This window comes from Neodiprion lecontei, chromosome 2 (genome assembly GCF_021901455.1).
Source record: "Neodiprion lecontei isolate iyNeoLeco1 chromosome 2, iyNeoLeco1.1, whole genome shotgun sequence".
Lineage (NCBI taxonomy): Eukaryota > Metazoa > Arthropoda > Insecta > Hymenoptera > Diprionidae > Neodiprion > Neodiprion lecontei.
The window spans coordinates 22,585,330-22,657,418 of NC_060261.1; the positions used below are offsets into that span (position 1 = coordinate 22,585,330).

Below are 72,089 nucleotides of genomic sequence, written 5' to 3' on the forward strand. Positions count from 1 at the left end.
AATAGAGTGTGAAATAAGTTTTTCACCAGTAATCATCGGTCTGTCTAAGAGCGAGAGACGAAAGTTTCGTCACTTATACAAAGTAATTCATTTTTCACTGGTAACAACCGCTCTGTCATAGGGCGAGAGACGAAAGATTCGTCAGTTGTGCGGGGAACGTTTCTCCTAGAAAAAAGTTGATATTTTTTGCTAATGAAATCAAAGTTTGGTTTCTCGTCAACTTTACATTCGTCGAATGCAGAATTAAGGTACATTCATGTACGTAAATAATTTCCGAAGCAATCGGATCATGAACTTATGCAGCCAGTTGCATACATTGCGATGCTGATGAGCATTGTTGTGAAAGATTCACGAATTTTCATAATGCAGCGGGCGTCGTCTACGCAGGTTTTTACTACTGAACCCGGTTGGAAGTGCGCGCTGCACCACCTAGCGGTGTGCGGATGTACTTTGGTACTCTGCTCTGCGTTATCGAGTTGGAAAGGGACTCTATCGGAGTTTTCAAGCGTCTTTAAAAGCACCTTAAAGGAATATTTGGTACGAAACAGAATTTCGGTGGAAACGAGTTGTGTGATTTTAAGAACCTTCATAGTGGCGAAGTCTATATAATTCTTTTTGTGCCACAGATTCATAAGATCGTTGACGGTTTATTCTGTTTCTTTTTTTTTTTTCATTTGGTATGATCTCTAGCTAGCAATTTCTGTATTGTCGTATTATTTAGGATAGTAGATACTTTATTTTCATATTCGGTTTTGTCCGTTAGGATTGTCACGTTACCTTTATCTGCATTAAATACGAATATATCATCATGATCTTTGAAAAAAATCTTTGTTAGGTAAACTTAGATATGTCCAGAAGGGTGTCTTTATTAGTAATTGCAGTCTGTTTATTCTTAATAAGCCGAGCTACGTTCTATCTCATTCTATCTTCGGCTGTAGTAGGCTTATCCCAAATTGCTGTTTCCAAGGAACAAATTATCTCATGGACCTCTATTTTGTGTTTGCTGTAAGAAATACTATGTCTCGGTCCTAGTGCCAAGCTATTTTCAATATACGTTGTCGTATTTCAGTGTTAATCATATAGACAAGCCATTTGTCAGGTATGTGATTGGAAGCTGCGCACATTCAAGTTTATGGAGTTTAGTAATGTTTTTGGATTTGACTAGCTGAAATAATGTTTCGGCTCTATTAATGTCTAAGATGAATTTAGTTATCTCTGAGACAGTGCTATGCCCGATTGAAATTGAGTAGATTTTTTGGTAATTAAAGTTCATAAATTTCTCAGAGATCGATACGGAATACTGATTTCCGCATTGATTACTGTTCGTTGCAATTTGTTAACAGCAAATATAAAAGATCTGTCATTATTAAGATGGGATGGACCTTTGAAAATGATACTAAGAAATTTACGGGTAATGCCTTTTTGTTTGCATTTGAGCAAAATATGTTTTTATTTTATGCCTTAACTAGTTTTTTTTTCTGACGGTCCAGATCTTACTAGGGTTGAAGGGGGTTTTGAAGTTAGGACATCGAGTACCATCATCTAGGGCTGGCATGTAGAGGTCAGAACCTTCGACTTCGAAAAAAATTTCCAATCGTTACTTGAACAAGTTCAAGCCAGTATACCTATATTAGGAAAAATATTACTATAGAGTCAGTATCATTATTTATACTACATGTATTGATAAAAATCTGGTTAAATTCATGTAAACATTTCTTGCTAAGACAGTGAAATAAAATAATATTGTGGAACAAAATATTCAATTCTAGCATGGATTTTTCAGACTTTTCTCATTTTGTTGTAATGCTACCAATAACAAATAAAAATGTAAGTAAGTAAACGATATGTAGAATGAGGTAAAAATAAAATGAATGGTTATTGAGAGACACATAACATCTTTTTGTTTTCATTCTGAAATCTATACATACGTCGTCAAATGTTTGCAAACACTGTCCGACTCACATCTTCAGAAGGATAGTTTTTTATTATTCGCTACATTCGAATATAATAAATGATTAGTATAAATGAACTCTGACTGGAATAACATATATACTTGTATTTCGATACAATATTTTTCACTACGTTTAGGATCAAGCCATAGGAAAGTAAGTGTGTAGATGGGGCATTCAGGATGTCGCGATGCACAAGCCGAAACAGTGTACTTTGTTTCTGCAAGCAAATTTAGACATTGATTAACAAAATTCTATTTTCACAGGAGAGAGAAAATGGAAAATATTACTAGTCAAAATTTTTACAGTTAAAAACACCCGTTTCTACTGATAGTAAACAGAAATTAGGCAACCTAGTTCATTTCGTCACGTTATTGATCGGATATCCATGAAATAAAAAATAAATGAAGTGAACAAAATAAATTTGTCAACTGAATTCAATTATTTCTCTGGGTGTGTCTTATTGAACTTGAACAGTATTGGCCAGAATATATCAACGTTAGGCTGATAATAAATGTTCGTGCACCATAATTACCCTCAACCTTCCTATATTGCACAAATTTGCAAGAGATAATTCATTTACTGGACGAATTCACAGTTTTTACTAGCTTTATTTTACCTCAAATATCAATCATAAATGCGAAATGTACAGATCCTTCTCGATTTTGAGTACGGCCACTATATCGGATGTTTTCAGCCCATGCTCGACATTCAACATTGATAATAACATTTTCTGAAAAAAACGTATTTCTTAACTTTGTACATAACTTTCATGACCCTCAAATTTAAACAAATACATTTTCACGTGAAAAAACAAAGTAAAAACTACCGACAGATTCAGCTGTCTTGTATAACTGCGACTGCTTAAATTAATTTATTTATAATAGTAACGATTTCACTGGTGCCGAGGTCAACGGTAATTTATTATGCAAAGTCACGGAAATGTGGTTAGAGCAGACAAAAACTTTTCATAGTTTTTCATGTTACAGAATAATCCATGTTCTTCTACAAAGAGGATTGGCACACACTGATTAACCTCCGTAACACCGGAAAGCTTCCGTCACATATCTTTGAGTTTTTCAAAAGACGACTCATTTTTATAAGTCTAAGGCTTACAAGATGAGAAAATAAGTGACTATTAACCAGAAGTAATTCAAAGTCTAAGTTTACGAGCCGTACAGAGTAACTATTATGATTTTGTGACGACCGCTGAATGACGCGTTTTTATTTTGGAATTGCAGAGTTACTTTAGTAGATTATTCGTACTTATAGTGATGTAGCATCGCTGAGAAATTGCGCGCAGCAAGTTACGGAACAAGCGTAACCGTTTTTATACTTTGATCTTCGTCTTGACAGCAGTATTTTGAAATAGTTCTCCAAAATAGTTTACCCATTACCCAGTAAAAAGAATCATCAATTTAGCTATTAATTATATAATTTGTAGAATCACACTTACTTTTGGAGCTGGAAAATTGCACGGCTACTAGAGGACTGAGGTAACCAGGCGTATTGGTAAAAGGAAAGTAATAACCAAGAAATCCATGGTGTGTCGGGTAGTATTTAATATCGCCTATCATTTCACGGTCAGCTGGATTTTGACCTTGACAAGAAACCCACACCACATTGAGCTATAGGTAAAAAGAATGTTCATGGTATCATCGTAAAATTTATCATATTTATAATCAGTATTGTGAAAATTGTAGTAGGAAGAATTCCTATGAGAGGGTATCGTTTCTACTAGTTTGTTTCTCCAATTGGCTTTCCTACAAGTTCGTTTCTCACACATTCAATTATCAATTTCGTACATTTTATTTTAATTTAATGTAATTTAAATTATTTGACCGCCACTTATAGAAACGAATACGTTTCTTTGTCACTTTCGAAAATTTTTATTTAATTTAATTTAATTTAAATTATTTGATCTTCACTTGTAGAAACGAATATGTAGGATCGCAACCTGTAGCAACGAATCTTTCGAGGCGAATCAGGAGAAACAAACGTGTACGATTGCCACTTGTAAAAACGAACTTATAGGCATGTGCATTGTGGAAACGTACTAGTATAAACGGTCCTTTCCCATTTCAATTATTAATTGCTTTTGCGCGTACGCACACACACACACACACAAATACACATTTTGTAAAGGCCGCCACTTTTGATTAAGGGGTGCCCTAGTCGATTTCGACGTTCTTCAACATATCTCCAAATATCAAAGTCCACTTATCTCAAACGTGAAAAACTGCTTGACAACCCTATTCTATACGCAATTTGAACAAAACACTCCAAAGCATTTTCATTTAACATTTCTTTATTTCTGCATCGAATTAAAATGCGTTGGAATGTTTTTGTTGGATGAGATACGCACCTGGGTCAAAAGTATTGTAAGGAAGCGGAAAGTTCCCACGGAAAGCGTCAAAATTATTAGGTCTACAACTTTGCTCCCGCCGTTTTTTTTTTAATTTTAAAAATTATATAAAAAAAAAATGGTATCTTATTTATTTTTCAAAGTATTGTCCGTCACTTTCCACTACTTTGGCCCATCTTTCAGGCAACAAACGAATCCCGCGTCGGAAAAATTCTTCATCCTTTGATAAGATCCAAGAATCGATCCATTCTTTCACTTTTTCAAAAGAATCGAAGCGCTGGCCCGCCAGGCCGTGTGCCATCGACCTAAATAAATGGTAATCAGATGGAGCAACATCTGGAGAGTATGGCGGGTGAGGTAGAATTTCCCATTTCAGTGTTTCGAGGTACGTCTTGACTACTTTCGCCACGTGAGGTCGAGCATTGTCGTGTTGCAAAATTACTTTTTCGTGTCTATCAGCGTATTGCGGCCGTTTTGCTTTTAATGCCCGACTTAAACGCATTAATTGCGTTCGATAAAGTTTGGCACGAGTCTTCATTAAGTAAAGCCTTCAGTTCATCATCTTCAAAAGTTTTTTCTCTGCCACCGCTATGCCGATCTTCAACAACAAAATCACCGCTTTTAAAGCGCTGGAACCACTCGCGACACGTTCTTTCACTAATAGTATCATCACCCTAAGTGCTTGAAATAACCCGATGAGCCTCAGCCGCCGATTTTTTCATGTTGAAATGAAAAAGTAAAATCTCCCGCAAATGACGTGAATTCGGTTTATAAGTTGACATATTTAATTAAGTGTAACTATATGACGCAAAGAAAAATTAACTAATATCGATGTAAGGTTATATTTATAGATGTCAAAACTGATGGAAAACAACTGTGATTTATTTATTTGAACTATTACTGGCTACTAGCGCCATCTTTTGGAAAACGGCGGGAGCAAAGTTGTAGACCTAATATGGTAAGGCAGAGCGAATCACTTGTGGAAAGAGCGGACAGTCGATAACGTTAGTCAGCAAACCTATCAGATGAGAGGTGAAGTCAATGACGTAAGGTAACGGAATCATCGGATGTATGATAAAATCAATCCGAGTAGGCATAACTTTCAAAGATAACGTTGCCATTTTTATGACCTAGCCGATAACTTCAGCAGCACTCTCTTATAGACCTATAGAGATAGACTGCGCGGTCTATGCACTGAGCTGAAGCCATAATCAGAAAGAGAGAGCAACCGCTGCATTCGATCCTGTCACTCAATCGGTGACTTAGCGAGGGAAACACGACTTATACACGTATGCCTCTTCGCTGGCCTTATTGCAACTCTTACCATAGTTCTTACACGCCACATTGTTTTATTACCCAAGCTCATATCTATGAAGCGCTGAGCAGCGTATATATAATTTTCCACATTCGACCGTTGTATCTTTTAACCTTAGCCCTCATATAAAACCCTTAAGTTACAATCGCAGCTGCAATAACTCAAAGTAACAAATGCTTGCTATATATTTCAAACTTATCACTTAATTAAGATAATTTCATAGACTGATTTGAAGAAACGTTGAACGAGGAATCATGGACTGTTCACAAACAGAGAAGCCCTTATTCCCAGCAGTAGGGATAGCTTTTGTTTTAACCGTGATGGAACCGATTAGCGCTTCATCGCTTGTTTCTCTGAACTAATCTGTTGAAATATGCGTAATTTTGTATGCTACATCGAGCTCAACTGTATGGTGTGTATGCGTATGAGTGTGAGAAGGTTGCGCGCGCAACGCGAAAGGTGTGAAAGAGTAAGAGACGAATGGCGAGTAGAAGAGAGCTAATCAACGCACCTGTAAACGTAATCTTAAAGAAGAGATACAATCATTTCAATAAAAGGAATAAATATCATTTACTAATAACCCTGTTAAATTATTGAAGTGTCTAAAATAATTATTTATGTTGCCCCAGACCTCATTTTCTAACATAATCATCACGCGCTAACACCCCGCCAAGACACCACTCACTAATCACAAACTTTGCCTTCAAGTAATTCAACAGTTTCAACCATAAAGCTTATAGACATGGAGGGGATTAATGAGCTATGTCACGGCAGCTGATGAAAATTATGGAAATAGTCATCAACGATAGGCTCATGTGGTGGGTGTAGTTAAAAAAATAGTTACCTTCAAATTTCAGTGGTATCAGGAGAGGAAAGTTTTGCTGTGATAAACTAGTAAAATTCTGACTTGAAATGAACTTTGAAGAATTGAATCCGTACAGGCTTTATGAAAGGAAAGAAAATATGGGAAAAATGTGCAAAAGGTCTTCCACAAAGATTGATTTTGAGCCCGCTTCTTTTTAACGTATATGTATAACGTACTGCAAGCCCAAATGAAAAAAATCACTCCACGAGCAGAATACGTTCCATGTGCAGCTCACTCGCTAAATCGGGGAGTCTGCTGCAGAGAGTTCAGAAGAGGGTTGTATATTCTTTGCACTGTTGCAGGAACTTTACCGTTATTTTTCACATCGTCGACACATCGTTGGGAAATTTTATCATCTGAATGTTGATCTAAGCAATGTTCAAAGCAAGCAGTTACAGTCATGAGCTTGTCGGCGACGCGCTGGTCAGCTCGCTCAGATGCTTGCAGGAGCCTATACGAATCCTGGGAAGAAATTCATAATGCACTCCTTTACATCGAAAGCGGTAAACAACAGAAAGCAACAGTTAAATGCGAAGCTGAAGGCAGCCGATTGAAGCTTGAGCGTTTGTAAACCGCTTTCATGACATTTTTTTAGAGTTCTCTGCTCAAGCCTTTCAGCGTAGTGAATAAAGCTTTATAAGCTATGAATGTTGATATACACAACGTTTTCCAGCTCTACGATTCGCTGATCGCTCTAGTTTCTGACACTCGTGAAAAATTTGATGAAATAGAAGAGAAGGCAATGAAGATATCCGTGGCTCAAGAGTTCGAAGACGAAACCAAAAAACAAAAGAAGGGAAAGCTCCGACCGGACCAGTCTGAAGAAGGAGTACATATAACTGGCAGAGAAACACTACGAGTCTTTACATTTTTTGCCATCGTTGATAGGCTTCTGTGAGAGCTTCGAAAGCGACGAGAGGTGTATCATCGATTTTACGAAAAGTTTGCATTTCTCACAAATCTAAGGAACCTCAGCACGAAAGAAGTGAGAGATAAAGCAAGTGCGTTGAAGAATTGCTACGTTGCTGATCTCGAGCAGAATTTTGTCAAGGAATGTCTTAAACTGCAGTTTCATTTATCTGTGACTCGGAAAAACCGAGATACTGTGTTGACTTTATCGAAGTGGCTGCAAGAGGAAGACTTACGTAACGAATATCCAAAAGTTAATATAGCGCTACGTATTTGCGTTTGTACTCCTATTATACACTGTTCTGGCGAACGTAGCTTTTCGTGGTGACGACCAGTGAAAAACATTTGCTTTCAACAATGACTAGAGATCGACTGAATGCACTTGCTATCCTGAGCATCGAGGCACAAGTATTGGGATCATTGAATTGTGATGATCTAATTGGTACTTTTGCAAACAGAAGAGCTGGGCGTGTGAAAACTGGATACATGCAACCTAGAACCCAACTTCAGCTATTAAGAAAAACTAAGAATAATCGTTTTCGATCTGTCAGGCATCGTATTTCATTTCACCTATCCCACGTCTGCGTGAAAAGGGCGGCTTTTTCGCGCAAGCCTAGGACGGTGGTTAGGCTTAATTCGCCCCTGTCTCAAGCCGTCCACCTTTGAAACCAAAATACACCAAATTAAGTCAGGTACATGGGGTGGTGTTCTTGCAAAAATCCTGGGTGGGAATAAAGTGCGAAGGTTCTTAGAAGTCTGTTACCACTCACGAAACAACTAGATATCCAGATTGAAATTTTCAGAGTGTATTGGGACATGGTCGATGTCCAGTACCTAACGGTATAAACAAATAAAAAGAAAAGCAAAAGTAGGGTCCTTGGTCGCTCGGGCAGTGTGGCCGGTTGGATAGAGAGAGAGGGCTGGATATTCTATTCTGTATTTTTCACTATTACTGGACACGTATTACGGATCGCACGGGAGCACTATTACTTGCATTACCTGAACAAGGGATTCGTTAATTATTGTAGATGCAAAAAAATTATCATGTAAACATTGTAAATACTTCAAGTTTATTATATTTTGTTATTTTTTATTCACTGTATATCTATTTCACACGTGCACTATATGGAAACGGAATAACACATTTACGATAACCTAAACAGACCACCCATAACCTCTGTATTTTGCCCAATTGTAAACAATCATCGTACGCCTGCGTTATCTTCAACGCATGCGCATCTCCTGTCTGGTAATAATGAGAGAGATAGAAGCATTGCCTCTTTCTCAATCCAGCCAGCCATGCGTTTCTCCGTGTATTCACTATAGGAAAGGCCCCTCTATGTCCAATCATGATAGTCCCGCGAGAAATCGCGACACTTTCTGCACTCCACTTACTTTTTCATTAATTCCACCCTGATACAGAAGATATTAATATATTGAACAGAAGAAAATTATACTTTACACAAAAGAGAACCTTTTAGAAATTAAAATCGTAGAATTATTAAACTCAGAAGCTCCGAGACTTAGTAACAGTTATGTGACTGTGATAAGTCATAACCGTCAATTAATTCAACAATTGTTCACCTTTCTATTGAGAACTTGAATGAAATTGTGTACATACATGTGTATTTAACCCAAGTGTTGTTACCAATAATTATTTCAATCACACATAGTGATAGATGGCACGACGCAACTAACAAACTCTTAGGTATTGATGAGCTGAACGAAAAAACCTAATGAGCTTAACAGCAGATTTTCGAGATTTATACACATCGAAATAGGTGATTCAAGAATACAACTAAGTCACACAGCGAATCGGAATCGACTCACATCTTTTCTCACAGAACCACACGCCATTAAACACTCTAGACAAAGGTTTATGTTTTAGTTAGATGTTGGTAATAATATGAATAATAGAATCGCTCTCTAGAATTGGCTATCCACCTACTGTCTTCAAATTTTGGTATGCAAATCAAGGATTTACTGTAAAACAAAAAAAACGCGTTTATAAACAGGTTTATCTCATGGACAAATCTATTAAAATGACACTTCTTGTGTGGCTAGTATGAAATTGTACCGGTGTGACTTTTTAGGGAAAGCCTTCTTGCTGCGAAAGAAATATCTGCTTATCGTAAACCTCGAGACGAAGACTTTTCATGAACCCGCGATAGAAAAACTAAAAAATTAAAAAAAGATTCCTTCGAAACTTGTGTCTCTTCATTGGGATTTCACGACTCTAGAACATTTCTTCGTTTCCGATTTTTATCGTGCACTTACATTTGAAAAATTAGTTGATTTTATCTTATCCCTGATATTCGGTGGCATGTCCAGGGGTAAAGGTTTATTTCCATTGTAATAAGACGGTACCCATCCATATATCTGAAAAAAGAAATTATAACATGCTTAATAATTGATTCATCGTATTAATTGCATACTGAAAATTTCTGTTACACAAGAATGCCAGAAAGTGCATAGTTAAGCTAAGGAACCAGCCGTGCGCCCAGCTGATCATGAGAGCATCTTTTGTTTACGAAATTATTGTAATTCCTAGTTCACGTCAAGCGACCTCAATGTTGTATGAAAACAGTCTCACGATTGCTGATTTTACTCCTCACTCTTTCCAGAATTGCGCAAAGTAAGTTAGCTTTGCACTTTTTGACTCCTAAAATGCGAGAAACGTTGGAATAGTAAAACGTGTGAAAAAACCACACATTTCCTGACGATTTTCGGGATATGACTTTCCTGAATTCTGTTACAAAAAAGAGTGATGCACCGTCGTAATTTGAAACCTTTCCGTTCGTTTGTTGATTTGATATAGGGAGAAAAAACTGAGTTTGTACGGTCAGTAGAGGTAAGAGTACTACATGATCGTAAGAAGTACATTTCATTGATCAATATTTTGAGTAACATGACTGATCATCTTTTTCGAAGTAATATGCAATCATGGCATTGATTAGTTGCACAAATCAGCAGAATTCAATGATCATCATAAAAACCAACCTTGTTCAACTTGATAAAGAAACATGGCGTTGAATTGTCATAACCATAGTTACCACCCGGGGAGCAGTCACCCCAACCGGTAACGTCAAAAGCGCACACAGTTTTTACCGAAACTGGTTGGATATTGGTACAGAATCTCTGGTTTTTACCTCGTGTTGGTAACAGCGAACTATTTACGTACACTGAAAATAGAAATAACGAATTAGATTCTTTGATAGTGATTTGCGATTTACCATAATTTAGCTTGCGATTTAATTGTTTACGGTGAGGCTTTTTCCATTCGTGTCGATTTTATATCGAGTCCCGCGAAGCCTGGAATAGTAATCGTACCTCGAAATGAATGGTGACTAGTTACTGGCAATATCATGTTTTATCTGCAGATGAAGCTTATTAGAATTGACAATGGCATAACAAGTAATGTTAACCAAATGCAATTATAAAAGCACGTTCCTAGCTTAAAACCCTTATATGAACGTCATATTGAAAATACACTGATAATGGTCATTATCAATACGACTAAAACTTTTAATAAAAATTCATCTGCACGCGTTGAGTTTGATTCGACCATGTCTTTCACATAACCCCGTAAAAATTTTATCACAACTACTACCAAAACTTTAAAGTAACGTATGTCTAGAGCGTATAATGCAATCCTAACTGAAACCATTATACGCAGGAAGTCGTATGCCTTCCGAATTGAAAGCTATTCGGAACACAGGTCATCGATTGAAGAATTGCATAATATAAATTTCAGATAATTACTAGTATTTACAATACAATATCGCATATTCATGCTGTTTTTTTATTTCGTAATTCAACACAAATCGTTTAGAATGCAGCATTAGCAATAAACAGAAATTCCATCAAGAGCTGATTGTATGGTATTAAAATTTTTGAATCAAATCACACGCTTCAGTACAAAGTTGTGTTTTGATGAATCGATTTACATCAATTTTCATAGTGAGAGTTCCTAAATTTACTTCTAAATCTATGCAATGTAAGCACACAAAAATATTTTTCATTTCATAGTACGAGAAATAGTGGTAAAAATAATTCATACCATCCAGAAATTTGTCAATTCTCTTCTTCCATGTTTTGACGTCACTTGAATTACTCGTGTTGTACCAGACCAAAGATCCCTGATTTATATCATCCGAAATCGGACGAAAACCAAGGCCTGAAAATGAAGAAGGGTTGAAACGAAAATGTATATTTCAAATAAACACTATTTATTTTAATGTTGCTATGGGAATTTTTTTGCAAGAGATTTGTTGTGCCTCAACTATCGTTATTGAGTTTATTCTTGATAACACTTTGCCTAGTTTGTTATCAACTTCTATTATAGTTATCCCAAACCATGTCTAAAGATACTGTTATTGAAATGGAATACTTCGAGTAAAGGTAGTGATTCTCTACCAAAAAATTTAACAAAATTGACCATACAACACAACTTTGATACTTATTTTAAAATCATGCCTTGCTTCTCGACTAAAATACTATCACCATATCTTACCAGGGCTTGTACCAATGAGACTATCTTCTAATATGTATGTTGGTCGTTTCAAATCAATCGATAGCATCAATCCTTTGTAGCAAATCGCACAGAGTATTACTAGCACGGTGAAGAAGACCAAGTAGAAAAGACCGACAACACCTAGTAGAATTTGTTGAAAGGTTATACATCAAAATTCGTGGACAGTATCTACTTAGGTATATTAGATTATGATTGTCATATATTGTATTTTTTTCTTATTCGCCCAACATTTCAAGCAAAAGCTTTCCTATATAACTAGAAGACTTTTACGCAGATGGACTTTTAGGGTAAATATTTGTTTTATTGCATATGGAAAATTGACATAAAATATGAGAATTTAGAGATAATTAAGTCACTGTTATAATCTTGTCTACAATAATTTGAAATTATGATATTTCTCTACGCATTATCTGAATATTTATAATATAAGTAGGAATTAGTATAGTACATTTATAAACTGTACTGTCTACTCTTAGATATTTGAAAGTGTTGAAAAATGATAACAATAAATAAGATGTTCGCGCAACTTTATTAATATTATGTTAGTTTGTAAATTTATAACAACAAATATTTTAGTTTTGTTATATTCGTATGTTGTACCTATTTACCACGTATAAGGTGACTAAAGGGTCACAACAGTAGATTTACTTTCTTATTCCACATGACAAGTAGTTCTACGTTATAGTAATTCAAATTAAGTACTTATTGTCCGCGCCAGAAATTCGTGGGCCGATACTCGAATCGGCAGTTACGTACGTTCGCTTGACCGGTGAGGGCGCAGCGAAAGTTAGTTAGTCTTGAGCGCTCGAATAGGTAGGACGTGTTAGGTTTTCCTTAGCCACGCGCGTCGATTATTTCGTTTCGCGTAGTTTTAAGATTTATCCGTTTAAGTTAGTCGGGGGAGACACGGTTCACCCTCCGGTTAGACCGGAGGTGCCCGTCTCCCGGGCGAGCGTCATCGCGGCGACATACATTGTCGCCCGAGCACTTCAGCGTTGCTTTCCCGAGACGTCGGGACCGCTGTTTGCACGGCATTGGGCCACCCTGACGCTCCCCATTCTCCGCTTCCACGTTAGCGTTGGAAGTTGCGGTTCATGGTTTACTCATACGAGTACACGGCATTGGGCCATCTTGCACGCTTCCCCTTACCCGCTTCCACGTTAGCGTTAGAAGTTGCGGATCACGGTTTCTCATGGAGACTTAGATAAGTTGGCTTAAGATTATTGAATGATCATTCAATCTAGTTGACAAGGAACGCACCAGCGACTGTATTATCCTGTATTATGATAATCTGATTTCCAGTTAATGAACACTTGTCTTGCTTCGGCTTTTCCCTCTGCACCGTGAGGGTTTTTATGCCGAAGCAAGCGTCTTGTCTTTCCCGCGAAATCGTGTTATTTATTTATTCACCCTCTCACTCACTCATCCCATCCCGATTGAAGTTAGAGAAGAACTCTGGTCAAACGATCTAAACATAAGAAGTTTTGTAAAAGTTATTCTCAATATAAATATTCGAAGGAGCAGAAATTGTAAAATATATACTAAACTTTAATATTCTCTATAAGAAGGCGTGACGAAGTGGGTAACACTTATACTCTCTGCTACTGGGGTTGAGAGAAATTCTAAATCTTTATACGGAAAACGACCAAATATTTCCGAGCTGTCCCGAATTCAACCGAAGGACTAGACCGCCCTTACATCGAGGACACGCGTTCTCTTGTGTTATTGGGATTGTGTGTACTCAGTACTAGTTGTGTGAATCTTATCTTTCGAACGTACACGATTAGTAACAATTATTTTTCAAATATATTTGTGGTGGTTGGCTAACTGGATTGCGTTGCAATTATTCTTATGAAAGAAGTGTAAGTATTAACGGATTACGAAAGTCTGTGATTTGAAAGCTTATACCCTTACTAAAACACGTGTAGTTTTTGAGGTGAGGAACGTCACATCAAATACTGGCTTTTTATAATATAAAAGAAATTCTGATGATTGTTAGGCCGAATGTTGAAGGTAGTATTGGTTTTTAAATATTGAAAAGTACATCGAGGCTTTAATAATTTATATTTACCTAAAAAATGTTCGGTGATCTGGTCGATGACTTCGAACCTGAGGTCTAAGTGAGCGTCCTTACAGTGACTTACAGTTTCAATCTATAGTAAGTCGCAAATATCGTCGATTGAAGCAAATAAACTTTAATATTAAGATTAAAACCTTAGCGGTAGGAATTGGGAATAAAGTGTATTGAATGATTTAGCATTCTATCAAAAATATGATGATGTAGAATTATGTCCTTCAGAGCTTAGATTCGGGGAAGCATAAATGCAAATAAACAACAACGGCTTTCTCCGAGGTTGTCTCAGTCCCCACTAACAGTAAGTAAAATACGAAATTTGAAATCCTGTTGAAGGTTCTCAGTTTATTACTTTCTTATTTCGATATTCATTACTTTAATTTGTTTCAAATACTCTAATTATCAGAAGGGTTAAATAATTTCCAACACTTGAAATTTGAAGAGGGGACATCGATAAAATTTTGTGGAAATTTCGGTTTTTTATATATTGTTTTTTTATTTACAAAAGAGGTATATAAAAAGTCTTTTCATCAATTTTCACCATCGCTAACACACTAGATCGTATAAGGTATACGATACTCAGAATTTCACTTGAGAAATCGTCACAAGAGAAGACACAAAAAATGATTTTGCTTCATACGTGAATAAACTAAGCGATGGAAAGTACTACATAAATAAAAATTGGATGTGATATTTTATTTTTATAACTACACGTGTAATAAGTGCAATACAAATAAAATAAAAATGGTGAAATCATTTGAAATATGTTTATCTTTTTCATCCGCCTGGTGTCCACACGAAGTTTACTTGGGTGTGTGTGTGTGTGTGCACACGCGCTCGCGTTCACTACTTACAGTATACTCTGCATAGGTACGTATATGCACGGTAAAATGTAGAGTCGAACGCCGGTGTGTGTGAGTGCATATGTGTATACACACATATATATATATTGTTATAAAGGGTGAAATGATCAATCACCCGTGTTATCGTCTTTCTAATGATCTAGTAGTCATCTTAAACTGTAAGCTTTTATATGGCATAAAATGAGTAGGGTTGCTGCGTCAAAAAATATTATCGTAAAAACAGTCAGTCTCTAGACTTTAAAAAGAGAACTTCGTATCAAAATATATCCGCTTCCTTCTCAAATAATCCTCGTTTCGTGGGACTTCTTTGGCTCGGCGTACGCTTAATTTGCACAGAGAACCCATTGATTCTCTCAGTCCATTCGTACTTTTCCTCGTTGTTACACTGGTGTCAGAAGTGGGATCTCTTCTGTGCCTTTTAAGTGGATTTCGAGTAAAAGGAAGTGAACAAAAAAAAAAAAAATGGAAAGATCTCCTCTGATGAGAGCATCACGCGTGAAGCGACGAGCTACCGGACGTGTTTCGTCGTGCTAACGCTCTCCTGAACCGGCGTTTCTTCCTTTTTCTCCTCGTTTGTAAGCTGAGGTTCAGCCCCAGCCCCAACTAGCTCTCTTGGCAGAGCTTATCCAAGGAAATCAAGATTTACTGATGCGACAGTAACAACAGCAACAACAACAGCAACAATAGCAGCAACAAGAACAGCTGAATCTTCTGCAAGAACTACTCTCCCAACAACGTCAACAACAGGAAATCGTGTCCCAGGCACTGATCAGGATCCTGCAAGGTGTGCAGAGGCTACAGGAGCGGCCACGGGAACTCCCAATTCCCCCAGTCCCGTCCCAAAGTAGAAGGACTTCTCTTCCTTCAGTCCCGGTCCCAGCAAAGAGGACATCCATTCATTCAACTCCGGATCAATCAAGGTCTGTCGCTATTTATGGGGAAGGCGAAATTCCCCCTGTTGCTAATAATTTTCCACCTACTCATGTCTCAGGACAAGCTCAGGTTAGCTCTTTTCCGCAATGCCACGATGTTCCGTCACGTGATATTTCAAAAGTAGTTGAGCCTCCTGTCGCGTCGTCTCATCCTAGCGTGGATATTCAGTCGGGGTTCTTGGCCTTCTCAAAATCGCTCGGTACTGTCAAAGGTCTCTCTGCGCAGACTCAGAGCTCGTTCGGACTCAATCAGGTCTCTGTACCTGCCGCGAGTATTGTAGAGTTGCCTTCGGAACAATCGAATTTAAAGCCCGGTTCGTATCACGGTTCGTCTGCTTGGAGTCTATACGAACGTCAGTTCAACATGATAGGTAACGTTAATGGTTGGAGTCCGTCCCAGAAAGCACCTAATTTGACAGCCTCTTTGTCCGTCCGGCCTTGGTAGTTTTTGGATCGCTTTCAGATTCGGATTCTGAAAACTTCGACAGCATTTGTGCGGCTCTTAAACTTCAGTTAGGCAAAGAACATCTTTCCAAACTTTATTTCACTCACTGGTTATGAGAGGAATTAACGACAACAGAGTCAAGGCGGCTAGGTGGTCTAGTGGAGTAAGGCTCCCGTCAAGCATCTCTAGATACCAGGTTCGATTCCTGGCTCCGTCTTTAATTTTACGAAAACACTAGTTTTTCAAATTTATATCTCCAACAATGAATTTTCTCGTAACTAATGATACTGCACATCCGCATATCATTTATTAGACAGCTTTGACCATCTTGCGTGGCTTCCCATCAGAAGCGTAAGATTCCAACATGTAAACATTCATCTACATACTTTCTTACATCAGGTGCTCCAGAGACGATAACTTTCTATTTATTTCACTCAGTTTGAAAATAGACGTCAGGGGCCCAAGAAAGATTTAACCTCTCTCGGAAACGACATCGAACGTCTCGCTCGATACTCCCTTACCGATTGTGCGGAAAAAGCTAGAGATCAGATAGCTCGGGCGAAATTCATAAATACAATTCAGAATCCAGAGCTTCGGTATCATCTGAGGCTCGCAGCTCCAACTTCTCTACATGAAGCAATTATTAAGGGCTTAGAATTAGAAGCTATAAACGAGGCCGATTGAGGTTCGTGTCAACTTCATCGATTAAGAAAAGCTGAACCTTCGGAAAATTCTTCGTCCCGTCCTTCAGTCAATCAGCCTAGCTTAGATTTTCTTCCAAGAAGGAAAAATAGTGATTTCTCTCGTTACCATAATAGATCAAACTCCAATCGGCCTGTCTCAGAGTGCCAGTTTTGCGGCGTAACGGAACATATCGCGAAGAATTGTTTCAAACTCGACCGTCAGTTGAAGACTGTGGTAGATTCGTGGCGCAACAATGCCTCCAAGAGAGCACCCTCTAATCCGGTTCAACCTTCTGTTCCTCAGAATTCGGGAAACTAGCTACCGATGTATCGAAAGGGCGGATATCATCGGTTTCTTCCAAGTTCCTTAGCCCTATTGCTTCACAGTTCGTGGCTAGAGGCCTGCGCCGTACCGGCCTATATGCTAAAGGTTCCGTTAATGGACTAGGTTGTTTGTGGGTGATAGATACCGGAGCCGAAATTTTCGTTGTTCGTCCTGATATGATTTCGTCTCTTGCTTCAATTAATCCTTCTGTGTCTATTCGTACTGCTACCGGAGCAACTACCCCTGTCCTAGGTAAGATGGTCGTGCAGGTAACAGTAGCGGATTGTCTTTAATCCCCACATGAAGTTCTAGTAGCTGATATAAAAATGAAGGCATTTTAGACGTAGATTTTTTTTCCGCTCACAACTGCGTCATTTCTACCGGGGATTCGACTCTCTGTTCTGGTTACCGTAAAATCAACCTCGAAACGTCTAGGTTTATTAACTCTTCTCAACAGAAAGAAACCCTCTCGTCTTTGCGCGTTTTAGAACATGTTTAGGACTCTTTAGTCGTTCCTTCTTATCTCACGGAACTCCTTACTAGGTCTTCTGAAGATTTAGATATCGCTCAGACTAACAGTCTCGTTTGCCTTTTTAACGATTTCAAAGAGACTTTTGCTAAAGACTCTGCCGACATCAGGAGATGTACCATAGCTAAGCATTCAATAGATGTAGGGAATAACGCTCCAATTAAACAGGCAGCTAGACGGCTTCCTTTATATGGTCGCAGGGGAGTTGAAAAATTAGTAGAGGATATGAGAACAGCAGATGTTATTGAGCCGTTTTCTAGTCCGTGGGCTTCTCCCATTGTCTTGGTCAATAAAAAAGATGGTTCCAAGAGGTTTTGTATAGATTATAGGAAGTTGAACGAGATCACCAAGAAAGATGCATATCCGCTTCCTCAGACAGGGGATACCCTTGATTTAATTTCTGGTGCCAGTTGGTTCTCTACGATTGATTTACAGAGTGGTTATTGGCAAGTCGAAATGAATCCGTTAGACAAAGCAAAAACAGCTTTTGTCACAGGGTTAGGTGGACTTTGGCAATTCAAAGTTATGCCTTTTGGCCTTTGTAATGCACCAGCTACCTTCGAAAGAGCGATGGAATTCGCCCTTCAAGGTCAGACTGGCAAGATTTGTTTAGTTTATCTCGATGACATCATTGTGTTTGGTAAGACTTTTGAGGAAGAATTGGAAAATCTTAAGCAGGTTTTTAGTCGTTTATTCCAAGCTGGTCTAAAAATGAGTCCCAAAAAATGTCATTTTTTCAAAAAGGAAGTAACTTTTCTCGGACACGTCGTTTCAGCAGAAGGTGTTAAGACAGATCCTTCTAAAATAGAAAAGGTCTTGAATTGGCCTCGTCCCTATTCAAAAGCAAAGGTTCAAAGTTTCTTAGGACTTTGTACTTATTACAGACGTTTCGTTAAGGGCTTTGCTTTTATAGCGAGACCCCTCCATGCTCTTACAGGAATTAAAGTTGTTTTTGATTGGACTTCCGAATGTGAAGGAGCCTTCGATCTCCTTAAAAAATTATCAACTTCGTCACCGATATTAGCTTATCCCATCACCGATTCTCAATTCATCGTAGATTCTGACGTACAGGTGGGATTTTCTCTCTGTAGTACAGGTGGGATTTTGTCTCAAATACAGGATAACCAAGAGCGCGTTATTAGTTACTTCAGTCGGGTCTTGTCTAAACCAGAACGCAATTATTGTGTTACCCGTAGGGAATTATTGGCGATGGTAAAATCTATTTGCCATTTCCATCATTATCTTTATGGAAGGAAATTTTTGATTCGTACGGACGATGCTTCCTGAACTTGGCTTCTTTCGTTTAAATCACCTGAAGGCCAAGTAACTCGATGGTTGGAGAGGTTAGGTCAATATGACTTCGAAATTAAACACCGTCCCGGAGTTCTGCATGGTAATGCTGATGCACTTTCTCGTCGTCCGTGCGGGGACGATTGCAAACAGTGCTCTCGTTTAAATAAACAGCAAGATCCCTCGCTTAACGTTCGACAAATTTCCGTCGTTGATAATGAAGAAGACTGAATCATCGCTCAGGAGAAGGATTTAGATCTCCTCCTAGTTCGGAATTGGAAACCCACAGGAGTTAGGTCTTAGTGGGAAAAAATATCTTCTGTGAGTCAGTCTTTGAAAATTTACTGGGCGCAGTGGGACTCCTTGTTTCTCCTCGATCAGTTGCTTTATAGGAAATGGGAATCACCTGACTCCAGGTCGGTACGTTGGCAGCTTCTGGTTCCTAGAGAAAAGATAGCCGAGATTTTGTCAAGCTTTCATGATTCACCTGTCGGTGGCCATTTCGCTTCTAATAAGACTTTAGGTAGGATCAGAGAAAGGTATTTTTGGGCTCACTGCCGAGCTGACGTTGAAAATTGGTGCAGAACTTGCACGGTTTGTTTAGCCAAGAAGGGACCTCCTGAAAAATGGAAGAGTTCTCTTCAAATATATAACGTAGGAGCTCCATTTGAAAGAGTCGCAATGGATATCCTAGGCCCTCTTCCTCTTTCTAGGTCAGGAAATCGGTATGTCCTGGTGACAGCAGATTATTTTAAAAAGTGGTTAGAAGTAGTCCCAATTCCGAATCAAGAAGCTAGCACCGTTGCTCGAGCTTTCGTTCGAGAATTCGTCTGTCGTTACGGAGCTCCTCTTGAATTACACAGATTAGGGTCGAAATTTTGAGTCGAATTTGATGAAGGAGTTCCTTCAAATTTTACGGATTAGAAAAACTCGTACCACCGCTTTGCATCCGCAGTCTAATGGAATGGTAGAAAGATTGTATAGGACGCTTCTTCGTTATCTTTAGTCTTTCGTTGATCAGGATCAGAAAGATTGGGATGAGTGGATTCCCTTATTTCTTTTATCGTATCGCTCTGCAATTCACGACACCACCGGTTTTTCTCCAGCCATGATGTTGACAGGTCGGGATCTTCGACTTCCGTCAGATTTAGAAAAGGGCGTCTTCCGTGACTTTGTCCCAGGTGATTTTTAATTCCGTTTTCCGTCAAAAATTGGACGAGGTTCATGAATTTGCTAGGGAAAGAATTCGTATGGTCTCCGATAAGACTAAGGATCGTTATGACATTAGAGCTAGAAATTTAAAATTTGAGAAGGGAGATTCCGTTTAGTTATTTCAACCTCGTCGGCAACAAGGGCGTTGTCCCAAACTCCAAAGTAATTGGGAAGGTCCTTATTTTATTGTTGACCGGATTAACGACGTTGTTTTCAGAATGAGCCGTTCCCCTCGTTCCAAATCCAAAGTCGTTCATCTGGATCGCTTAGCTCCTTATCAGTCAAGAGCATCGTTTCAGTAGCTCTCTGAAGGTTAGAAAGTTTGTTGACAGGTTAAGGTTAGTTCGATGTTGTTCGATACGGGAAATTTTGATGCATCGATTTCTTTCGCTTGAAGAGTGTTTCGGTTCTGCGCTTGGATGAAGTAGTGAGCGTTTGGTCGATCCTCTCTTTTTTGTTTCTAACCAATATATCAGTTTCTTTGAGTTTTTATAGATTTTCCCCGACGAATCTGCCGTCTTTGGCTGTTCCCGATGTTACCTCCAGCTGTACTGTTTGTCCGGTCTTAGCCTGGGTTCTCAGGATATTCAGATAAGATAGTCCCTTTTCTTTTATTGAATGAGTTATAAATCCAATCAATCGTGTATTTTTCCCCCAAATTTGCTTAGCGAATTGGGAATCATCCGCTTTCTCTCACTTTTGTCCTCCCAACTCTAGGGTGTGCTGTGTCCGGAGGAAACCCCGGGTCGGTTCACCTGCCCTTATCTTGGTCCCCGCAAGAACTTTGAAAGAAAATCTCTTCCTCTGGGATCCGTTCTGTCCCCTGCCCTTCGATCTGTCTCGTGTCTTCGGCCAAGGAATCTCATGAAGAACTCACTAACTCACCCTTAACACTTACCTTTATAAAACAAGGCACATAAATTTTGAAATTCAATTGAACGCTCACCTATCTGCTCAAGGTTTTCTGTGGTTTACCTTGAGACTGTGGGCAAATACCAGATAGTAAAAAGGGAGTCTTTTAATTTTTAGAGCCACAGCTCCAACCCACCTTTGAGCACTGACTGCTAGATCACTTTTTTTGCAATTGTTTAACTTTTCCGAGTCGGGTCGACTCTTTACCTAGGGGGGGAGTAATGTTACAAAGGGTGAAATCACCCGTTTTGTCCCCTTTTAAATGATCTAGTAGTCATCATAGATAAAAGACGTTTATAAACCTCTTATGTCTTCCAAAAGAATAAGGTTGCTGCGTCAACCTACATTATTGTAAAAACAGTCTATCTCGAGACTTTAAAAGGAGAGCTTCATCACTAAATAAATCCGTTTCCTCTCTCAATTTTCCGTTTCGTAACAATACGTTCAAATCACAATTTTTTGCACATTTTTTGCAACTAGAGCAGGGTTTGTTAAGTGCTCAGACATAAGAAATTCATTCATTAAATTCAGCATAAATTATTTCTGATTTCTTCTTGGTTCGGCTTCGGTCTGAGTATATTAACAATATATCATTGCAATATCCTTCTTTCGATCTCTAGTCCTATGAGCCTAACATTCTACTATATTACTCTGTATTCGATTCCCATATATCATTATTATCTTGTTATTTCCATATCCAGTTCTTTTCAAGTTATTTAGTTTAAGTTCAGTTTTAAGTTGTTATTACACCTGTATAATCATCTATTGTCATTAAGAATATCCTCTGTATAAATCTATGTATTATATGTTGCCCCATAGCGTGCTAGAGCATATTAAACTATCTATCTATCTATCTATCTCTCCCTCTCCCGCTCCCTCTCCCTCTCCCTCTCCCTCTCCCTCTCCCTCTCCCTCTCCCTCTCCCTCTCCCTCTCCCTCTCCCTCTCCCTCTCCCTCTCCCTCTCCCTCTCCCTCTCCCTCTCCCTCTCCCTCTCCCTCTCCCTCTCCCTCTCCCTCTCCCTCTCCCTCTCCCTCTCCTTCGCCCTCTCCCTCTCGCTGTTCGTCTACTGAAAGAAGTAGAGAGGGAGAGAGGGAGGGAGACAGAGACAGAAAGTCACATGGAGGGGGCATAACGCTTTTCAGAACGTCACGAAAATTAACAGATAGAAACGATGTAAGTCTCTATATCTAATCACATTCGGTGTTAAAGAAAAATCGTAAGGAACTTCGTTCCTGGCGGGGTCCCCCGACCGCACACGTTTTTCACATAAAATACGAATCTGTCAAGACAAAAAAATGGGGGTGTCTATTTAAAAAAATCGAAGTCGACCTTCATTTGCCCTTGAACTTCTAAGCTGACCTGAAAAAAATTATATCCATTAGATCCTGCTTCAAAAATGACGAAACTTTTGGTTGAAACATCCTTGTCGAAAATGCTTCATTTCCAAGTTATCCACGTTTGTCAACTTAAATGGAACACCCTGTATAACCATTTGTCGTGTACCTATATAAAATGTAGAATTATAATAACGAACACTGCGTACAACGTGAGCTCATTGTAAGTCCGTAGCAAATATGACGAAATTGTTTGGTCTACCAGGAATCTTGGTGATACTAGGTTGTTAGCGCGCAAGCGAAGTTTTGCGTTAAAATACGTTACGTTATAGCATCGAATATCGAATTACAGACAACCAGGTTCCTGAAAAACCAAATTTGATTTTTTTTATTGCAACCAGAGTATGACAAGATTCAATATATTTGAAAAACAAATTAAATATTCGCAAATTGTGACACCTTCAATTTATTCGATTTTTTCTCTTGAATTCGCTCAGTAACAATATCACTTATTTTCACTTTTTTATGAATTAGTCATTTATAAAAATTTCATATAGTTCCTTTCAGATTCTATACAGTTTCTCACATTTGATAACGTCTTTTCAGAGATGAAAAAACTCTATTTCTAATTACCACAACAGTATTAGTTTTTTTGTGTTCTTTGTAATTAGTGAGACTTGATAAAATCGAATTGATTCATCGCTGGAATGACTTTATCAAATTTGAAAAAACCTATAGAATCCGAAGATATGTTTCGAAGTTTTTCTAAATAACATAATTTGTGAAAAAAAGTTAAAGAAAATGTGATCTTATTTCATAGTAAATAGAAAACTCAAAAGTGAAGAACCAAAAAGATTTGACAAAAATCAGGTAAGCTACTCTTACGTAGTGTACCAAAACCCAGGAAGGGAAACAATAAAATGGGCCGAGTTCTGGAGGTTGAAATCGACGTGATAAGTCCCATACATATATGTACCCTCACAGAAAAAAACACTGAATTTTTGGGGGTAAACCTCAAAATTTAGGGGTTTACCCTCAAAGTTGAGGATAAACCCCTCCCAAAAGTTGAAGGTAAACCATCATTAATATAATATAATATCAAATCAAATACAATCATCCAACTGTTGGGGATAAACCCTCAACAATTGAAGGTTCATCCCCAAGAGTTGAAGGTGCACCCGCGACGTTGAAGGTAAACCCATAACGATAAAGGTTAATTACTAACAATTGAGGCTTCAATCCCCAAGACATGAAGGTGAACCCTCGACGTTGAAGGTACACCTTCAACGATGAGGGTAATTCATATCCCCAAAATTTAACTGATGTTAAATGTGAGGGTGAACTATCAACATTGCAGGGATTGTCCCCTGCAACCCCAAGGGATACACCTAACTCTTCTTGAGGGTAAACTCTAAAACTTAGGTGTCAACGCGAAAATATAATATGTAAAAGATTGGTAATGAACTGTTCATTCCATTGCAGGGTAATATAACCCGTGAAATTTCCATGGTAATTTTTATGATATTCGTTGAAGTTCTATTATTCTCAACAACATCTGAAATGATCTATCTATATATAATTTATAGAAAAACCAATGATCCAATTTGAATTCAAGTTTCGAGCAGCTCGCTGGAATTAGGCCATCGCATCATATAGTATAAGGATCACTATTGATATTTTTTGATGTATGTACTATTCATTTATATTGTACACACATATATCTACACTCTGTATTGTATACTGACATTGAGGAAACCGAATCTGACCTACACGTATGTATTCTAATACCGAGTGAGTGTGTGAGAAGCAAGAGTGTTGTTTTTCTGTACACAGAGTCGAACAGAGTCGAAAACAAGATCGCAGGCAAAGCGCCACGAATGTCTGGTGTTGTCCCGAATATTCAAATATTAACTCTTAACGTATTTCTATATAATAAATATACCAATAGAATTATTGGAGCCTCATTTTTTCCCAACCATTCTAACATGGTAGCAGAGCGTGGTTCCTTCTTGGCTTGAAGTAAAGTGAAACGAGAAAGTGCGCGTATGTGAAACGCAGAAAATTCGAACACGAAGGAACATTCGAGAACGTTGGAGAAGATCCAAGATGGAGGAAAAAAGGACCACCATACCAGTGTTTGACGGGGAAGACTATAACATGTAGAAGAAAAGAGTAATGATGTTCCTAAGAATGAAAAAGTGTGATGAGGTGATAAAAAGAGAAAGAAAAAGTACAGATAAAGAAGAATGGGACGAAAACGATCTAAAAGCGATCAACTATATCTACAGTGCGATTTCAAACAAGCAGTTGGAGTTCGTGTGCGACGAGACGTCGGCTCACGGAATAATAAAAAAGTTCGATGAAATATACTTGAAAGAATCTACGGCGCTACAAATTGCTTATAGAAATAAACTAGAAAAAATGAAGCTTGAGCAATATGAAGACTCGGCGACATTTTTTAGTGAATTTGAAAAATGCGTGAACGAATTGAAAAGTGCGGGCGCAAACGTAAATGAAAGAGAAAAATTGAATTACATGTTGAATACGCTACCAAGTCAGTACAGTTACATTGGTGACTTGATCGATGCACTGAAAGAAGAAGATCAGACAGCAGCTTACGTGAAGAATAAAATTCAAATAGCAGAAATGAAGAATAAAAATGATCTAGGAGAAAGAAAATCGAATGTATTTGCCGCCAAAAAGGAAAAAAGGGAAGGCTGTTTCAAGTGCGGAAAATTTCGGCATTTCGCACGCGATTGCTATGCGGGACAAGATGGCGTCAGCTCTGGACGGAGCAACGGCAGTTGAAGAGGCTCGCTACGTGGTCGGACCAGAGGCAGACCAGGAAGAGGAAGCTATGGCAGAGGGCACGGAAACTCTCATCGGCAGGGAGCCAACATAGGTCAACAACAACATCACAGCAACGATTCGGGCGCAAGCGCATGGGTAGCGACGGCGCATGCGGCGCAGGACGCAAAGTTATGTAACAATGAAATTTTGTGGCTACTAGATAGCGGATGTAGCGATCACATTGTCAACGATGAGAAATATTTTGAAAAGAGTATAAAACTAAAGAAACCGATTGATATCTTCTTGGGGGATGATAGATCGATAAAAGCAACGAAGATAGGGAACGGAGTGTGTTATTTTAATGCATATGGAACAAAAAATGAAGTGAATATGAAAAATGTATTTCTCGCGGAAAAAATGCATGGAAATTTAATTAGCTATGGAAAAATAATGGAAAAAAAACGTAATTGTCTCAAAGGGTGATACGTCGGAGATTATTGATAGTAATAATAAAGTAATTGCAGTAGGGTTCAGAGAGAATAAAATTCTGAAACTAAAAGGTACATTAAAAAATAAAATGGGTAATGTTAACAATATCGAATGCAATAATACATATAAAATGAGTTTAAAAGAGAAATGGCACAGGAGGTTAGGCCATGTTAATTTTGCGTAGATATCTGAACACATTAAGTAAAGAACAATTGGTAACAGGTATCCCTTGTGAGTTGGAATCCGAATACATGAAATGCAAAACCTGTATTGAGCGTAAAATGCACTGTTTACCTTTTAATAACAATAGAACTAAGGCTAAAGACGTATTAGAAATTATCCACACTGATGTTTGTGGTAGTTTCAAAACAGCGGGTTTGAACGGAGAAAAATATTTTGTTTCCTTCATTGATGACTACAGTAAAGTAGCTAAAGCGTATTGCATTAAAACCAAGCGTGAAGTGTTTGATTGTCTAGTTCAGGACTTCCCAACCGGTGTGGCGCGCCCCCCTGGTGGGGCGTAGAGAAATAGCAAGGGGGGCGCAACACGCGTTAGCAATTTCGAAAGAAAATTAATTTAACGGATTTTAACGCGTATATTATAACGTCATAATATCACAGTGATTGATTCCGTCTAGTCCGGGAGTTAACGACAGAAATTTCCGGGTCATTTTCGCAAGCTTCATTTTTTTTGTATGAGTTATGTTTGTAACGTATAATAATAATCTGAACGTCTGCCGGCGCACCCCCGCGACAGGGGGTTACAGGAGGGTTACAATTGCAGCAAAAAATCGACAAAAAAAATTTATAGCCGCATACGCGAAACTGATTTTACGTATCAGTTGAAACATAAGAAGCTTAGAAATTATCGTCTGCCACCTAAATTCCGCAACAAAATTCGTCTGCCACCCACACAAGTAAGCGCAAAAAAAATAGTAAAAAAATTTATGCCCGCAAGGATGAAATTGATTGAAATGCTTCTTTTTATATCAGCAAACACAAAAATAATAGTCTGCCACTAATAAGATACCGCGAAGGTCGTCTGCCAAGCGTATGAAGTTGCGTTCGGCATGCAGCGCGCGAGCACCGCGGCCGAGACCGCGGCTACGACGCTGCATCTTTATCGGCCTGAAAGACGATCGTTGTTATAAATTGTTCAACGGCTATCATAAAGTTGTTTTTTTTTATGTTATATGTATACAAATGTTTGTTCAGTGAATTAATTTAAAGTCTGGTAGAGACCTTTTAGTTTAAAAATTAAAAATATATTGATTTGATAAAATGCTTTAAGATAAAAATTAGATATTACTGTTTTACAATGGCATTCGGAGATAATTATTTATTGATTTTTATTTTATTATGTACAAGAATCTATATTTATTATGTACACGTATAATGATGCTGATCTTGTTTAACAGCCGTAATTTTATAACCATTCATCCATATCACATTGGTCGATAGAATCATCCGTTTCATCCAATATTATATCGGAATCCTCAATATCAGAGTTATTGATTTCAGGATCGTCTTCTTCATCTGACTGACCTTGGTCTTGCTCTGTATTCGTTTCTTTATCTGTAAATATAATAATTTATTAATGGCTATATAATTATTTTTATATAATTTTTTATGTTTTTGTATAATACCTTGATTTTCTTCAGAGTTGATTGCTATATCATCGATAATACCTTGATTTTCTTCAGAGTTAATTGCTATATCATCGATGGATTTCGGCAATTGATCTCCTTCGAACCATTCGTAAACAAGTTTATCTTCTGATTCTTGCCAACCATAATCAGTGGGTAAAAATTCTGTCGGTTGCGGGAGATAAGCATGCCTCCAAAGATGTGCAATATATGCGGTTCGTTTCAATTGCTTTTGCAGCTCAGCTTTACAAGGTGGTAATATTGCTCCATCGACATTTTTTGCGTTGGTCCGGAAGATTTCGTCGCCCTCATTTATTTTATAATTTTTCATAAAAATAGCTACACGAGCTTCATTGACGTCAGCTATCTTTTTTAACCCATACATACGGCATACAAATTCTTCGATAACTGTATAAACTGCTGATAAGTCGCCAGTGTTTAAATCACTGATACTTTCAAAGGCAGCTATGTACCTATCACAGTTCCTTAACATAGTAAATGGGCGATTTTTACCTTTTCGGTAAAAAGATGGGTTATAGTCGCAGCCCGTCAATGCGTGGAAAGCTGGTAACGCATCACACAACTTTTCTCCTAATTTATTGTACATTTCTCTGACATTGACAAATCTTTGCGAATTGCCAACGCCAACATGCATCCACAACTTTACGTCGTTCCTTATGTGTGTCATATTGCCCAGCAATATGATAACATTTTTGCGAATTTCATCACTATATTTAAGCCTCCATTTTCACGGAAAAGATCTAGCGTAACTATCCACGAGAATTTATTAAATTAATTATATTAAACAAATGTATAATATAAAAAAACAACTTCATGATAGCCGTTGAACAATTTATAACAACGATCGTCTTTCAGGCCGATAAAGATGCAGCGTCGTAGCCGCGGTCTCGGCCGCGGTGCTCGCGCGCTGCATGCCGAACGCAACTTCATACGCTTGGCAGACGACCTTCGCGGTATCTTATTAGTGGCAGACTATTATTTTTGTGTTTGCTGATATAAAAAGAAGCATTTCAATCAATTTCATCCTTGCGGGCATAAATTTTTATACTATTTTTTTTGCGCTTACTTGCGTGGGTGGCAGACGAATTTTGTTGCGGAATTTAGGTGGCAGACGATAATTTCTAAGCTTCTTATGTTTCAACTGGTACGTAAAATCAGTTTCGCGTATGCGGCTATAAATTTTTTTTATCGATTTTTTGCTGCAATTGTAACCCTCCTGTAACCCCCTGTCGCGGGGGTGCGCTGGCAGACGTTCAGATTAATATTATACGTTACAAATATAACTCATATAAAAAAAATGAAGCTTGCGGAAATGGTACAATGAAATCTGTCGTTAACTCCCGGACTAGTCGGTATCAACGTAGCCATGTAGCGTCGCTGCTGGACAAGTTTCGACCAGTAATCGCGGGAGGAGCGGGCGCCGGGCGGCCGGCGGAACTTCTCGCTTCTCGCTTCTCGCTTCGGTCCGCTCCGGCCCGAAGTGATTTGTTAATTGCATACACAAGTTAATAAATATTGAAGTTTTGTTTTTAATACACATCTGTCATTAAAAGGTAAGTTTGTGTAATATTAGTTCATTAGTTAGGTAGCAGACATATTTAATTGAATGTAATGACCAATTTATTTTTATAGACTCAAAATGGCAGCAAAAAAGAGAAAATTTTCTGAAGATTATATTAAATATGGATTCATTTTTATTGAAAAAGACGACATACAATTGCCTCAGTGTGTTATATGTATGAAAGTTTTAAGTAATGATAGCATGAGGCCCAATCGCCTTCAAAGACATTTGACCCAGCATCATCCTACTCTGACAGCGAAGTCGAAAGAGTTTCTTTCTTCTAAAGCTGAAGTACTCAAGCGCATGAAATTGGATAAGTCAGGAAGTTATCACAAAGGAGTGTCACAACATGTCAAAGCTTCATTTGAAATAGCTTATTTGATTGCGAAGCAAAAGAAACCTCATACTATCGGCGAGGAATTAATCAAACCATGCGTTTTAAAAGCTACACAGATAATATTAGGAGAAGAATCAGAGCAAAAAATTAAATCGATTTCTCTGTCGAACAACACAGTGAAGCGTAGAATCGATGATATTGCAGCAGATATAAAGTCACAAATAATTAACAAACTAAAATTGTCACCATTTTTTGCCATTAGTTGCGATGAATCCACAGACATAACTAATTGTGCACAGTTAATCGTTTATGTTCGGTACATCAGCGGAGATATAATTGAAGAAGAGATTTTGTACTCTCAATCTTTGACAGCAGGCACTAAATCTGAAGACATATTTAATTCAATATCTGACTTCATTAAAAAAAATGATTTGGATTGGAATAAACTCATTGGACTTTGCACAGATGGGGCTCCTGCAATGATAGGTGTCCGATCGGGCCTAGCTCAAAAACTCAAGGAAAAGAATCCTTCGATAGTTAGCACACATTGTGTTATTCATAGACAAGCTTTGGCTTCAAAAACATTGCCACAGAATTTACGCCAGATTTTAGACTCGGCCATACAAATCGTAAACTACATCAAGAGCAGTGCTTTGAACAGTCGATTATTTACTTTACTTTGTGAGGATCTCGATTCTGATCACAGAGTTCTTCTTTTTCACACAGAAATACGCTGGTTGTCCAAGGGCAACATGCTAGCTCGCCTTTACGAATTGAAAGAAGAGGTCATCCTATTTCTTGAGTTCAAGGAAAAAAATATTTTTTTGCAAATGTTCAAAAATGAACAATTTCAATGTAAGTTGGCCTATTTGGCTGATATATTTGACACCTTAAATCAGCTAAACTTGAAGCTTCAGGGCCAAAACGGCACTTTAATAAGTAACTATGATCATATTCAAGGTTTCATATCAAAACTTCAACTTTGGGATCAAAAGGTGTCTGCTGAAAATTTATAATGTTTTTCTCGGCTATACGAAGCAATTAAAAATAAAAAACTGGACGAAGATTTGAAAATTGAAATAATTACTCACTTGCAGACCTTGGTGAGCGAATTCCAACATTACTATCGAGACATAAATTCAGAATCACCAATATGGCACATGACCAGAAACCCATTTGTTGTCGATGTTTTACAATTACCAGAAGAAGTACAGGAAGAATTTCTAAAAATAAAAGCTGATTCGACCATGAAAGATGACTTCCATCTCTTGACATTGGAGAAGTTTTGGATAAAACGATTCCTTATTAATCCAAAAGTTGCTTCTCTTGCTTTGCGAATACTTCTTCCGTTTTCTTCAACATATATGTGTGAGACAGGTTTTTCAGCTTTGGTTTTAATTAAAACTAAGCAGCGAAATCGTCTTGCCGTCGACAGCGATCTGACAATAACTTTGGCAAAAACTGTACCTAGAATCGACAAGCTAGTACAGAACGTGCAAGCTCAAGTATCTCACTAGTAATAATATTAATATTCATTTGAAAATACATAAAAGTTGTAATTGATAAATAAATCATATTAAAATAAAGTGCGTTTGTTTTATTGCCACGAAAAATATTATGGGGGGGGGGGGGGGGGCATAAAAACGTTATTTATATTACGGGGGGGCTTGACACAAAAAAGGTTGGGAAACCCTGGTCTAGTTCAATACATTAATGAAGTCGAGAACATAACAGAAAAGAGAGTAAAAATTTTGAGATGCGATAATGGCAAAGAATACCTAAATAACAGATTTTATAGCTATGCAAGAAAAAAGGGAATAACACTAAATAATTGCCCACCGTACGTGCATGAACTAAATGGTACGGCTGAGAGATTTAACAGGACAATAATGAATATGGCACGTTGTCTGTTAACAGAAGCAAATGTACATAAAAGATTTTGGCCTGAAATCATTATGGCAGCAACGTACTTAAAAAATTGTACCTTGACAAACACAGTCGAAAGAAAAACACCGTATGAAATATTCTTTAAGAAAAAACCAAATATAGAGAACTTGAGGGTATACGGGAGTAATGTTTTTGTGAAAAGGCCTGAACAATGTAGGGATTCAAAATTTGATAAGAAGGCCGAAATGGGTGTATTATTAGGTTACAGTGATGTTGGCTATCGAGTCCTACTCAATAACAGAATAATAGTTGCTAGAAATGTCGATGTAATTGAAAAGGATGTAAAATTTATAGGAATTGACTATGATGATAATGATCTGAATAATAAGTATGATACTAATGAAGATGTGAACTCAGATGATGACATGTTGAAGGATGAAAATGAGTTGAATAAAACTATAGTTGAAAGCCCAGAAAAGGATAATTTGCTAGAATTACAACTTCCACTTAGACCTGCGCGTGAAAGAAAGATTCCGGTAAGATATCCTTTAAATAGTGCACATAGCATTCAAGTAAATTCTTGTAGAGTCGATATACCTCACACATTTGAGGAGGCGGTTAATAGTGAAGAAAAGGAGTCGTGGGTTGAAGCTATGAACAAAGAGATAGAAAGTCTAGATGAAAATGGAACATGGGTCCTGGTAAACGAAAAAAAAGGATATGAAAATTTTAGATGTAAAATGGGTTTATACGAGGAAATCTAATGGTTCGTATAAAGCAAGATTGGTTGTATTAGGATATCAACAAACAAATGTAATTGACGATATATATGCACCTGTAGCGAAAGCTCAACTATGAAGATTTTATTTTCCTTTTGTTGCCAATATGGATTAATAATTGAACAATTAGATGTAGCTGCTGCTTTCCTTAACGGCTTGGTAAGCTCAGAGATATATGTACGTCAACCTAGAGGTTATGAAGATGGTACAAAAAGAATATGTAAACTGATTAAAGCACTGTATGGACTACGTGAAAATCCAAGAGCTTGGTACGAATGCCTGGATGAGTATTTGACAAAGTTAAACTTTAAAAGGAGTGAAATTGATGATTGCTTGTACAGTCATGGAGTGGGTGAAAATATTATGTATGTGTTAGTTTATGTTGATGATTTACTGATTTGTTGTAAAACCGAGAGTAAATTAAAAAAAAAACAAAAGTATTGCTGTCAGAAAGATTTAAAATGAAGGATTTGGGAGAAGTCAAAGAGTATCTTGGTATAAACATAGTGTACGATTATAAAAGAGGTGATATGAAACTAAGTCAGGAAAAGTATATTGAGTCATTGGCATGTAAATATCAGCTAGAAGGCAGCAGACTATACAGCACTCCTATGGAAACCAATTTGAAATTAGAAAAGGCTAATGATTGTGAACCACACATCAAATATAGAAATTTAATAGGTGAGTTGTCTCACATAAGTACGAAAACAAGACCCGATGCTGAACACAGTGTAAATTATTTAAGCAGGTATCAGAATGAATATAACGAAACACATTGGAAGTATGCAATGCGTGTACTGCAATACTTGTACCTGACTAAAAACCTAAAACTGAACTATAATAGAAATAAGAATAGTGAAATAATTGATTGCTTCGTAAATGCGGATTGGGCTGGGGATATTATTGACAGAAAGTCCACTTCCGGGTATGTTATTAGACTGTTTGGAAATGTGATCGACTGGAAATCGAGAAAGCAAAAAGGTGTAACGAAAGCGTCAACATATGCTGAGTATATAGCTCTTTCAGAGGCGGTGAGCTAGATAAAGTTTGTCAAAGAATTGTTAAATTTCTTTAATGTTAAAATTTCTGAAGCGATAAAGATTTTTGAGGATAACACTGGCGCGATAAATATTGCAAATTATGGGAACTTTACAAAAAATTCGAAGTACATAGAAATTCATTACCATTATGTACACGAGAGCGTAAAAGAAGGACTGATCGAAGTATGTAAGATCGATTCTAATGAAAACATTGCGGATATATTCACAAAGGTTTTATGTAGGGAAAAATTTGAAAGGTTTAGAATAATGATGAATATCGTATAAGTTAAAATGAAAATGATCAAGTGTACAATACAAATGTAAGGAGGCGTGTGATGTATGTACTATACATTTATCCAAATCTTGGTTCTCATCCATGTTAAATGTAATAAATAAATCCTCTTGGGAACTTGGACAGAATTGATAAGATTCAACTTATCAAAATTTGCAACGTTTCGTTGGTTTATTTATTTTCCAACTTCATCAGGCAAGCTGTAACAGGTGTACATAAACTTTAAAATTAAGTTGCATAAAACAATAGACATGATACATGTAAGTTACAAATTCAGAAGTAATAAACTAAACAAAATTGCAAAATATTGACTTTTGAGGTTAAATCCTCGTTAAAATCTTTTGGTACATAACATCAAGTCAAAAATATGTTTAAATAAGACTAGACAGATATATACATTTTATGAAAAATTATAAATTCATTGTGCCAATAAGTCAATTTAAATAAAATAAAATGGACAAATATAAACAATGATGGACAAATACACATGTCAAACGTAGTGACTCTTAAATCACAGACTGTACTCCTCTCACACAGTGTGATAGTACGTGTGGAGCTCGCATTATCTATGATTGTCAACATGACTCTGTTGTCTATGACTAGTACTGTTCATATTGTGCGCGAGAGTTCAAACTCTAAGTAAAATGAAAATAATTACTATGACTTCACTTCTTAAATAACTTAAATAACTAATAACTAACACTTCACTAAATAAATAAACCAACGAAACGTTGCAAATTTTGATAAGTTGAATCTTATCAATTGTGTCCAAGTTCCCAAGAGGATTTATTTATTACTATACATTTATATTGTACACACATATATCTACACTCTGTATTGTATACTGACATTGAGGAAACCGAATCTGACCTACACGTATGTATTCTAATACCGAGTGAGTGTGTGAAAAGCAAGAGTGTTGTTTTTCTGTACACAGAGTCGAACAGAGTCGAAAACAAGATCGCAGGCAAAGCGCCTCGAATGTCTGGTGTTGTCCCGAATATTCAAATATTAACTCTTAACGTATTTCTATATAATAAATATACCAATAGAATTATTGGAGCCTCATTTTTTCCCAACCATTCTAACAATATTGCATTTTACTTACCCTGCATGCCATTATGCAACGCTCTATAAGAATACTACTTAGTTTTTTCAGGGTTGAAATTAGAAATCATAAACTACACTATATATGGGGATTCCCACGTCAACTCGGTGAATCAAAAACATTGACCCTCTTCGATTTTCTCAGTGATTTTTTATATGATAGTTCTCGGAAATTATCTGAAAATTATCGAATCTGAATATTTTATATATTTTATATATTTTCATATAGTGTATCTACATGTACGCATATATCTTCATTATAATATATTAATGAATGGAATGCATTAGGTATAAATAATTCTTCATGTCTGTATGAATTATATATACGTACATTAAATTTCATTTTCGACTATTCTTCTGCGTGGGGATACATTATACCCTCCTTCTATATTAACACGTTGACTGCCGTGTCACCCGTATTCGGGTGACAGCAAAAGTTCTCATCAGGCCACGTCACCCGTATTCGGGTGACAGCAAGAGTTCTCATCGGGCCGGTTCCCCCGTACTTCCGTGACTCTTTCCAAAGGATTTTCGAACGTATTTAGATAAATATTTAACAGGAGATAATAATACTGTTGAATTTTTTTTTAAATCGCTTATTAACAAAATTATTTACAGTGAAAAATATTTAAGCATTCACTGCAAAGTTGCGGTTGTCCAGGCACCTTGGACAAAAAGTAGGTTTTCTGAGATTTGCTCGTGCCTTTGATCGTTCCAGTTCTTCTCTTTTATTTGCGTAGCACCGTTTGCATGTGCGTCTAAGGTTTTTGCCCGAATTATTTCTGCGAACGGCGATGCAATGCGTATTTAGTCGATCAGAAGGCACGGTTAAATCTTCACTCAGTCCTAGTAACTTTGCAGCAATCAGTTCTCTGAATCGTGTAATATTCACAGTTTTTGTTGTCGCAATATTGTAAAGGACAAAAGCGTTTACAATGGACGTCCCCAACAGAAGTTCAACACCAAGCTTTTTATACCATTTGATTCCTTTCCTCATCGTCGTGGAATAGGAAACCATTTGGTCTGAATAATCTATACCACATTTACCCTTATTATATTCGAGGATAGCCAGAGGTTTGAGTCTTGCGGATGGCTGTCGGCGTGAAGAAGCAGTATGAATGTTTTTTGTGCTTTGTGTCATGATAGGAACGTGTTTCGTAGATAATATTCTCACGTTACCTGTATCTCTCCGTTTGAGTATCACAATCCCGTTATCATCCTCTTTAGCTACCATTTCTCCCCTTCTTAGTTTGCAATTAAGAGCATCTTTTGAAATAGATGTCTTGTTATATCTAAGTGTTCCAACTACATGAGTCTTGCGTCTTAGACATGATATAGCTAGCTCATAGCTTGTATAAAAATTGTCAATGTACAATGTTCTTCCGTGATCGAAAAGTTTCTCTGCCAGTTGTAGACACACATTGTGTGCCAATACGGTTTCTCTAATACCTTCTGCTGATTTACCAGAGTAAATTTTCATTGCCCGTGTGTATCCTTCCTTTGAACATAATTTGAATAATTTGATTCCGTACTTGTGCGCTTCATTTGGAATGTATTGTTTGAAGATGAGTCTTCCACGCCATGGAATTAACGTTTCATCGATAACAATATCTTCTCCAGGCGTGTTAGCTTCCTGATACTTTCCGTGCAATTTGTTGAAAAATGGAAGTATTTTACCAAGCCGGTCATCACGGGCAATGGACATAGTATCGACAAAATGAAAGTTGCACAATGATAGTTCAAATCTGTTCCGTGAGATAATTCGACGCGGTAGCCGGAAATTGTACAATTCGTTTTTGGCCCAATAATTGGCTATAGGGCTCACTTTTACAAGTCCCATCCACAACAATAATCCCAAGAATTGTTTTATTTCTTCAGGATTTGTTGGTTTCCATTTATGCATTCGTGAACCTAGAATCAGCGTCGATTTATTTAGTTTTTGTTGTGCATATCTATTAGTTTCTAATACCAGCAAGTTTATGATTTCATCATCGACGAACAACGTAAACACATCACACGGATTTATATCGTCAGATAATTGCGTATTCAGACCGCCTGTTTCTTGATAAGAAAATGATTTTTGCCGACCACTAAATTCACTCCATTCACTCTGTTGAATTGGAACTTCCTCAGTATCATCAACGTTGCTCCTTTTTTCCACGACCAAATCTCGTAACATCTCGTCAATAGTATCTTCATAACATTCATTATCACTAAGATTGCATTTATCCGTATCCGTATCAGAATCTGACGATATGATTCGATTTACTTTTCTTCTCTTAGGCAATTTGATCACTTCCTCATCGCTGCTATCCGAGTTTGAGCAACTAGCGTGACTAATCTTCCTTTCACTGCGATGTGAATTACTGCACACTGACTTTTTCATCTTTTTCTTTACCATTGAAAAATTATGGATAGAGATTTTAAATAGTACTACTCAGTACACGGCAAAGATTACAACTGCTCGTGCAGAGTAATAACGTGATAAGTGAGGATCGTAGCAGATATCAGGGTGAGAGTACCGAAAGAAATGCAAACAGACATGCGGTAGCAGAGCATGCATCTTACAGTGGCACGGGTAGCCTGACGGGGATTTCGCTGTAAACACGCGTGGCAGTTAACGTGTTAAACGCGAATTCGTTTAGATATACAAGAATTTAATAATATTAATAATAATTTTCAAAATTTTTACAATAATCAAATGAGAAATAACCAGACAACTTCTTGATTAATCAGTTTCTATCGTATTTACTAATGGTGCGTAATGCACTTTTGTAATACCGTTACATCTATAACCACAATAAAATGATATAATAAGCTCTTGACTAGAGAATTCTTTCAAAGTGAATCCTCGATTGGGAGGTTCACTCTCAATTTGGAGGTAAACCCTTGACTTGGGGGTTAACCCTTGACTTCGAGGTTAACCCTGAATTAAAGGGTACGAATTTACCCCTTAGAGGTTGAAGGTTATTTTGGGGGTAAAATTAGGGGTTCTTCCCGTAAGGGTAACACTCTGTCACGCAGTATTCCACAAAGCATTTATCAAGATTGGAAGTTGATATTTCCGATTTAATTCAAATTTTTTTCCGCAAAACTACTGGTCGAAAACCAAAGCCTCGATTTTTTAAAATTGTTATAACCATTCGTGACCGAGATATGGTTGTTTCAAATCCGCGAAATTTCTAAAATCTGAAAAATTCGGAAAATTCGAGAAAAATATAAAAACGTTTTTAAGTCGAATCATTTTCGAAATGCAACTTTTCCTCTGATGAAATTTATCTATTTGAATGTGATTAAAAATTGTTTAGACATTTCCATAAAATTTTCTGAATTATTTCAGATTCTAGAGACCGCGCTGTCTCAAAATGGCAATATCTCAGTCACGACTGTGTTACGTGCCAGCCGGGAATCGCGGTAGCGTCTTCTCTGAGCCGCTAATTACCGACTCGCAATTACCATAACAACATCTTACACGCTCTTGCCGTAAGTTCCTAAATCCATATCGATCTGCACAGTTACCATCCTACAGTTAGGGAGCTGGCTGCCGAAATTTCTATATGATTTGTTCATGTGGCAGACATTATTAATATCGATTTTTGTACCATAAGAAACATTGAGGACTGCGTCTGCCACCATGGCGAGCCTGCGTTGTCAATTGACGGCGCTTCAAAAAAGTTTAAAAAAGAAAGGTGGCAAAATCATTTGTTCATGTCTGCCTCTTGGACTAATGGTCAGAATTATCCAACAAACGTTGAATATCGAAGATGCAGACATCCAGACCTCTGATTTTCCAAAGGCAGACAATTTAAATATAATGTGAAATTGAATATATAAGTAAAAAATTCTGCGCTTACAAAATGTTAAAGAAAATAATTAATGTTACATATAAGCAATTGATAGGAGCGATTTTAAAAATATATGTTACATCCAGCATACCACTTCTCTCTATTTTTCCTACTCGCTAACTCCCCCACAGTTCTTCCATTAATCTCATGGTCCCTGTCCTGTCCTCTTATCTCTACGTAGTCTCACGCTATTCACTATCCCGCTTACTCATCAAATTCCATTCCCTACTTCTAGCAGTGTCACACCTTTTCTGCACCCGTACGTTTCAAGTCTCGAGCGACACTCCTATTCTAACTCTCGACAACTCCACATGCAGACTTCTTATATATCTCTCGCACAACACAATTCATTCCTACCAGTATCTCAACTTCTACACAGTAAATATATAATCGATATATCAAACATACTCAAGTTCATTCAATCCTCATCCTGATTTCCGGTTGACCTGAAACGTAAAAGCGAAGCCAACCAGGTTACTCCTTCCGCTCAGGAGTAAACTCTACTCACGGACGTAACACATATTTCAAATATTTGGGTTCTAAATCTGTTACCTGTCGTCCCGCAGGTATAGAGTAACAGCACGGTCTTACATACAGGTCTTGCGACTCTGAGTTTCGACGTGGGCCTCTTAACGTGTCAAGCCGCTAGCGTCGCTGCGATCGAGGGATGCCCGGTGCGACAAGGATGACGATAGTCGCGCTCGCACGTCACATGGGCGTGGAATCAGTCGTCAAAGGCTTATTCAAACATTGTAGGTTATGTTGATGCATCCCTCGATCGCAGCTCCATCTGGATTTTTCTTCAACAGAGGAGCCACTGTCTACCATTGGAATTCTATTGAGTCGCAAGACCTGTATGTAAGACCGTGAGTAACAGTATAGTTTGTCTTTCTTTCTTAAAGAGAAGAGAGAACGTTATAACTCCGTGGACAGTTGGGGCTTACCTATACATAGATATATAATGTATTACCGTGTACATTATAAATATGTGTATGGGTAGATCCATTACTTTTCGACCGCAGCCTGCGGGCTTGGGTCAGCGATTCGGCTGCTGATTTTTTTCAAGAACGTAGGTTATAAAAAAAGACGATTCTCCAAATTTGAGCTTAATGTAAGAAAATCTGGTGGCTATAGATATTTTTGAAGTTTTTAATAATTCAATTTTTTAGTTATTTTCACGATTTTTTCATGCGAGCTCTATGGGACTTAAAGACTCGAATTAAACGGCATTAACCTTCTCTGACCTTGTATTCTGAGGAAAAAAATATTTTTTTTACTCCAAAGCAAAATCCAATTTAATTAGGACCCTTTTCATGAACTACTATTTTAGCAAAATTTCGCATAAATTTGAAACGCTGCCAAGTCAAAAATTTTCCAAGTAGACGGCCAATCGACGGCTCAAATTTTTCGTCTAGGTATACTTTATCACTACCTACACGAATTATTATTAATTACCACGTTCCTTTTTATATACGGCCTCGCAAAACCAACTGATTTCTGAAAAATCGCTGTTTGCAGACGGCTGTAACTTTTTTCTATCAACTCGAAATCGCTCGAAATTTTCAGGGAAAATACTCCATTCTATCCCCAAACAACGCTGAAAATTTCCAACTAGGAGTCGAAGTTGTTAACGAGCTGTGAATTTTCGAAATGTTCAAGTTTCCCACGTATTATTTCGTATTTCATGGCATTATCAACGACTTCTTGAATTGCGCGTGGAAAATTTACACTTGTCGATTATTAACTTAAATAAAAAAAAGAAAAATGATGACCTTGCAAAACTACATACTGAAGTAATGTTATAAAAATATGGCTTACATCCCTATAATTTGTATCACTTTAAGAAAAAAACTCATTGACTGCGAGAATAGGATATTTATAGCAGTATAAAATAATTTCATTTATCATTCATATCGTAATTATTTATTTTAAATTGAATATTTGTTTCTTTGTGTCCCATGAAGTCGTACTCAATACTTGTTATATGGGTGATAATGTCATGAAATACGAAATATTATGTGGGAAACTTGAGCATTTTGAAAATTCACAGCTCGTTAACAACTTCGACTCCTAGCTGGAAATTTTCAGCGTTGTTTGGGGATAGAATGGAGTATCTTCCCTGAAAATTTCAAGCGATTTCGAGTTGATAGAAAAAAGTTACAGCCATCTGCAAACAGCGATTTTTCAAAAATCAGATGGTTTTGCGAGGCCGTATATAAAAAGGAACGTGGTAATTAATAATAATTCGTGTAGGTAGTGATAAAGTAAACCTAGACGAAAAATTTGAGCCGTCGATTGGCCGTTTACTTGGAAAATTCTTGAATTGGCAGCGTTTCAAATTTATGCGAAATTTTGCTGAAATAGTAGTTCATGAAAAGGGTCCTAATTAAACTGGATTTTGCTTTGGAGTAAAAAAAATATTTTTTTCCTCAAACTACAAGGTCAGAGAAGGTTAATACCGTTTAATTCGAGTCTTTAAGTCCCATAGAGCTCGCATGAAAAAGTCGTGAAAATAACTAAAAAATTGAATTATTAAAAACTTCAAAAATATCTACAGCCACCAGATTTTCTTACATTAAGCTCAAATTTGGAGAATTGTCTTTTTTTATAACCTACTTTCTTGAAAAAAATCAGCAGCCGAATCGCTGACCCAAGCCCGCAGGCTGCAGTCAAAAAGTATTGGACATACTCATGTATATATAAACATTAAACAATATAATTATACTACAACTATTAATACTAACAATAATGAGTCGTAATACCCGCTTTCCCTTGATTCTGCGTGAACTTCAAATAATGGTACAACTCAAAATCAGTGACCAAAATGTCTGCCAACTTTTTTTTGTATTCGTGTAGTTCTAACGAATCGAATGGTCGCAACTAGAACCATGAACAAATAATGATTTAGTAGAGCTTTTTTTTTACATTTTTACAACTACGTCCCGTGATAATGCAGAGCCCTGCATGTCTGCCTCTTGGATTTTCATCGTTTTGAGGATGATTCTGACCATCAGTCCAAGAGGCAGACACGAACAAATGATTTAGCACACCTTTTTCTTTTACATTTTTGAAGCGCGGTAACTCAAAAACGCAGCGATGTAGGACCTTCATTAACTGGACCAAATCGATTCACATTGATCTAAACTTTCATCCCTATCGATATGAAACATGAACAAATCATATACCAAAATGGCAGCCAGCTCCCTAACTACTAGTGTACAATATTCTTGCATTCTGAATTCTTATGCACCATACCATACGTTATTAAGCAAAACCAAGCTCGTAGCTGTGCCCTGCTAAACAGTATACTATGTATATTACAACAGATTTTAGACACAATAATACAGATAAGTTAAACCTGCAAAATGAAACACGAAGATGGTGAGATAGTAAATTCATAAGCATTTTACAATATTCTCTATTCCTAAAAACGTGAATAGACAATATAAACCAATCATCTTGTGTCGACTTATCTAAATACCTAGTTCACCATCAAAGAGCTCATTTTCAAACTCAGAAAGCAGAATGAAATTTAACATCGAATAGTACAACACAAAATTAAAGAAGAATCATTTTAGACATCAAACAATAACGAATACAATTAAATATCGGACAATAAAGAACATAATTCAAGATCGAACAGTACACAACTAAATTAAATCTAGAACACAATTAAAACCAATTCCAAATACAGGTGCAGAGTTAATAAACTAAAATTAAACAATTCTTAGATTCAGAAACTCCGACGTCCAAGTATTGCTACTGTAACCATAATTAAACAACCTTGCGAGTGAATAAGACCTTTCCAGTAAACATGAGCCGGTTAAAATGTGGTTGAAGAAACGTTAAGGTCGTATAATTATGGTTTAGGTAGAAAATATTACCGTGTTCGATATACGGTAATTTTTCAGTAAAATATTAATCGTTGTCTCTCCACAAATATTATACGATTTTCATTACACGTACATTTAAACAACGGTTTCTAGACTAATAATCAACGTTTTGTTTACTAGTTCAATTGCTAATTTAAATTCGTTAAAAACCGGTATATTTATAGATATTAAAATACAAATTTTCTACGTTTCATCGTCAACGTTTTGTTGTGGTAAGCGAGATTCGTAGTATAAACGTGTGGTAAAACCGTTTATATTTATAGTCTTATGAACAGTTAATATACATGTTTTATTCCTTCACCGGTAACACAAGTTTAACGTTTCATTCACTGCTTTTCTACAACATTTAAACAACGGTTTCTAGACTAATAATCAACGTTTTGTTTACTAGCTCAATTGTCAATTTAAATTCGTTAAAAATCGGTATATTTGTAGGTATTAAAATACAAAATTTCTGCGTTCCATCATCAACGTTTTATTGTGGTAAGCGAGATCCGTAGTATAAACGTGTGGTAAAATCCATTATATTTCTAGTCTCATGAACAGCTAATATACATATTTTATTCCTTCACCAGTAACACAAGTTTAACGTTTCGTATAGTTACCATACCTTGCCAATATGTTCTCATTAATTGTTTAATAATTAAGTCAATACACTTTTGATCTACTGATCACATGTAATACGTGAAAATTACGTCGTACATAGACTTGTCATATCGATACACAGAATTATATACCTACTCGGGCCGAAACGTAAACAAGATTTGTTTCGTACCTTTCTGACCTTCATATCCAAGAATACTACCCCTTTCAACATAGTGAGGGCAGGAATCAACTTTTACATCATTTACTTACATATTGCGATGTTTGAATTTGGAACTATAATCATTATATTCAAGTTTTTCTCATGTTAGCAGTGACTAAAATTCAACGTTTTGTTATCCTCCTCAGCACGTTTTTCTGATTACCTTAAATTTTGTAAACAACTGGTCATTCGATTTCCAATCTTTTTTTTCATTCGATAAACTAGTAAGTATCATCAAAAATATGAAAAAATTCAGGTGACATAACACTAGAAGTGATAATTTTATTCTACGTAATATTGTAAAGTAGAACAATATGTTACCTCCATTTTTTCAAATTCTTTTCCTTGTGTTATTGTTAATTCCCCAACATAGGAAAAAAAGTTGAAAAATCGATGAACAGATTTTTTTACAAAGGTCACCAAGAAATTACGTAGTTGAGCATATAAGTGCATCCCTTCGCGGCGTCTTTATTAATTGTAAAACATACGTTTTCCTATACCATAATGTATATATTGGAATAACCCATGCTAGGAAAGCGAGTGGCCGTAGATGAAGCTCGTGTACCATGGATGTTACATATACGTATAATGAGCGCATGTGTCAAACGACAAGCGGTCGCGAAGAATCGAGAATGTCCTAGCGTGAAATACTCGCGCCTTTTCTTCTGCCTCTGATTGGCTCGCTAGGTCAGCGTGTTGTAACTCGTACGGTTCCTGCACGCTGAGAGCCGAGGACGACGCGCCAGAATGCCCCCCCACCACCGTTCGCGAAGGCTCTCAGCTCACGCGATCAGTGAATCAGTCTAATTTGACCAACTTCCGAGGTCAGTGCACGTCCGTGTTTATGTGAGCCTTCATAAGCTGGTAAGTACAAATGTATTTTCTATTTGGAAAAATTTATCACGATGATTCAATACAGACGAAAATGACAATACAGGCGTAAATAACCTGACAATAAAAAGAAGAAACAAATACTTTGTGATTGCGTCGTACTTGCTTTTGAACGTCGCCGAAAGGATGTAGGCACAATAGAATTGCTTGTAGATAATGCTATAAGAAGCATGTGTATGGTATGGAATATATACTGATTGCAAATAGAAGCCGCAGATATTTATTGTTAGCTTCACTCTTACTTGTGCAGGCATCGTTTTTCTTTTATAAGGTTATCCAGTGAAATAGATCGCTAACACATACGTATCATGTACGAATGAACGATCATTTAGTGGCTGCATCTTTTCCCAATAAACACACAGTGGTTGAAATGATATATAATAGACCTGTCAAGACACGTTGAGAGAACGTTGAAATGGCACATAAAGATTATTCTACCTAGAATACAGGTGTTAAATACTATGTATTTTCAGGTACGATATCCGCCTGTTATACGGAATTCTTGTAGTTCATGAAATTCGTACAATTCCCGTGAATTATACGCCTATTCCGCGTCCAATGCGGAATTGACCGGCATATATTCACGTGTTTTCTACGTATATACAGATACGTTTATTTAAGTGATGTGTGGGGCACGAATAATTTATCGACATCCACTTCAGTTCCACAGCGGTCACGTTTCTTAAACGTCTATTCAACGTGCGTGTGTTTATTGGGTTCTACATTAATCAAATTTGCGTATATTATACGTAAATACTCAGCAATGAACGTGATATGGTGTGGTAGCCGCTTTTTTTTTTTTTTTTTTACAATACTGTAATGCTTTCAAGTTCGATTCGCTGACCTCAAACTTTTTCAGTGCTTTACGTTTCTTGAAATTCTCCCAAAAAATTTCAGAGATAGTGTTTCACATCTCTAGTGAAATGTCAAATAATTTTCATATTCAGATTTTAGAAAGTTTTCTTGAAAAAAATTGACATACCAAAAGAATGAAATTGCCCTGATTAGGGAGGTTTATCTTCATCGGGATTACGCAATTAACCCTACGATTAACTTATTTTTCCCACTTTCCGTCTGTGCACGGGGTCTTTTATGGAACAGCCAGATTTTCCATATGTTTCAGGATTTTGCAAAATCAGAACAAATTTGGGGTTACCTCTCAAAGTATGTCTACTATACATTATCTAAAAGTTGTCGGGATTGAAAATTTTTGTTCATCAAAATTGTAATATTCCCAAAAATGCATGAGAAATTTAGGATCATAATTTCTACAGTTTCCTCAAAGACCCAGTGTACAGACGGAGGATTAATTACCGGATAAATAAACACTGTTGAGGGTTTCATAAACGTTTTAATGCCGTTGAATTCGTCATTGTGCAAACATTTTTTCGATGTAAAATTGAATTTAATTTATTCACACGACTTTACCACTATTGTGTAACCGGTTATTGAATATATATATAGAACTTCGGTTGAATTATTGGGATATTATATGTAGATTGTAGATATATGTGATTGTACAATGAGTTCATTGTCAGCCTAAAAGTATGGTGAATTTTCTGAAGGCTGATTATTAACGTTCTTTTCTTTCTATTGTTCACAGGGGCGCACAAATATAAGTGGATATAATACGAGACTGACTGGTACATTTTAACGTAAAAATTTAGTTTGGTGTATGTAAGTACAGATCATTATATAATAATATGCCTCTTGATTTGAAAGTCTTAAGCAAAAGACAGTTGCGTCGGAAAAAAGCCGAAAATATAAATAGAGCGTTTCTTGATCTCACGAACAATGACATCGCGAAAAAACACATTTTAACATCGGAATCTCATGAAACCCTTTTGGATAGGAATGCTATGTATACCGAAGAAGCTGAAGGTGCAGCTATTTGTCAAGATTATAATGTTGTTCGCGTTGTTGAAAATAACGATAATAGAAAAACCGTGGATCATGATCACAGTAGTGTAGAGCCAGATAGCTATTTTAGTGACAATGAAAGCGTTGGATTATCATTACTCAGTTCTGAAAATGTTTCGAGCTGTGAAAGTGACGAATCACGTTGTAATAATGAATGCGATTTTGTTCAAAATTTACGAACCTGGGCATGTATGAATAACATTACGCATACCGCAATAGATCAATTGCTTGTGTTATTAAAACCAATGTACTCTGTTTTACCAATAACTGCGAGAACTCTCCTTCAAACACCAGCTTGCACCAGTACGTTACATCTTGAAAACGGTGAAATGTGTTATTTCGGATTAGAGAATGGTTTGAAGAGCAAACTTGAAGGAGGTCTTAAAAATAAAATACAGCCTGTAAATGTATTGCAAGTCGATTTTAATATCGATGGTATTCCTGTTTTCAAAGGTAGCGGAACGTCTTTCTGGCCGATTTTGGGACGTAGTGTCAATTTGATCGACGATAGTCCGTTTGTAATTGCCGTTTTTTATGGGATGGGTAAACCTATGCCGTTATCTTCGTATTTGGAAAATTTTATTCAAGAGACATTACATTTAACCGAAAATGGATTTGAATTTAATGGTAAAAAATACGTCTTGCAAGTTCGTCTTTTTGCGTGCGATGCTCCTGCAAGATCTATGTTGAAAATGTGCTTAGGTCATTCCGGTAAGACTGCTTGCGAGAGATGTAAGATATGTGCTATTCGTATTGGCAATAAGCTCTGTTATCCTGTTGGTAAGAAATTTCGGAGGCGAAAAGATCGTCACTTTTTTTCGTCGCGTAAACACAATCGTCATATAAAAGGACGCTCACCTCTCTTACGTTTATAGCTAGGGCTAGTGACGCAATTTGTTTTAGATCCCATGCACTTATTCTATTTGGGAGTTGTAAAAAGACTGATTCTCAAATATTGGGTCGAGGGTTCACGTGATAGTAAATTATCCAAGCAAGTTATATCGATTCTTGAACGTTTGATAAAAAAGTTGGCTCGATATGTTCCTGCGGAGTTTCCTCGGAAGCCCCGAGAATTGAAAGAATTGAAAAGATGGAAAGCAACAGAATTTCGCTTTTTCGTGTTATATTCCGGACCGCTTCTTGTGCGAGACGTGCTAAGCTCAAAAAAGTATAAGCATTTTCTGTCGTTGTCTGTCGCTATATACATACTGTCAAATGCAAAGTTGTTTTCAAAGTTCGGTAAAATCGCGAAAGCGTTACTGAAAAAATTTGTCGCTCAAGGTGCTAAGTTATACGGACCTCACTTTGTCGTATACAATGTTCATTCTCTGCTGCACGTAATAGATGATGTTAAACGGTTTGGCCCACTAGAGGAATATAGTTGCTTTGTATATGAAAATTATTTAGGCCATTTGAAGCGTCTTATTCGGTCAAAACGGTCTCCACTGCAGCAATTAGGTAATCGACTCGCAGAACTGAATTGCGTACGTAAGACTAGATCGCAAAAAAAAATATGTTGCCAAATTCAAATCTTCAATCAACTCGCAGGACTGTCAGTCATTGCAAACTAGCAGATTCAAAATATCAATAAAACAGCCGGATAATATAGTGGTCTGTGGTAAAGAAATACTCGTTGTAAAATCGATTGTTAATATTCATGGAGACTACAGAATAGTGGGTACTCCTTTCAAATATAAGCGGGATTTTTACAAAAAACCTATAAAATCGTCGAAACTGGGAATTTTTTTTGTCAGAAGCTTTAATCGTGCAAAGTCTTTTTCTGTAAGTGAGATATCCCACAAATGCATTTGTTTCCCATTTAAAGATGGCTTTACTGTTATCCCGATATTACACGAAAGAATATAAGCAATGATAATCCAAAAGTTAGCTTTTTCTGATTTAGCCCGTGTTCTACAAAAATTCATCATTTCTAATACATTAATCAAATTTAACAATCAGTTAATATGAAAGGTCGTGGATCTCATCACTTACAAATCATAGCTGATTATAACACCAAACATAAAATTTTATACTTTCAACACTTGTATTCAGGGCAGTAAAACGATGTATGCCATTGTTGAATTCGTGGTTGGCGAGAAGCGAGAATGTGCATTAGTGCCAGTTTTGTGGCTGGTGGATAATAATACCATCTGCTACTGGCCACGCACGAAGAATGAGGAGCATTTCCTAAAATTAGTCAAATCAAAGGCAATATATCAGAAAACATGGCCCAAGTATCCTGTTCACAACGTTCTGCATACTGGAGGTGATTGCTAACACTTATTCACTAGTACTGATGCTTGATGCCATATTCCTTACTTCTTTGATTTGATATTATTCATTCATTCATATTCAAAGTGATATTAATATAATACTGATAAGTACATAATTTATGTTCGTGTATATATATGTATATAGTGAGTCATTCATCAAAAATTGCATGATATTTGTTTTCAAAATGAATATATAAAACACAATTACATGTCTCAGGCTGTTAAATTAATTTTGTTCAATATGTTGCATGATTTATAAGGCACATAAAACGAGCAACATGATATTCATTTCAATTTTGTGTCGGGCTCATCTCTAATTGACCATCAATTATCGATTTCGTATCATGTCTTTTGTATCACATTTGGTGTTACTGTTCTTCACTGCGGTGTGTTGTTAAGATGATATTTCTCAATTAATAATATATATACCAATGTATTTCATAACTGATATTTCCTGAACAGAAAGCTTCGACGCACTACAAAAGACGATGACGCACATCATAGAACACGGTACATCCGAGGAAGATGGCACAGTTTACACCATTAGTAAGAAATCCACAGGGCATTGTTATGAAAGAGAGTCGCAGAGCAATGATGAAGATGAAGAGGGCAATGATGAAGCTGTCGTACGTGAAAATATATCCAAAAAGCGTAAACATACAAAGAAATCCAAGAAGAGCAAAAAAAAAGAAGGTAAAGCGTCAACGTGAGACGTCTTCAGATACTGCAGATGATACATCATCAGTTGATGAAAATTCTCCACCAACACACCATCCCACTTCGAACCCACGACAGAATTTCAACATATCCAATGCATCACCTGTTATCGTTTCTGTAAATGGGACAGCTCGCCCTTCAGCCCACAGTTTGACAAGGTCGGTAACTGAATATGACCTATCAACGTCACAAACTTTAGCCTCAACCTCGAATTTGGTAGCTGAAGCTGCAACTGTAGTTGCATCCCGAAATCCACTGAGGCCCATTGACGAGAAAGCTCTACAATATTTGGAACGTATAAAATCTTGTGTAGACCAGAATCAACTCATGCTGAGGAAAATCATATCGAGGCAGCAAGCAACTAACGTGGACAGCGTACAAAGGCCAGAGGTATTTCCAACGCTTCCAATTGAAACAATGGAAGAATTTGCGAACCTCGAAGAACTTCTCAAATCGAATGAGCATCGAATATACCTGGTGAGTAGTGCTTATGGAATGCACGGTTATGAAAATTTAGTATGAATGGGGATATTATTTCAAATATTTAGTCTGAGTGAGCTCATTATTCCAGAATCTGGAATACATCTGATGTGCAATCTGTCTCAGCATATAAAAAGTCATATCAGAATATCGAGATACTTCTTGATTGAGATGGGTAACTACTGAATTTCTTTGTAGACACAAAAACTATCCTCTATTGGAGGCACAAGTGGCCGTCAATGCGTATTGGCTGTTCTCAAGTCATTACTAACAAACGAATTAGCCATGCAGTTCAATTGGGCTGGTAGAGATAAAATTGCTTTCCAAAAGACACTGGTGATGCAAGTTATTTACGGTAATTCAAAAATAATTTGATTTCCATAAAAATTTCGACTTTACTTATAGGGTACTCTCAAATAAATATAGAACAAAAACTTTCATTGATATACAAACCAAGTGTACGTACAGTGTAAATGATATACATTAATAATATTTATTTATGTATTGTTGAAATTTATTGCAGTTAAAGTTTTCATGTCACATTTTGGTGACTTTGCCTTTTTTCAGATGCTGTTAAAGCTACTTTCCATGGTAAGGAATTAGTAAGCGATATCAAGGAAGCGAATATTGCAGCTGCAGTTAAAGATTGGTTGAAACTCGCTCGATCGCGATACTCCTCGAAATAATGTGTCAATACTTTTTCTAACTCACTCTGCCAGGATTGTGATTTTTTTTCAAGTCCCAAGAGAAAGCTAACGATTTTCCTCATTGAGGTGTATCCACTGTATAATTAGTTTGTTTTATGTTTCATTCGTTGTCAAACCACTCGTATCAGATACAAGTTTTTGTTTGTTTAGATTTACTTAAGTTTACTGTATGTTGTACTTCTATACTCAAGTCCGGAGTAGATGAAAGATAACGATTTTCCTCATTGAGGTACAATCATTGTATGATTATTTTGTTTCATGTTTTATTTGTTATCAAAGTACTCGTATCGGATACAAGTTTTTGTTTGTTTATATTTACGTAAGTTTACTATTTGCTATAGCTACTATACTCTTGTGAGTATATCTATGCAATGTAAGTATACGTATTTGTAAAAGACTGTGTGTATATTACATCCCTGTCAACTTTGACGGATTAGCAGTGATATCGAGGAAGTGAATGCTCCAGCTGCGGTCGAATAATAATTAAAACTTATGCGTACTGCGTACCTAGACAACGCTTTCTATAGCGTCTGTGTTCTTTTTTGAAATAATGTGCCAATACTTTTTATTATTTTACTTTGTCAGGATTGTGATTTTTTACCTAGTCCCGAGATGAAAGCTAACGATTTTCCTCATTGAGGTGTAACCATTGTATAATTATGTTGTTTTGTGTTATATTCGTTGTCAAACCACTCGTATCCTATACAAGTTTTTGTGTATTTAGATTTACTAATACTACTGTACTGTTGATTGTATGTTGTACTTCTATACTCAAGTCCGGAGTAGATGAAAGATAACGATTTTCCTTATTGAGGTATAATCATTGTATGATTATTTTGTTTCATGTTTCATTTGTTATCAAACTACTTGTATCGGATACGAGTTTTTGTTTATTTATATTTACTCAAGTTTACTATTCAATTGCTATAGCTACTATACTCTTGTGAGTATATCTATGCAATGTAGGTATTTGTAAAAGACTGTGTATATATTACATCCCAGTCAACTTTCACGGATTAGCAGTGATATCAGGAAAGTTAATACTCCAACTGCGGTCCAATATTGGTTAAAACTTGCGTACTGCGTACCTAGAAGACGCCCTCTATAGCATCTGTGTTCTGTGTTGAAATAATGTGCCAATACTTTTTATTATTTTACTTTGTCAGGATTGTGATTTTTTACCTAGTCCCGAGATGAAAGTTAACAATTTTCCTCGTTAGGGTATAATCATTGTATGATTATTTTGTTTCATGTTTTATTTGTTATCAAACCTCTTGTATCGGATATAAGTTTTTGTTTGTTCATGTTTACTTAATTTTACTATTTGCTATACTTCTATACTCTTGTGAGTACATCTGTACAATTGAGGTATGCGTATATGTAAAAGACTGTATGTTTATTTATACATCCCAGTCAACATTCACACAGTTACATCGTTGGCATAATAAAATGTCCGCATCAACGATACAGACAAACTGGTATATAAAAAACTACTGTTATGTTTCGGATACATTGTTAAAGCGGATATTTCGATACGTGTGCAATGTAACTATTGTCATTGTTGCCTTGGATGAAAGTACCTTATAATAAATATATATCATGTTTCGCAAAGGTGTGTGCTTTATCTCATTTAGTTGTCCTGTATTTCTCATAAGAATACATAGGTGTGGATGTAAAATAATTAATATCATTTAATTGGTGCAAGTTACCATTACTGAAATAGCTAAGAATGTGAGCGTTGCTGTATCATCTAACCCCTGAGATAAGTCCATATTGACCATACAAGAAGCTTTTAACAGCTTGTGTATTAATATAGTACATGAAAAATTATACCGAAAACATATTCTCAAGTTGGTTGTTACACGTTTATCGGAACCGCGTGATATTCGATTAAGTGTATTCAATTAAACGTATAATAATTGTTTACGGATATCGTTTTTACGTTTAATCAACACACATTAAGTACGTGTATTATTATAAAAAAAATTTTCCAATGAACACGCTTATTAAACGTGTTTGAACCACGAAAAATGGTGGCTATAACAGGTATATATTAAACGTCTACGTTAACATTTAAATTGCGTTCTTTCATACTTGTTTCATTACGTTTCCGAAAACCGTAATTTCGACGTTTACTTCAACCGTGGAATATCCGGATCATAATCACTAACAGAAAACGTTGATGAGCGCAGTCGAAAAAACCTATATCAGGGCGGACATTTTTCACGAGAAAAAACGTATGTGCTGAACGATTATTCAACTATATACAACGTTATTTTTCGACGAATTTCTTACGATTTATTTACCAGCAATGTTTATTGGGTTGTTACAACCTAACGTTAAGAATTGATCAGATGAACTTGTTTTTTGGTAATAAATGAGTATTTTGAATCTCAGTAGAATTATTTCTATCGCCCACAATCCAAAATAACCAAATTCACAGATGGTGACGAGCTGAAAAAGAAACCTAAACAAACCAAACAGACTTCGTACGCATGGACATAAAAAAATTTGTGAATCGAATATAAATCTGAATTAAGCACCGAAACGAAGATCTTTCGTAGACTTTTTTCGGAAACATAACAAATCTCTCTATCTAATAAAAAAATTCTGAACAAATGAACTGGTAAAAAACATTATAATAACAATAGTATAAAGAATATTGTAATAACAATAGTATGAAAAAGATTATAATAACAATAGTATACGCATAAAGTTGGAGGTGGGGTGAGATGCCAAAAACAAAACAAAAAGCATCTAGCAAACAAAACTTCCTTTGACAGCTGTCATCGGCTGTTTATGACAGTCTTTGAAATATATTTTTATAGGTATCTGTTTCTGACACGCAAAAAATAAACATGCAAACGAGAATTATCAAGATGATTTCCGACGGGAATTGTCGTTTTCGCGCGCTGGCGTATTGTGTATACGGCACTCAAGATCGACACGCAGAGGTGAGACTAAGTATCGTTTTAAATAAATCATACTGGCAAACACGTCAGTAGAAGTAATGAAACAGAACTCGAGGAGAGTTATATCCTGTAAATCCTTGATACGGTTAACCACTAAGTAAGGGCCTTCCCAGTTTCTTTGTAGTTTCAGACATCGTCTTTTCTGTCTTCGAGGTTAAAAGAGCCAGACAGAATCTCCGGGATTAGATTTTATATCACTGGCTCGAATATCATAACGAGTTTGCAATTTGTCTAAAGCCATAGAAATTCTACTTATAGCAAAGCTATGAATTTCTTCTACTATGGGGAAAATAATAACAATGGCAAAATAAGTCGCCAAATGCAATTGAGGATGCATGGCGTCGGGGGTTTTGTACATGTGAGTGGATTCGTTTACGAAAACAATCTGAGTAGACCTGCATATGGAGCCAATAGCAATGTCGGGTTGATCGGAAACAACCGATCAACAGTTGCGGACCTGTCATCAAATCAGCACAAATAAATTCGCCTGTCTAACAGACACTGTATAAGGAAGTAGTGAAGCGTGAAGCGCCGAACAACGAGACGCGTAGCACCGAGGTAGGGTTGGCGCGCGAAGCGCGCAGGGGCGAAGCCCCTAGTGGTTGAAAAAATTTGAAAAAGGGCGGAGCATTATTTTTCGACCAGTAGTTTTATAGGAAATTTGTTGGATCCATCGGAAATATCAATTCCTTATCTTGATCGATACTTCATGGAATACTATAATGTAAAATGCATTTAGTACCAATTGTGCCTCCCTGGTTATATAACAATGCGATATGCCTGTATTACTTTACTCATCTTGAGCACTACATTGATTTTGTGGGAAACAGTTAATACTCCGTGACGTCAATTTTACGTATAAACCAGACATCAGCTACACACTTCGATTCTAGTGTCACTCGGTTACACAATAATTACGAACGCTTATAATTCACAGACGAAGTTGAAGTTAGTAACGTTACTGCAACGATGCATGTTGAGGAAAAATCGTTAATTCGTAACATTGGTATTGTCCAACATTTAATAAACCATAAAAAAGAAACATAACTACCCACGTTTTGTAAAGCCAACGCATAACAGTCCATCGATGTATCAGTGATTTCACAATGCCATGTTGCGGTGATATGAATGCACCAATTGTGTTTTCTGTTTAGTTACTTGTGATAATAAGTAACAATACGTGAACAGGACAAAGTAATACGAAGAAGAACACGGCAATATAACTAAAATCCGAGTCAAGTCAACGAATCATGGGAATTTCTTGAAGTTATAATGTCAGGAATAGAATACTCTGGCGAAAGACATTAGACCAACGAGTCTGCGTGCCGAAGCATTTCCTTATTGTAAGTTAGACCAATGCTAATTTAATTGGGTATTTGCGGGTGAAATAATTGATTCAATATTTTAGATATTCCTCGACTGTTTCACAGTAATCCAGTTCACCACGATATCTCACATCCTATCATGCACTCATTTTTTCATGCGATAAAAAGTTCTTGGAATTTGAAATCATAATTGTCTTATGGAATTCTAAATCTTTTGAAGTTTTAGCATCGATTAATCCTTAACACAAAAAAGTGTTATACTGTCTTTGTAAATAATTAATTTGTACTACCTATAGTATGTTCAACTACGAGCTGAGTTACTAAAGAACTAAGACTGTTAGTAAAATACAAATTAACATCGCAACCTCTTTCAAAACGCCTTTTTAAAATAACGAATCACGACCAATGAGTAATGATTAGCATATTCATTGGTAGTCAGGTTAGATCTAGGGAATATGTTGAATAGTGCCCCTTTGATACATTATGATTTTATTATCATATTCATCTCAGCTTCGATTGTGCGTTTCATTTTTTGAGCTAGCCCGTTGAGGGCACCCATTGATCACGTGAGACTCACAATGGGAGGGAGGGGTACTTGAAAATATCACGATTGATCACATGGGAGTAGGGCGGGGTTTCAGGCAATATCAAGTATATTTTTAGTGCATTTTTTCTCAAAACACCAAGTATATTGAGAGATTTTTTTTCATTTCGATATCCACTATCCAAGTCTAAGATCGAAACCTGAATTAGTTGCAGACAGAACGTGTAAAGAATGTGGGTTGAACTTTTAGTTTAAAAAAGCTTTCAATGCACAAAACTTCTATGCACTGGTAAACAAAAAAACGTGCGTTAACCCAGCTCGTAGCGAAGGAGTAAATGAGGTAACCGAGCCAAATGATATACAGGATAACAATATTGATCAACTTGAAAGAAATTGCCTTCAAAATGAAGACAGCACAGCTTTAATTGTCAGTGTAAAAAAAAGCAACGAGAATCCCTGGATTAATAACCATCCGATTTATATTTTCCGAATACATATTTATCATCATTGCTATTGGTGAGAAAAATCACTTTGTAATGGGCTAGGGGGGTAGCGAACCAAAAGGTTTACCAAAATCTTATGGATGATCACGGTGGGGGGAGGGGGTCTAAAATTGATTAGAAAGGTATCACATGATTAATGAATGCCGCTTTTTACATATTAGGTATATTCTTATAGACACACCAATTAGTGTTAGTGGATTTCTGAGATCACCGAAGCTTTACATAAAACTGGTGATGATAACATTTTTATTTTTCATTCTACATATAATTGCAGTGAGGTAACGTCTATTCATCTGTGTACAGACTAAATATACATTATGTGAAAAGATATTAATTCGAAACCTACCATGAAAGTAAAGGAGAAGAAGAATTCATGAAATTGAACATCTAATTACCACACTGGTACTAATTTCCACCGAATAGATTTTTCGGCTCTCATAACTGTGTGACAGTTGGTTGAAAGCGGCAGGTAACCTGGAGTTGGATAATTTGCATTAAAGTTACGTGATGCCTCTGTGAGTATGCCACCATCGTGACCGTGTTCAGTAACTAAAAATAACCTAGCGAATACTGCCACAGGTAGTTGCGTAACACACTTCAAGTGTCGTAATATTGATCGGTATAACAAAGAATATGTCTTAATGTTCTAACGAAGGTTTGGCCGCAATATTTCTTTTTTGCCGTTCTTGGTGGTAATTAGAGGAGTCACCCAATGAACGTATCCAAATTCAGTTTGCTAGCAAATTCACACTTTTGAAAGTTTGAAACGGTACTTTTTTCTCGACTCCCATAAATCTAACATTCTATAACTTCAAATCATTCAACCCGATGCAATCGAGTGAAATCTCAACTTTTTTTGTATAATATAGCTCTGAAATATAGGGTAAAAATATTCTGCTCAAAAGTAAAATAACGAAAATCATTATTTACGTACTACATTGCTGTGGTGAAATTATTTGTCACGAAATATGAATTTAAATGTATATATTTCAGGTTACGGCAATGAATTATGTATAACAGGCAATCCAGATTTTAAAAAATCACTCATTGTCAGTCATATGTCTTTAATTGTCTTTTTCTGATTGTAGTTAACACCATAAAATTATGTTCAATTTTCGCATTCAAATATGAAAGGTCAATTAATACAATAGGAGTAACTTCCTGTATTACGGTGACTGAAACATTATAGTAAAATGAGTACCGATGCAACAACAATTTAAATATTGATAGCATTATACAAGAATGTAGTATAAGTAACTATTTAGTATAATTATATAGTTGTCAATACTACATTGTCCGGTTATTGCAAATTAAGTCTGTCTGTTTAGTTGACTAAGTTTCTTCACTTCAATAAGGCCTTAAAACAATTCACCGTTGCACCAAAATCAAATTACCACAATATTCACGAGAAAATATCGTACGAGCAAACATAATTAAAAAGAATCGTAACACATACTGTTTCAGCAAAGTGTCGAATCAGATAAATGTGTGTCTCGCGACACTCAAAATCGTCCTCACGCATGGACGCACACTCGCGTGCAATGTCTACTTGCCGTTTCTGCGTCAAATCTCGCCGCTGGCCCGTGTCGTGACTCAAAACAAATCAGCTGTATCTCATGTATTGTCTACTGTCTCAAAATCGTGTATGTGTATCATCAATTTGTATTCTCGACTGTAAATCATCAGTTATCGTTCTCTTCTCTTGCGATACAGATCGCATCACCTCTGTATCTTCCTCGAATAAAGTATTCTATATTGATAATCAAATATAATCTATCGTCATCGATCATCCCGCTTCCTCGCTATAGTCATCCATCACTAATTCGCGGATCCCATGTCAATGGTCCAGTCTCTATTGTAATCTCTCTAAACACATACATACATGAAGCCATCCGCAAGCTACGTAATTGTATTTTCGGGAAATGCGCGCCCCCTCCCCCCTCCATAAGTGCGTTTCGTAGTTTATGGACGTGTGTAACTGATTTTCAGTTTGTACCTCGAACTATATTTTTCTATATGGTAAGATATAAAAATAGTCAAACGACAAGACATCATTCGAATGGGTTACACATTATATTTGCCGAATCAATCACAAAAAAGTACCTTTGACAAGTTGTTGCATTTCAGTAGCGTTTATCAAATAAGTAATACGGTTAACTATTTTCAGATGCGTATGAAGGTGTTTCATACGAACTCGACCTGAGACTCTTGACCTTTCGGATTTGGTTCGCATTTTTTTGGGCGATTGTTTTGACTCTCAAAGACATTCAATTTTTTTTTTAATTTTTCGAATCTATTTGAATTAATGACAATTTTTAAAAATGAACGTACTGATCGACACAATTTAAAAATCCGAAACAATTCTGAAAAATCATTTGTCAAATAAAAAAAAAAATTGCGCTTCAGGCTGAAGTGAACCAGCGCTTCCTTCTCAGTTTTTTCGAGTTTTTATCAAAACAAACAAAAAAATAAAATGAAAAGTTAGTTTACTGTGAACGGCTGCTCAAACAATTTTACATATAACACTGCATTTTTTAGAATTTTTTGAAAATGTTTCCAAACTAATTGATTATTTGCAATTTTTTCAACCTGAAGACTCAAAATATTTTACGAAAATCCGAATTTTTTTTAAATCTGGTATTACATACAAAAATGTTTAAATCAGAAAGGTCAAGAGTCAGACCCAGGTAGAATTCACATGGAATGAGCCACATACAACAAACTGTAAACAGACGATGCAATACAAGAAATATCCTTGGTATATTGCACCTCATCCGATTTGTTGAATCTTGTAACTTAAGCCCCCAGCTATCACATAATGCGATAATTTATTTATAACAATAATGTGCTACAGTAAAATATTCCAATGTGTCTTCCTGTACCACCAAAATCCACAAGTGCTGTACTGCATTACATGTCACTGATCTACAATTTCAAACGAAAATGAACTGTCACTGAACTCAATTCATTCAGCTGCCGATCAATTTCATTAGTAATGACATTTTCAATATTACGGTGACATTGTGAGTAAATTTTCGAAAAATAACATCTTATGGAAGTATGAATTCTACAAGAAAGCGATTCCAAAGTTTGTTATTGGGACCAGGGAAAATCAAGAAAATATGACAACCAAATCTCTGTTAGGAATTTTCCAGCATACTCTGAGAGTGAAGGTATGTTCCTGATAAGCTGTATATTCTAACTGAGGTAAAACGGTGTACGAGTACAGCAGTCCAAGAAAATAACACACGTTTTTAGTTTCAATGATTATAGGTGTAACTTTGTATCATAATAAAAAATATCTGGAAAGGTCGACTCTTAATGATACAAATGAGTGTCCGAGTAAATTAAATGACATGTACCGTAATAAGTCAAACTGCACTATTGTCAGTGACATTTTTTTTCTTGTTGACGTAAAGGAAAGTAGGTTGACGTACTGAGAATGAAACAATCTACCTAAAAAAGTAAAACTAAAACATTGGAATATCATCCTACAATATTTCGGTCGGAACAATGTTTTTAACTTCCCGTTTCCCTAGTGTGAAAATAAAATAAAAATGATGTATCGAGAATGGATCTGAATGAAAATTGGTACGGTATGCTTTTTGGGTCGCTGATCACGAATCCAAGGTCAAAATTCCAAAATTTGTAATGGTAAATTCATTACAGTGGTTCGAAATTAAAACAAAACCGTCATATATTCATGTAATAAGGTATCAAAGGGTTTTTGAATTGTTAATCACGCATCTGAATTTGTAATTCGAAGTTCAAATTGAATATCAATATTTTTTTGTTGTGTGAACTTGGAACCTGCAGTGTGAAAACGGGAATTCGAGGGCTGACTCACGGTCAGCCTAAAGATGCGGTTGTTCTATTCATTCTGATGCTTGAATGAATACTTTGTGCTGTCGTTGATATGTTATCGAGTTACATTTACGTGTTCCAAGAGTAAAATAAAAATTAAATGAAGCTTCGTATATTTTATTTACCCCAGCTAGATTTTGTTCTTCCTAGAAATTTTTTTGTCGATGGATCATATATAGCTAGTCGCAATGCTTTCCAACGAGGGACTTTGGCCCGAGAACGTCTGCTACGCTCTGCTGTTTTGAAAGTTTCATTCTCAGACCTTTTCACCTGGTGACTCATGATAACACTAATTGTCAATTTGGTGCACAAGTTTGGGCTATGATATTTTGATGAGAAATGTTCAACGGCGATAGTCAATCATCGAAAATTTGAAATGAATAATTGTTCTGACATCACTAACATCTGCCAATATCGCGTTTTGAGCAATAGTAAGAAAATCACCACTATCGGACGTAAGCCCCACGGTTGCCAAACACGTACTGACTGCCACAGGCCACTGCTGCAAATTCGTACATAGAGTTTGTAGGTCGCGGACACTTCTCTGAAGCCGACAGCGTATTCAAGCAACGCGAGAGGGCAGGCTCTAGTTACAAGGAATGACCATAAATAATCGATTTTCGATTATTCGATTATTCCAATTATTCGATTATTATTTTTGATCAACGGGAGTAGGCATCGAAAAATTCATTTTTTTTTTTTTTTGGATTACGTTACTACAATCTCTTGCAAACATTTTGTGGTAAGAAAAACTGCAAAATTCGCAAAGTTAAGCTCACGTCAGCGGGACTATAAAGGCTTTGACGTTTCAAAAAGGGGTGACCATTCAATTCGCGTTTATGAACAATTGAAAAAACATGCGCAATTTTTATTATTTCTAACTTGTTTGTCACATTTTTGTCGGTGAAAATCAGTGGTGTACGTAAAAAAATATTAATAATAAAGCAAGATATTGCGAGCGTTGGAGACAACCCTGCGTTCGAGTGCAGTTCATATTTACACGCGTCTTTCTCGAATCAAAGTTTGTCATTAGTTTTGCCACGATAACTCAAAAACGCTTCAAGATATCGCCTTGAGTTTTCTTTTATATGAAGATATCAACTATCTCTACAAAGTGAGCTAACGTCTATGTGATTTTTTTTTTTTAAATTTCGTTGTTATTACAAAAAGGTCATTAATTTTTTAATGTTTTTTTTAAATTTTAGCCGCCAATTCTTTGCTTTTCATGTTTTTTCAAAAATTTTACATTCAGTCTGTAGAGGAACATCCCCTGAAGAGAATGGTGCTTTAAATTTGTCGAAAACTTTTAGCGTTCACTCAGAATCGTGGAAATAAAGGAGCAGCGCATGAGACGCGTGGTCTTCTTTATCCGCCCATACCTCCCATAAACATTAATATTTTTAAAATTGCAGCCACTGAATTTTATAGCCAAAACTCCAATAAAAATATTGTAGAAAATAAAATATATGTACATATTGTTTCCGTTCTTCACAAATGACATTTGAATTTTATTCCAGTTTCGACCTATTTTCGCTGCCTACTCCCCTTTAATCGATTATTTTTTCCCGATTAATCGAGTGTAATCGATTATTTTTCAACCCCCATTAATCAACTGACTTGGTAGTTATTCCTCACAATCGGTTTTTGTTTTATACTTCCACGAACGATACAATATCACTTTACGTGATTAAACTATCGATTATTATCATTGTCTTAATTACTAGGTACCTATTTGTTATAATAAGTGAAAAATAAATGAATATTTTTACCTGAAATTGAAGAATATTTTGAATGAAATTATAAATTATGAGAAAAAATAAATAAAAATTTCCTCTTTTCAGACTACATGCTGAAATTTACGAAATTTTGGTTTCAAAATTGATTTTAAACAAACACGAAATAAAAGATTAATCGATCAATTCTTACCGATTCGATTGAGTCATGTTTGATTATTTTTTTGGACTCGATTAATCGATGTAACGATTATTCTCACATTAACTCAGTGGCCATCGCGAATAGTTACTATTCCATTCGCGACATAAAACGATGGCATCTGTTTCAAAATCTCTGACTGCTAGATACCGAATTTAGTATTCTCTAATTCTCGAGTTGCATCATTGTCTTGCCGAGTATTCGTGAATGCAGAACTAGATGAATTATAATTTTCAGCTACAACCGAATTCTTTTTTGTGATTTTCAATCAATATATTGTTAGGGGACACGATAATAATTTTTAATAATTTACAATGAACATTCAATTATTCAAAAGCATTGTAAATCAAGATAAATTCTCGCTATATGTAGTATAAGAGCCAGCAAATGAACTGGTTACGTGGAGTTTCCTTATAATCTCATAAACACTGACGTTAGTGCTGGGATTATCATAATTCGCTTAGAAGTTCAGTGCCCCGTATACTTTTCATTTCTTCACGCGAATTTTGCGCATACAGATAATCAGCTTGCAGACACTATACGATAATGTACACGATCAACGTAACGAGTGTGGAGAAGTTTTAATGCTAGTAAGCCATTTGTATACATACGAGAATTATTTTATTGAAGAAATTATCTAATTTACCGTTTCCAGAATACATCAAAATTTTTGCGATCGAACGAATGGTTTTGTCTAATTTTTTTAGGTTCTATTTTGTTTTATTTATAGTTCTATGTTTTCAATTAGTAAACATATTCAAGCTATTCTCTCTCAATTGGTCGTAATTCAATTTTATGTATAACATTTCATAGGTAATACAATAATAAATTTCCAGTAGGTGTATCCCAGAGACCTTGTAATGTTAAGATGATAGAATAGATTCGAGTATCGAACGACTTTTTTCGCGCACCTTCGAAATGTTTATTGGATACCTTCTTATTTCTTGAAACATTTATTACATAAATGTAAAAACAAATTTCAATGTTTGAAATGAAATAATTTTCAGCAATATTTCAAGAATATTGAAAAAAGGAGTTAAGCATTGGTCGAATAGTTCCGTGCTGAACGAAATACATATAGGGCATTCCAGGCAAAATAACACCGCCTGTGACCTTGACCATTATGTATACTTTATTTTCATTTTTGATGATACTCGTCACTCAAAAAACTCCTGAGAGATTCTTTTCATATTTATTTATCAACTCGGTTTTTTAGTCGTTTAAGCCATCTGGAAAACAATATTCTAATTTTTGAGAAAATTAATACGAATTCTGTAATTTGAAACAACGAGTAGAAAACCAACACGAGGGTAAGATATCGTTTTTTTTTTTTTTTTTTAATTGCATTACTGAAATTTTTTTTGCTGTAATTTCGACATGAATAGTTAAAAATTTTTTGCGATTCATTATTATTTGATTTTGGAAAATACTGAGAAAAAATGTCCGCAAACAAAATGTTTCAACTAATTATGTCGTAATTGTTCGAATGGAAAAGGGCATAGCCGGGTAAGCATGTCAAAAGTGCCCCCGCTCGGAATGAATTCGGCAATGGAAGTGCAAGTTTTCTGCTGATGAATGATTGACCCATACCAAATTTAAGCTTTCTAACTCCATTTTACCCGAAGTTATCATAAAAAAACACGCGATTTTCAGTCTTCTCGCGTTAAATCCGCCATCTTAACTCCGAAAATTATGAAACAAATCACAAATCTAGCAGACATCTGTACACGTGTGAAGGATTTTTTTTTCAGTTTTTTCGGTAGCAAACTCGAGAGTCTAAAAATTGTTGAACATTTAGATTGCTGATTTCCGGTGGATACTAATAAGTGACCACCTTCTCTTTTCGACATCTTGAACGTCAAGTTTTGTGTGATTTTCTGTGATTTTTTTAGATTTTTCCTAAAGGTGCGTCATTGTTAAAAAAATTAAAAACCGATATTTTTCATTCTTTTATGGGCACGACGCAATGAGTAGGGGAGCCCACGATGCTAAATGGGGATTTACTCGAGCGTCGTAAAGATCTATTGGGTTGCAAAGCTTAGATGATAAGAAGAAAAAAATGTTATATGATATATACCTTTACATCGGTGGGGGAAGCGGATATAGATTTTTAAATATGTAAAAAAAAAACTGTTGCATGGACATCCTCGAGCGCGTCAGATATTGATAGCATCAATGCCCTACGTATTTTTAATAATGTACGTATGTTAATCTGATCGTTTGCATGATGCGGGTGGTTGTATGTAAGGGTTGAAAATGAAAAAAAAAAAAATTTAATCGAGCGCGTCAGATTTTCTAAGGGAGTGTTAAGTGCACCAAAAAAAAGCTCTTATTCACTAATCTGACGATTTCGATGGGACGCAAACTCGCGGCCATTTTCATAATGTGCAAAAAAAATTCGCCATTTTGAAATACTCAAGCGCGTCAGATTAAGATATATATGGTTCATCTTTATGTTCTAAACGTACTGTCTCATAATCTCACGATTATCTAGAGGGATTCGACTGATCTGACAAAAAAAAATTAGAAAAACGGTTCACCTTAAAGGCCATCCCTGCAACTTCCCGCTAATTCCATTCCTGGGCGCTTAAAATTGTACTTATGACATTTTTGAGCTCAAAATATAATTTATGTGATATTTTGAGCTCGCTGAGTTCAAAGAAATAATATTTCTATGCATTTGAGCTCTCTCAGCTCGAAAGTCTGATAGAAGTTTCATAGAACACTATTTTTGGAATTTTCAAACCGCAATAACTTTTGAATCGATCAACCAATTTTCACGCGGTTGGCACCATTCGACGCAGTTTTATCATCCTCATAAGTGATTTTCAGGTTTTCATTGATCGAACCGAAAATTTCGGAGTAATCCCGAAAAAACACTTTTTTCGGTTTTCTTTCGTTCACGATATCTCTCGAACGAATCAACCGATTTTGACCAGCTTGGTGTCAATCGACGTGGTTTTTTGATATTAAGAGCTGATTAGTTTTTGGAATCGATCGGTAGAGCCGTTTAAAAGTTATTCCAAAAAAACCACTTTCAAGAAAATTTTTTTTTTCATCTTTTTAAATCATTGAACTTATTTAGTTGAAAAGCTCAGGAAATAGCATGCAAATAAATAAGTGTATGCTTTTTTAGTAGAATACATGTATTTATAAAAAAATAACTTAAAAAAAAGCTTAAAAAAATTTAATGTTTTATAATTAATTGATTAATCATCATCTTCATCAGTAGAATCATCTTCCTCTTCTGGCTCTATTGCATCCTCAGATTGCGTATCTGTAACAAAAAGTCATTAAAATATTAAATAATATTTTTTTTGTGAACAATGTGTTTTTTTAATTATTGGAGAAAAGAAATACCTGATTCTGGAGTATCTTCAAGAATATCAGGTGTTATGACTACATCTTCGTACGCTTTCGGCAATTGGTCACCTGCAAACCAGATCATTTTGTATTTCCCGTCGACAATTTTCCATCCATAGTCCGTTGGTAAAAGATCAGTAATTTTTGCATTTTGGGCATTACACCATAAGCATGCAATGAATCTTGTGCGTAACACTTGCTGGAGTAACTCCGATTCACAGGGTGGCAAGTTGCACGCATCGTAATTCCGGACACTCAAGGAGAAGGGTTGCGATTTGTCTTTTACTTTGTATGTCCTATTGAAGATGACAATCCTGGCTTGATTGGCATCGTCTAACTTTTTCAACCCATACAAGTGGCAAGTAAAAGACTGTATAATGTTAAAAGAATCCTGCACATTATGCTCCTTTGATCCCAAATCCAGAAATGCTTCTTGGAAAATTTCTGAATTCATTAATAATTGTAATGGTTTCTTTTTCCCTCGTCGGTATAATGCTGGGTTGAAATCGCAACCAGTGAATGCATGCAAAGCTGGAAGCGCTTTCGAAACTTTTGAACCTAATTTTTTGTAGAGAGCGGATACGTCAATGTATCGGCGGGCATTGCCAACTCCAAGATCCATCCAAACTTCTACTCTTGCTTGCAGGTGTTCCATATTTGCTAACATGATGACCACTATGTCAGTATCAGAAGTTCTGACAGTAATGGTAGAATCTTCATTTTGTTGGCAAGCAACAAATGCTATCTTCGTATCCGGTTCTTCGTGATCAGGGCATAACAACTCATTATTAATGATGCGTGTTACTTTATTATTAGTAACAGAATATTCATAACACAAATCATGTATTATGTAAATTACCTTACTACCGATAATCGGTGCCATCTCCTGATCAGCCCAATGATCGATCAAAAACTTGACAATAGCTTCTTTAAACTTTATATTTTTTAAGTCTTTCGTAAATTCTGCTGTTCGTGTTTGTTGAGGACCGGAAATGTGGAATTCCTTGTCATCTACACTACCTCGAAGAGAATGCTCATAATTCTTGATAGAGGGTGTGAAGTAGCGATCGAATACAATGGCAACTTTACTTGCAGCGTTATTGACAAGGCATTGTAATATTTTCTTTGACACACCTCCAAAACTACGGGGCATTTCTTTAAAAGTATTTAAAAAAAAGAAGCCATCTATAATTACAAGGTCAACTTGGGGTGGCGGTTGCTCCATATCTTCAACTTGTTTCTCTAACTCGTGAATTAGTACTGACTTATCAGTCTTGTTTAAAGAACCATCTATATGGCACAGTGATAACGGCATAGGAGTTATGGGAAAACAAAGTACTTTCTCCAAGTCTATACTCGTGTCAAGAGATAGAGCTAATAACCGTCCGAATAAATCCCGCTGCAATGTAACTTCGTGCACTTTTTCACCAATTTTCATTTTTTTTTTCTTGAGGCTTGCAAAACTTAGCACCTTATTTTTTTTTACTGGCTGGTGAAACCTGTCTGAATTTAAATTACATTCCATTATGAATTGATCGCGCAGAAATGTTCCTCCAGACACTGTATTTAGTAAACAGTTTGTAATTTCTAGAGAAGCAGCTTGCCCCCTTGAAATGTAAAACAACAGATCCTTATCAATTGAAGAAGAGAATGGATTGATGGTCTGCAGGACAATGTTCGAAAAAGCTTCAATTTGGACGTGTTGTTTTTTCATTCGATCTGGGTGTAGATCAGCAGCAATATCATGGTAGTTTCTGTCAAGCCCTGCACGAGTAAGCACATGAGATATGATTCTGGTTCGCGCTCCATGATTTTTAGCCCAACGTTGTCTAGCAGAAATTGAATTTGTGAGGTTAACGATTCCAGTAAGACGACGAGCAGCATCACCATTTATCGTCTGCTCTAGCGTTAAATCCACAGGAATTCGTGAGAAAGGCTTGCTGGTTCTTCTGATTCCAAACGAACCCTTAGCCATTTCAGATCGGAGGCCTGGATGTGTGTTATCTACATGTTGCAGTAAATTTGTGTAGTACACTAGCCATCGACTATAGTTTGGTTGATTGTAATAGAAGAATAAGCTGACAATTTTCGCAATGGTATATATGTACAATTCTAAATCTCCAACTCTAATACTTTTAATGAATAAGTGGTAAAGATTTATAAAATCGATGTACATTGCGTAAAATTGCGCCGTTCTTCCGTGCTTGCCGTCTAATGTGTCTTCTGTGTATTCTTCATAAGATTGAATGAGACGTTGTGTTTCTGCATGCTGAACTTGAGGAGAGACATCTTCATGAGCCAAAAATAAGGTGAGATATTCGAACACTGATTCGTCAACTGTCAATTGCTTGTTTTCCAAAAATGCTTCGAAATGTAATTGTTGCAATGCCAACGCCATGAGAGAATGCAACGGTTTACATCTGTTATAATTTTTTCCGCTAACAAAACCTGGCACTGAACCATTAGCGATCAATTCACATTCAGTCATGATATTGCTCAGTCCACAATCCTCAATAAAAGTGCCAACTGCCTTAAAAAAAGCCAATTAAATATGAAAGGCCCCTAAATGAATAAAAATATTGTCAAATCTTGGAAATTTTTGTGCTTGAATACAATAACTAATGCGAGCAATAGCTAGATCATAGGTGATCTGGATGTAGGGAGCTTGACACTCATTTGCAATGTCCTGGCTCAATTCTAGAGTTTTCAAAACAGTTGAATTGTTGGTGGGAGATTCATTAATAGGAGTAAGATATAAAACTTTTTGAACTCGTGAATCGTCAATCAAAATCTTGCTGTGAAATCCTCCCCACATTGGAACATTCGATATTTTATACTTATGTAATAACATCCACGTAACGTCCAGCTGTTTCGACATACTTAAATTGTCTGGAACTTTATTAAGCTCTGAGATGTCTAGCTGACTCCAGGTAGTAATTTTTAATTTTTTAGTAAATGGATGCATTTCAAAAGTAACTTCTTCAAAAGCCCTGCGTTTTCGTTTTTTAGTTTTTGGCGTAGTAATGGAAAATTCTGGAAAACTACCGTGCACAATCTCATCGATTGTTGAATTTTCATTTGCAGAAGGGCTAAAAGATTCCAATGACACCGGATCCGGATTCTGCATGATATCCTGATAAATTATTCCCACCGTATCATGCAAAGTATCTTTGCCGTTGAGGGTTTCTACGAAGCGGTCGAAATTGTCGAATGCGACACCAGTATTCAAGTCCGGGCGACGTTGAATATCTTCAGGACATACGTGATCACTATTTACCGTTGAAAATGTCAGCTCAGTCTCTAGCTCTTCTAAAGTTGTGTAGGAGCAACAGTGCCCATATTTTGAAAGTATGTTAACAACTTTCTTACTGTTGCATAAGCTCTTCACAGCCAGACTTAGGGTAATTTGCTTCGAAGTTTTAATTTTGTGACCAAAAGCTGCATAAATCAGATCTTGCCCAATGGAAAAAATAGAAAGTTCTTTTTTTTTGTATTTTCACGTGCTTTTCGAGATAGATGAGAAACATCACCACAAATGAAAGATTCCAAAAAACAAGAAGTTCTGGCACGTAATCGCACTCTCCCAATATCAAATCTTCAGCTGTACAATTTTCAGGCAATTCTCTACTGGTTGAGTTAAGAATTTCTTCACGAAGTTGTGTTGCAACCGAACGGATAGTTTCTTTTACTGCCATCGTTTTAAATAAATCCGTGTAAGTTAAAACAGTGGTGGAGAATGGAGCAAGAAACTTTTTTTTTCAGCGTAAATTATTAGTATCTTACGGTTAAAAGTTTCCATCAATTTTCTTTCCAAGTGACGGTCTGAGAACGAAGAAATATTGATGGAATTAGATAATAAACTGCATTGCTGCTCCACCAATTTTTGATATTCTTTTTTTACGAAATCAAAAAACAAGCATTCACTATTCTTGACCACTGTTTCTTCTAACATTTCACAAAGAATAGTATACGCAGTGTTGGTAACCTTTTTTTCCTTAGAAATTCGCTATTATCATTCTTATAAACATCGCGTACGTATTGATCCTTGCAACATTTATGGTAGGGAATTTTGGTATCATCAGAGAAAGAACTGAGCTTTTCCAACATTAGTACATCATTTTGTTCCGTGGCCGCGTCTTTCAAAGTCTCAATAGTATTTAATCTATTGACAGCTAAATGAACTTCACGACCATTATGCCGTTTACGCTGTTTTTGGCAAATGAAGCACGTTTGTGATGCTGAATCCTCGTGAGCGACAGGCTCATCTGTACTGAATGAATTATTAGAATCCTCAAAGCCTTCCTGAACGTTGCTCGACTCTACTGCTCTGAAAATTTTATAACAATAATTTAAGTATAACATAAAATAAAAATATTAGTAAAAAATTTCAAATTCGATAGAAATACCATTTAATATGAAATAATTTATTTATATTAATAATCAATTGTAAAAAATGGTCAATTAAATATTTTAGTTTTTATTTAACTTGATAATAATTTTTTTTAAATTAATATTTTTTCAAAAATATTAGTAATTTCATGAATTAAAATATCAGAACTTAAATATAAATATTGTAGTACCTATATAATATTATATTTAGGTATCTTTTTATTGAGTTCATAATTTTTTAATACAAACTTAATCATTTTGTTTATCGAATATAGTAATTCTATCCATATTTTTTTTAATTAATATTATAGAACATTTTAATAATTTTCCGGGACTTTGTTGGAAGCAGAAACATATATGTTAAATAAATAATTAATGATACTAAAGTTAGCCGACGTTTTTAATTTTTTGATTTTATTTTCAATAATTAAATTAGAACAAAAAAATATTTTTTAAAAATTGCACTTACAGTTTTTGAAGTTTTTTTACAAGTGAAATTTTTTTTTTATTCTTTTGTAATCATTTTTTCAATAAAAAAAAATTCTAAAAATTTTTATATGTCAGCGAACTTAATTTTCATATTAATTTAAATATTTTATAATTATCGATTGTAAACTATTGATACTTTGCAGCTCCAAAATTAGTTGATTTAAAAAAATCTTAAATAATATTGAATTAAATTCATATGATAATTAATGATTTTATGTGTGCCAATATTTTATTATGTGCCAAAGAAGTACAACTTCTAACGCGTGTACATGATTACACACACCACTTTTTTTTGTATAAAAGTTTAACTAAATAATTTTTTTCAATGAAAAAAATTTTCTTTAAATACTTGAGACTGAAATTAACAGACACTTGACAATTGTTTGATTTTTCTTTAAAAATAAACTAGACATAGAAAATTATTTATAAAAATCTCATTTATAATTTTTCAGAGCTTCTAAAAATGAAGTTTTTTAATAACATTATCTTACTAAAATTTTGTTGTTAAGAAAATTCTAAAAATTATCAGATGTCTCTCAATTTCAGTATTATAAATATTTAATAAATGAAGTCATATTAGCACTTACTCATCTGTCGATGTACCAGCAACCTCAGTAGACCAAGAATCTACAGTACCATGTGCTTCGGAACACTCTCCAGAATCAGGAGCATGTGTTTTGGAGCTATTTCCCGAAACTTCCGGTGTATTGTCATGTTCCACTACACTTTGATCTTGTAAATACTAAAAGTCTCGCGGTATTTTAATTGCAGTAAATAATTTATAGCACTGTGCGTGATATAAATCAATTAATGATGATTCCATCGACAATTCGAGGTCATCATATGTTCCTCGAGACTGTCGGAAAACCGGCTTGCTCCGACGATATTCCAAAACACTTACACATTTTTTTAATGTTTTTACCGTAAATTTTATTGTTTTTTGTAAGGTACTTTCACCACAAAATACACATTTTAAATTAATATTACTCATATTAAATATTTATAAACTTTAATTCACACAAATAATATTAAAATAGCAAAAAAAGCCAAAACGTTGGAAACACGTTGTAAACAGTATGCCACGAACGAGTCTTTATGATCAGCTGTGATGGCGTCATGGCAGCAGAAACCAGAGTGGGGACGGAGTGAGAGAGTAATAGATAGAGAAAGAGTGAGAGAGGAATAGAAACGCGGAGAAGGAAATGTAGGCATCACGCAGCTGCATGCATTTAACTTTATCGACGAATTTTTGTTATTTCGGCTTGCGGAAATCATCAGATTATATATTTTTCATTATTCTTGAATTATTTCCTTCAAAATAAAAAAATAGCTACGCTCGAGAATGTCGAGATAACGTTTTTTTTTTACAACTTTGTTGCCCTCCCCTTTCTTTACGTCACTCTCAAATTGTCAGATTAGTGGAATATATACTTTTTAGGATGTAATTAACTCACCCTACCTTAATCTGACGCGCTCGAGAATTTCTGATGGTCAATTTTTTTTTACTAATCTGATCCTGTATCCTTCACGGGCAGCCTTATATATGGGCCTCATGTTTCGTGGAGGTACTTAACCGGGTACAAGGTATCCCACTGTATATTAATCTGCCGCGCTTTAGTAAATCCCGAAATCCCCGCTTGGGCTCCCCTACGCTTACAATTAGTTTGTTGACGCGTTGACCAAATCTTTCAAGTAAATATGTGTACTTCATTCAGCATGTGTTTACCTCCACAACAGTTAAACTGTACTTTGACCAAAAAATGCGTTCTTTTAAAAGGCTTGCATAGCCGATTTAGATATAATTCTAACGGAGAAACAGATATTGGTTATAGACGATTGAAATATAATTTCGGACCTTTAACTTTGTATTTTTAGCATTAATTGAAGTATTTTATTTTCGTAACACATAGGGTGTAAATTTATTGGTACCATTGGTCAACCAGACTATAAAATAGTGGAAAATAAAAAATAAATCAGTACAAAAAAATTTATTACTCACAAAGATTGCTTGAAAAATTAGTAACAATTATGTAAAAATTTACGATTAAAATTGTAGAATAATAAACTGATTGATATAAAAAGTAAAAAAAATGTACAAGCTGCAAAAGCGCAATTATTCAATGGGAATTGAAAAATTTAACAGTAAAAACAAGTCACATTGGATATGAGGAAAATAAAAAAAAAACGAATTTTTGAGGTCAAAAAAGCTCTAGTAAAATAAACAAATGAATGAATAAATCAAAACATTATAAAAATCCAAAAGCTTTTATGAATAAGAATTACGAATTGAGTGTCTTGATGATTGAAAATCATGTAAATATCTCATAGTAGTAAATTAGGTAATTGTCCACTTACAATAGTTCAAATACAAATCCCCAATAAAGTTTCCTCATGGCGAACTCCTTCCTGTAATATTTTAAAGGAATGTTTATAATTGATGTAAGTTACTAGTATTAATTACTGTACTTTATTACAAGAGGGTGATTTATATAATATACAAACTCTCTCTCAGCTATCTTGGCACCAATTGCCTTATCATTCGACGGCCCTTTCTAGTCACATACATAGATCACACATATACAACATCCTTTTCTTTTTTCTAGTATAAAATATTCTTTTACAGTTTCCTAAAAATAACTTGCTCTACTAACAATATGTCTCAAGATACAACAGTAAAAAATGCTAACGGAT

The 72,089-nt window shown here is 36.0% G+C and overlaps 2 protein-coding genes across 13 annotated transcripts; one reads left to right on the forward strand and one right to left on the reverse strand.

The window, feature by feature from the left end:
• Nucleotides 1-1,424: 1,424 nt before the first annotated feature.
• Nucleotides 1,425-59,690, reverse strand: LOC107227441 (sodium/potassium-transporting ATPase subunit beta-2-like). 5 transcript variants are annotated; one of them, XR_006902806.1, is made up of 8 exons: nt 59,351-59,690; nt 11,917-12,057; nt 11,464-11,580; nt 10,404-10,585; nt 9,681-9,782; nt 3,402-3,577; nt 2,569-2,682; nt 2,036-2,169 (listed from the first exon to the last, which is right to left on the reverse strand). XR_006902806.1 is itself a non-coding variant. In XM_046731232.1 (8 exons), the coding sequence occupies exons 1-7, from the start codon at nt 59,505-59,507 to the stop codon at nt 2,570-2,572; spliced, it is 984 nt and encodes a 327-aa protein (XP_046587188.1). In that variant the 5' UTR covers nt 59,508-59,690; the 3' UTR covers nt 2,036-2,169; nt 2,569. The 5 variants fall into 5 exon arrangements, 4 of the variants coding, with proteins under 4 accessions (XP_046587190.1, XP_046587187.1, XP_046587189.1 ...); XM_046731232.1 differs by having other exon boundaries at nt 3,406-3,577; XM_046731234.1 differs by lacking the exons at nt 2,036-2,169; nt 2,569-2,682 and adding an exon at nt 1,425-1,625 and having other exon boundaries at nt 3,406-3,577.
• On the forward strand, nt 43,699-51,628 carry LOC124292865. 8 transcript variants are annotated; one of them, XR_006902807.1, is made up of 7 exons: nt 43,699-43,893; nt 45,524-45,597; nt 47,893-48,106; nt 48,576-48,988; nt 49,051-49,307; nt 49,509-49,665; nt 49,878-51,628. XR_006902807.1 is itself a non-coding variant. In XM_046731236.1 (6 exons), the coding sequence occupies exons 4-6, from the start codon at nt 48,639-48,641 to the stop codon at nt 49,994-49,996; spliced, it is 945 nt and encodes a 314-aa protein (XP_046587192.1). In that variant the 5' UTR covers nt 43,699-43,893; nt 45,524-45,597; nt 47,893-48,106; nt 48,576-48,638; the 3' UTR covers nt 49,997-51,628. The 8 variants fall into 8 exon arrangements, 6 of the variants coding, with proteins under 6 accessions (XP_046587192.1, XP_046587194.1, XP_046587193.1 ...); XR_006902808.1 differs by having other exon boundaries at nt 49,144-49,307; XM_046731236.1 differs by having other exon boundaries at nt 48,576-49,307.
• Nucleotides 59,691-72,089: the final 12,399 nt, after the last annotated feature.

Coding starts and splice junctions, on each gene's coding strand:
- LOC124292865 (XM_046731236.1), top strand. CDS start 48,639: ATGGCACAGTTTACACCATTAGTAAGAAATCCACAGGGCATTGTTATG. Junction 49,308..49,508: donor ATGAGCATCGAATATACCTG/GTGAGTAGTGCT, acceptor ATTTCTTTGTAG/ACACAAAAACTATCCTCTAT. Junction 49,666..49,877: donor GGTGATGCAAGTTATTTACG/GTAATTCAAAAA, acceptor GCCTTTTTTCAG/ATGCTGTTAAAGCTACTTTC.
- LOC107227441 (XM_046731231.1), bottom strand. CDS start 59,507: ATGAGTCACCAGGTGAAAAGGTCTGAGAATGAAACTTTCAAAACAGCA. Junction 11,581..11,916: donor TCTCATTGGTACAAGCCCTG/GTAAGATATGGT, acceptor CTTCATTTTCAG/GCCTTGGTTTTCGTCCGATT. Junction 3,578..9,680: donor AATCAACTAATTTTTCAAAT/GTAAGTGCACGA, acceptor TTTTACCTATAG/CTCAATGTGGTGTGGGTTTC.